This window comes from Hordeum vulgare, chromosome 6H (assembly GCF_904849725.1).
Source record: "Hordeum vulgare subsp. vulgare chromosome 6H, MorexV3_pseudomolecules_assembly, whole genome shotgun sequence".
Classification (NCBI taxonomy): Eukaryota; Viridiplantae; Streptophyta; class Magnoliopsida; order Poales; family Poaceae; genus Hordeum; species Hordeum vulgare.
This window is the reverse complement of record NC_058523.1, coordinates 262,993,504-263,065,592: the sequence shown is the minus strand read 5'-3', so window position 1 is coordinate 263,065,592 and position 72,089 is coordinate 262,993,504.

Here is a 72,089-nt window from a genome sequence, read left to right as displayed (position 1 = left end):
TGAATTTACACACAATCACAAGTCGACATGCAGGTCGTTATACAATACAATGACAGCTCTTTGGCTCCTGCCGGCTGACAATCATGACACACAGGTCATGTTAAATTACACACATGCATCACATACATATGAGCCATACTATTCACATCAAACCTGCAAAACAAACTCATCCATAGAGTCGCATTCTACTGGGTTGTGTGATTGTGTATGAAATACAAGGCGCTACGCACACAACGGTTCTGCAAGGCCATCCTCGTGAGTCCCCACCTCATGACGCCCGCCTCGTGAGGCCCACCTCGTGAGGACACAAGGTGCCGCGCACATGGCGGTCCCCCACGTGAGGTCTCTTCAGGAGGTCTCCTCCTGAGGTCTCCACAGGAGGTCTGCCTAGGAGGTCTCCTCATGAGGACTTCGAGGTCTCCTCATGAGGACCTCAAGGTCTCCTCGTGAGGTCTCCTTGATGTGCAGTTGATCTCATCAACCGTGCACATAGCCGAACTTCTGAACGACGACGGATCTCATCCGTCGCCTCCACATATCAAATATGAATCCGATCCGAATCTAAAACCACTAGCAGAGGCTTTGATACCACTTTTGGATTCTACAATAGGTTGAGCGCAAGCGAATTAAATTCCTACGCGTAGAACATCCAAGAACATGCTATGGAGATGGATCACAGATCGTTACCACTAGACGCGCAGTGCCGTGTAGCAGAAGTAGAGCTGGGGCAGCGCGTCCGCGTGGTTTCGCTCCTCCTTGTGTGTTCTCCCTCGTGCCATCGGTCCGATCACCCATATGAGGCCGGTCGCCGGATCCCGCGCACAGGCTCGCTGGAGCAGCGCAAGTGCACCGCCTCTAATGGTATCCGCACGTGCAGGAGGAACACACCCTGCGGTTGACTGCTAGGTCCGATCACACGGTCGGCGGCGAGTGGATGTGGCTATTCGCAACTGCAAAACCCTAACGATGGCACCAAAGCGATCTCTTGAAAAGGTGTGCCGCACCTCCATTATATATAGGCGTCCGACGTAGGCTCAACTATTAGGCCTCACAGGGACCCTAAAGCCCATGTGTTCCTTCCCTTAAGCGCGCGACCCTTTAGGTTCTCGTTCACTTGGGCGCGAGTCACACCACGTCTGACTCGGCTAGTGGGTAGCGGTATCTAGCAAGACGCGCCGACTCCAAGTATCTGATAAAGCTGGTTAGGCGAACCTGTAGTTCATACTTTTGTTCCCTTTGCCACACGATATACATTGTCGTGCTCAAGGCGATATGGTCATCCTTGTTGCCGCACGACCTCTTTCTTGTTCTGGTGAATCCGACCACAATTCGGATTATCTCATAATCCTCATCACATGGCCATGCTTATCCAGGTCGGATCACCCGAGGGGCCCTGAGTATATCTCTCCTGATCGGAGGGACAAATCCTCTTTCTCGACCATGTCTCGCAACATGGATCTGGATAAGCCCGAATACTACCTTTGTAACTACCCAGTTACGGAGTAGCATTTGGTCAGCCCAAAGTAAGTCTGTCACCATCCCGAGTACATGTGATAGCTCAGGTCTTAGGACATAGAACGTATGTTGTACTAGAGACTCAAAGATGACCTATCGCTGTGTCTCATAGTTGGATCTGTCCAACTCAGACCTTATCTTGGCTTGGATTCGTAGTTGAATCCAACCAGATCTTTCTGAGTCATATTATGCGGCTAGCTTCCAATGCTACATGGCCAGTGAGACCGAACCATCCACCGTGTCATATGCTAGTCTAACTCGTTGTGCGTCCACACAACCCTTTCGACTAGGGACTCTTTAGGTCAGTCATCATACAATGCATAGTCTCACAAACAAGTCACATACTTGTTAATTACACATCATTAATAATCTTCAAGGACTATCCTTATTCATAAACACATAGGAAATATCATCATACATGATTGCCTCTAGGGCATATCTCCAACAGATGAGCGTAGTTGTTTTAGGTTTTGTGCTTGACAAATTAAATGTTAGTTTTATTCCGCATTTGTTCAAACCTAAACCATAATTATTTTAAAGCTCCTATTCACCCCCTAGGCGACATCCACGTCCTTTCAGAGAGCGAGCGCACCTAAGAGTTCGGACCTTTTCCGGGTCCGAGGAGCCCCGATTCCGGCAAGTGCCTTGAGCCGCTTGAGCTCCAAGCCCAACTCCAATGACTTCAAGGCAAGTTGCTGGTCAAGGACCCGGAGACCTACCTCACGGAGGGCAAGCTCGTGCACTCCCTCCACCTCGACCCTCTCTCCTTGAAGCTGCTGCTTTGATGTGGTGTTTGAAGCCTAAAGCTCCCGCTACGCGTCCACACAATTCAGTAGTCTAACTCGTTGCGCGTCCACACAATTCAGTGGACCTCTGTAGCCTCGCGGTGCTCGACCGCTTCTTTGTCTTCGTGGAGGGTGCATTCATGTTCCTCCCTCACTGCAGCGATGGACACTTCGACCTTCGTGCATGTCGGTTCGTGTTGCTGGCAACTTAGCTTGACGGCCACGTCAAGCTGATGTCACCCACGAGCCAAGCGCAGACGCTCCTCGACAAAGAGCGCATCAGCGTCCTGAAGCTCTACCCCGAGCCACGCCAGCGTGCTGAGGGCGTTCCACTAGAGGTCATGGAGGATCAAGGTTCTAGAGGCCACAAGTTCCATGGCCCAGTCCACGCTCGGGCCCAGCGTCTTCATCCACCAACTGGGTCCCGGAGGCTCCAGCAATGCCCGTTGGGGGTTGAGACCCAGCTGATGCTCGCCCAATCCCATCAAGGCTAGGCATCACTGCTAAGGCCTTGGAGCACCCTCTCGGGCGGTTGGCTCCTTGAGGTCGTCGGCTCTCGGCTCCATTCCCTCTGTCCCAACAATCGTCGTGAAGGGGGGCGCCCACGAGGGGCCCATCAACATGTCTTTCCCCGCACACCTTCTCACGGGAGGTGCTAGGTGAGACGCCACCCTTCGCCCCGCGTCCTCAAGGGGCAAGGGTGGAGCCGTGTCGTGACCATATGCGTTGTTTGAACGGTTGTCCGGCATGCCTGGACCACTTCGTACGGCCCTGGCCGACGGCGGGAGGGCACGCGCCAGGCCAGGGGCTTGTTGGACCTCTTGTTCGCCAGAAGCCCGCATGAAAGGAGGGGTCAGCCACACCTAGGGCATGGAAGCAAGCGAGACAAGGGGGAGGCACTCAATCATCTTTGGCGTCCCATCTCTTCCTCTTCAGCACCCTCGGTAGCGCACCGGCACTGCCCTTCAATCAGGCTTGAGACAGGCGCCCGCTGCCCCCCGCAGCTCCGGCTGGGGGCTCCGGCCCGTCAAAGCCCCCGGTTCAGAACCCACCAGTACAAGGCTGTCCCGAGGCCCCTCGTGGCCCCCGGAAGTAGCCCCCTATGATTGAAGCGGGGTATTATCCAAACAAGGTCTTCCATGTTCTTGTACTTGTACAAGGGGCACCCCCGTGGGGAAGGCCGCCGATGGTCTCGCCAATCAAGATCTGGAGCACCCTATCGAGCGTGTTGATTGGCAAGTGCTCCGGATTAGCCGCATGGGGTCATCTAGCCCGGAGAAGGTCCACATCGGGCGGGAGTGGCATTGAAGGGGGGAATCCGCTGCCTAAGGTACTCCTTCACGACCAGCGTGGCCGTCACCCAAGCCTCCCTCAAGGTTTCTAACTCCTCCACACTGGCGTCAACCTTGGGTCGTCAAGCCTCGTGTGCCCCCACCCAAAGCTCGATGCCGCCGGGGATGATGGGGTCAATAGCAGGGGTTGTACTACTTGTGTCGACATACACCCACTTCCGCCTGAAGCCCTCAGTGGTGTTATCGATCCTCATATCAATGCACTCACCCTCCATCGTGTCCATGGCCTGGAAGGACGCACACCTAGAGTGTTGGTCGGGTGCAGTCAATCGGAGGGATAAGAAGTTCCGGAACAATGCCACCGAGGGGAGAACACCGAGGAAGGCCTCGTAGAGGAAGGAAAACAACGAGAGAAGAAGAACGGATCTCGGATCTAGATGCAGCGCATGAATTTGGTAATGTGTGAGAATGGCATTGAAGAACTCCGAGAACGGGGGAAGCAAGCCAGAGAAGATTGCGGAAAGATGAAGGGTGACGGAGGATGCGGCCAACTCAGTGAGGGGAGTCCAAGCCGGCAAGATCTTGGTTGGCCCCCATTCACTGGTGTCAACCGCGACCGTGGGGAGGACCTTGTCGATCCCCTCCCAGTTTAGCATTGTGGACCTACCCAGGGCAGATTCCGGTGTGGGGCACCCTTCCGCCACTTCCATTTCCTTGCTCTTGCTGCTAGGGGAGTTGTGGCGATGCTGTGGGTGAAGGGGCAAAGGTCGCTTGGTAGATGGGGGCAATCTTATGCGGGAAGGAAGGGACATGGACACAATGGAGGACAAGGAAGAGCAATGATGTACATGCTATGCATGCATGCTTTATGCCAGCTCGGGGCGGTTACCAAGGCATCATGGAGAGAAGGGGCGTCCCACGAATGGTCGGGCGCCACACGTCGAGCCTGGCCCGCATGCGATTGGGGCCCACGTCGCTTCGCCCCTCCCATCGAGTGGGGTCGTGCACAACACGGGCCTAGGGGCTACACTTGGGCCCCTGGGATCGGGGCTACCCAGGCCCGTTGGCCTGTGGCCCCGGGCGCAATGCGCCACGTTAGCCAAATTCGGCCTGGTGGAAGACCGGCTGGCGATACACTCGTGAGGGCCCTCGCCTCACGAGGAAAGGCCCAGAGGATCGTCGCCAATGACCACGAGGTGTCGCCCGCTGCAAGGTCGCATCATGAGGCCACCCGTGAGGCCCTCGTGGGACAGGTTCGTCAAGGGCGACTAGGCAAGGTATGATGACCCTACATCTTCACGTGGGTGACATGGGGTGCACACGCGACCGAGGAGCAGTACTAGTGGGCACGGGTAGGGAGACTTTCCACTTTGGTGCTAAGGAAGTGGGGCCAGCTGGCGGGCTCCCAAAGCAACCCCCAAAGGTTTCCCATTTGGTGCAAGAGGACCAAGGCTGGGGGCTCAGCAGGAAGGAGGTCACCCCAAGCCCACTAGTGCGTCACATCGAAGAGATTTGGCAGGCGAAGTCCACTTTTGTCAAGGTGTACTGTAATCCTCTCTCCTTTAAAAATGGTCGTTGTGGCTACCCTACCTGCCCAATGTGTGTTTTTTTTGGGGGGGGGGAAGAGGACTAAGGATAGTATAAAAGAGAGGCCCCGCCTCCGTAGCAAGGATCCATCATCTCCACTAGGGAGAGAACCCCCCTTTTGTACTCGTCTTCCACCTCAAGCCATCCAAACAAGCAGGAGTAGGGTTTACACTGCAAGGTGGCTTGAAACTAGGTAAACTGCATGTGCATTCTTTTTTGTCTTCCTTAACTCAGGCTATTAGAGAGTCGCCGTGAAGTTGATATGTAGGATAGGGTAGGAGAGCGAGCGCACCCTAGAGTTTGATCATTTCTGGATCCTATGGATCTTCGATTCCGATAGCATCACAAGCTCGGCCGTTGCCGCTATGGAGGCTGTCTTCTTCTTTGATGTTCGCATACCGATTATCAATTTACATGGTGCAACTGAGGGACAGGTCCCACGATTGACAAAACATGATAATGAGCTCCCTGTACCGAGTGCCTGCCTTGAAGGCGCACATGGCTTGCTGCTCGGTGATGTTCTCCACGGTGTTGTGCAGCGTGGTCCATCGCTAGATGTACTCTCAGAGAGTCTCGTTGCTCTTTTGAATGCAGTGCTACAACTCCTCAGGCCACCCGGGCACTTGTAAGTGCCCTCGAATGATTTGATGAACACTTGAACGAGGTCCCTTAGCTTTGGATGCCACTAGGAGGAAGTGGATTGAGCCATGCCCTCTCCGACCCGACTAACATGAAAGGCAGGTGTTTCATCGCGTCGAAGTCGTCGCTGCCGCTTATCTGGACGGTCACTTGGTAATCCTTGAGCCAAGTTTCCATCTTGACCCACCGTTGAACTTGCCTATCCATGTAGCCAATTGGTAACTGGAGGGGATCTCCGCTTCGCAGATGTGTCTGCTGAAACACTCAAGACCAGAGACTCCCCGACCCACCCGCGACTGATCAACCATGTTTAGCATGGTTATAGACCTTAGATTAAGCTGGGGAGCACGGTAACACTCGCCTTCATATCCCGTGTGTCGACTGGGGCTTGGCCTGCGGTCGTGGGGTCGGAGTTCAAATGAACCACTTCCTCGGGGAGGCCTCCTGCTGCGAACCCGATAATCATGCCTCCGATCACCATACGGACCTCTTGGAAGAGCAGGAGATCTTTGGAGTCTTCCGGATGCATGAGGACGGGGTGCCGACTGCATCGTGTCAGCTCGGATGGATTTTCTGTGGATGCAATACTGTGATTGTAACACTGCAGAGTTCTGCTGCACGGGAGTCTTCAACAGAGTTTGGATCTGCGGAATGCCCTCCCCAGCCGCAAAATCACTCGGCAGAATGGAATCAACAATTCGAGTGGCCATGACCAGGTTCTGTAAAGGTGTTTGCATCACCTCAATGTTGTGTCATTGATCGTTCAAAAAAAACTCCGTTGGTTGCAACTGGAATCGGGCTAATCCCACGCTGCTCGGGCGTCGAGTCAGCACTGAAGCCGCTCGACATGCTCGCGCTCGGCCAGAGTGGCCTAGCTTGCCTTCTCCAAGGGTACATCCTCCATGGCATTCTTGGTGATGGGGGTACGGAGAACTTGTTCGCTCCTCCGCCTAAGTTCCTCCCGCTGCTGCTCAGTGAGCGGCTGGGGAACATGGTGGCCGAAGTCGGCATGATGACGCTCACTACTATCGTTATGTGGGAATTCCGTGGAAAAAAACCAGGGGTTCCTCCCCTGGCCATGTCGGCCATCAAGACCTTTGCAACATCCATGTTGCTTTGGTAGTCGGAGTCGTCGAACAAATCATCATCGGATGAAGGGAAAAGGCTGACGGTGGGCTCATCTGATTTGAGCATGGCCACCTGCTGCGACATGCCTGAAGGGCCACAACATTCTTGATCCACCGCTGCAGTCATGAGCACACAGAGAACTTGCAATGAAATGTAGTGGGACGTGGGGGCACCGAATGGTACGGCACCGACGGATGTCGAGTCAGGACCTCGTGCGCCATTGCGCTAAAGTGTGAAGCACCTCGAGCGGGCAGAGCATCCGTGCCCAATGGCGCGTCCTGCAGCCACGCCGAGTCGTCGGCAACGAAGTTGAGGGAACCAAATAGGATCTCGCCACTGAGTGTCATCATGATGAAGGAAAGAATGGAAATTCCCATGGTGGGCACCAACTGTTGTGGGAATGATCCTGACAATAGTACCAGGGTACGGAAGAGGGGTGAAGCCTAGCTATGGCGCAGTTGTTGCACTCTGACGTACAAGTTCGGGCCCCACTCGAGAGTGGTAAAGACCCTACGTCTTGATCCCGGAGGCTAGTTTTCTTATGGGGGTGTGAGAATACGGAATACTCAACCCTTATCGAGGAGCTCGGGTGCAGCTTATATAGAGTGCGCCATGACCGGCCAAGCACCATTACAATGGTGAGTTAATGCTAATAACTACGGAAGTTACTAGTATCAGCAACTCTAACTCCGGTGTTACTGGTAACGCCGGTCTTCATTGCACTTCGTGTGGTAGTTTAAGTCTGTTGACGTTGTAGTCTCTTCGTGGTACACACCTTGCTTTGGTCCGAGTGTAGGGGCGCGTCCGACTGACCGAACGTGCTCCGAGTGACCTTGAGGATCTATGTGGGAACCTGTTTTCCCAAAAGATACCAAGACTGCACCGATATTTTTTAGGACATTGATAATCATGTGGGGCCTTAGGCGGGCCCAGGAATGCAGGTCTATGGCCCTACCCCTAATGTACAACCTCGTCAGTGCTAACCGCAGGGACCGCACCCACCACATGGGCGGCGCACTTGCGTGGAAAAGCTCAGCAGACATCATGCCAGCTGACACGGACATGCACAATTGCCCCTCTGGTGATTAGGAGGCAGCGCCAGTTGCTCCTCCAAAAGAAGGTAGCAAAATGGTACTGCTTTGGTGATAGAGGATCAGAGCAGATCGATGTTGTAGGATGAAGGTCATCATCGAGCCCACAGATACGTAACGAAGACTACTTTACCAGGCGAAGACCGCCTATAGTCAGGATAGGCATGGCTCGTGTCCCCCTTCAAATTGCCACTCTGTGGCCACCCTTGCCTGCTGATATTTTTGACGAAGAGGACCAACAGACTACAAAGGGGGAAGGGACACGTCCATGTAAGGGGATCAAGCAAATATCTCCCTAAAGAACTCGTGTACTGGATCCTCAAGCTCTTCCTTTTCCAAGGCAACAAAATCACAAGAAGGAGTAGGGATTTGTGCCATCGGTGGCCCGATAGTGGGTAGCTCATGTGTCCTCGTCAATTCCGATGAGGAGGAGTGGGTTCACCGTCAACCTTGCTGTGTTTGTCGTCGTGTTGCAGGTCGCAAGCCAAGCCCCCAGCGGTGGAACCTCGTTCCTGGAGAAGCTCGTGCACGCAGATCCAAGAGTCCGACATTTGGTGCGCCAAGTAGGCGGACTTGTTGTTTTCGTTCACTCGACCTCAACACAAGCATCGACATGGATGAAGTCGTTGCCCCGAGGAGCGCATCGTGCGCCGAGCGCCCACTAGGGCACCCGCCCCCCGTGGCGCCATGAGGTGGCGCCCCCGAGCCGCCACGAAGCATGTTGGGGAGCGTGTGGCCTCCTCCATTCACCCTTCTGTAAACGATAAGGTGCATGGCTACTGCGCCACCATCTCCTCCATCGTGCATCGTGACCCTCATGCTCCGTGTGCTGCACTACTCATGGCCCATGACCTTTTGCGCTACATCCCCGCTAACGATGGCTATGATACCTAGCTTGAGCGCATCACTAATCTCATTGACGCTGCACGCACTTATCTGAGAAATGACAGCCAGACGCTCTCCCGCTCCATGCTCCTTCCGCCGTCGTGCGTCGACCAAGCCGAGCACAAAGCCCCTTATCCTCCTGCGATGCGTGTGGCAGAGCTTCCCCATGGGTCATCGACGCCGGCACACAACAACAACATCTTCCAGATCGTCTACCACGTGCCCCATGATGCACCCATGGACCATGAGAAGGCACACAACTGCGAGGATTGCGTTCTCTAGGACAACATTGCAGCTGGGTGCCAGAACTCGCGGCCCTCAATGGAGGCGTCTCCACCATCGGGGCATGATGCTTGTGATCTTCGTTGGGTTTTCCGTGAAGAGGAACGGGTTATCGCAGCACAATGCGGATAAGTATTTCCCTCGATTAAGAAACCAAGGTTTATAGAACCAATAGGAATATATCCTCAACCATCTTAAGTGGCGGCACACAAAAGGGAAAATAACTTGCACCAACTTGGTCAAGAGGGTTGTCAATCCCCTTATTTGCAAGCGAATGAGGTGTGTAGATAATTCTAGATAATTGTGGAGTGCGAAATAAAATAACAGACAAATAACAACAACGAGGAAATTATAATTTTTCTAAATATATGAGTGAATAGACCATGGGTAAACAAATTACTGTTGGGCAATCGATAGAACAGCGGATAGTTATGTGATTTTGACGGCAATGATCATGTGTATATAGGCATCACGTCCGTCAGAAAATAGGCCAACTCCTGCATACACCTATTACTATTACTCCACTCGTCGACCATTATCCAGCATGCATCTAGAGTATTAAGTAAAATGGAGTAGTGTTTGGGGAACGATGACATGATGTAGACAATGTAAAATCAATCAATATGAATAAACCCCATCATTTTATCCTTAGTGGCAGGAACACAAACAGACATGTTGTACCCTCCTATCACTAGGATATCGAAATTCGCGAGGTTGAAGCCACTACAAGCCACATCTACCACTGAAGAAAGGATCAAACTACTTGGCCAAAGAATTTCAATAGATCATCTAGATTTATGAAGCTATGATGATCATGCAAATGAGAATCATAAAACTCAAAGAATATTCAAGTACTTCTCATGAATAATCTGAACATAAACCCACAATTCATTTGATCCCAACAAACACACCATACAAAAGATTTACATCATATAGACAAAGTGAAAATGTGATGATCATTGTATTGAATATCAAGAGAGAGAGAGAGAGAGAGAGAGAGAGATAGCCATCTAGATACTAACTACGGACCCGTAGGTCTGTGGTAAGCTACTCACACATCATCACTAGGGCACTAAGGTTGATGAAGAGGCCCTCTATGATTGATCCCCCTCCGATAGAGTGTCAGAAAAGAGCTCCGGATGGGGTTGCCGTTGAACAAACACTTGCGGCAGCATGAAAGTGTTTTATGGATATTTAAGATTTCTGGAATATTTGGGAATTTATGGACCACAGAAGGATGCAAGAGGGACCACTGGGAGGTGACAAGGCATCAAGGTGCTGCCACCCCCCTAGTCGTGCCATGTTGCTTTGTGGGATTCTCGTATGGCTTCGAGTCTCCTCACGAAGCCTCCGAGTCTTCTTTTGGTCTAGAAAAAATCATCAAAAAGTTTCATGGTAATTGGACTTCATTTTGTACTTAAAACCTAAAAAACAAAAAACATAGAGGAAACAACAACTGACACTGGGTACTGGGTTAATAGGTTAGTGCTCAAAAATAATATAAGTTGGTGCATTGTGACCCAAAAAGTATCTTAACATGATAATATAACAGCATGGAATAATCTAAAATTATAGACACGTTGGAGACGTATCAAGCATCCCCAAGCTTAATTCCCGCTCGTCCTCATAAAAACAGAATTTTTACGTGACATTCTGTCCAATATGTAATCTTTTACATGTTTTCTTATTAAGAAATGATGAATTAACAAACATCAACATAGTAATAATTATAAGAACAAACAACAAATTCATCAATCTATCGAAGTATATGATCTTAAAAGAATGTCTACCCCATTAATCTTTCGTATTAGCTAAGCATGGCTCCATCTTCACCACATTAATACAAATGTTAGGTACCAAGTTGTCCAAGTCAGGCAATTGGATCATACTTCAGAAAGTGAATCAAGTTTTTATTCTTCACGCAATACATGACCGTGAGCCATGGACATAGCATATGGTGGAATAGATTATGGTGGTAGATATCAAAGGAGTGAAAGTGGAGAAGATAGTATCATATTAGCTAGGCTTACAAACGGGCTATGGAGATGCCCATCATTTGATGTCAATCCAAGGAGTAGGGATTGCCATGCAAATGATGCACTAGTGCTATAAGTGTATGAAAGCAAAAATGAAGCTAGGTGGTGTGTGCATCCAACTTGCTTTCTCATCAAGACCTTGGGCATTTGAGGAAGCCCATCATCGGAATATGCAAGCCAGGTTTATAGTGATGATAATACGTTTCTCACTAGCATATGAAAATGACATATCACGAGACATTCTACATGAGGAACATGGTGCCACTTTGAGGCACAAATGTGGTAAAGGATAGTAGCAAAGTCCCTTCTCTCTTTTTCTGTCATTCATTTTTTTCAACATTTTATGGTGCACTCACTTGGCCTCCCCCATTTTTTCCATTTTTCGTCCGGAGTCTCTTCCCGGCTTGTGGGGGAATCATAGTCTCTATCATCATTTCCTCACTCGGACAATGCTCTAATAATGGTGATCATCACACTTTTCTTCACTTACAACTAATGAAAGCTCGATATGAGTCAATGTGAATGCCTCTAAGAGTGTACCAATATTTTCAATGATCTATCATGACATGTATCAACAACATAATGAATGGTGGATTTGCCACAAATGCTATGTCATCTCTATATGATAATGCGAAGCAATATGATGATGAATGAACTAGTCATATGATGTAACAGTGAAATTTGCATGACAATATCTCTTGAAAGGGCTATGGAAATGTCATGATAGGTAGGTATGGTGGCTGTTTTGAGGAATATAAAGAAAGCTTTATGTGTGACACATCATATCATGCCACGGGTTTTGTATGCACCGGTAAAGTTCACACCAATCCTCCAGGTGAGAATGGGAATGAACGTTACCAAAGAGGCTAGAAAAATATGAGGATCTAAGATTGCGTATGTCCTTGGTTTCACATTAGTCATGAAGAACTCATATACTTATTGCAATGTTTTATTAGTTTCATCACAAATCAAAGCATTACCCACATTCCCCGAGGGTGAGGGTTGTAGATATTAACCATTGCATGACTCCAACTCAAAACAACACTAGGACTTCAACGAGCAATAGAGATGCTCACACATCCCCGACAAGCCCTTTTAATATTGAGAGGAACAAGGAATTAACACCTCTTAATACCGCTACTTCTATGAATCAACAATGATGCACTCACACCTTTTTCATATTACTTCATCAATATCAGTAACCCACAATTTCTCTTTATATGCTACATGATGGTTTTGTTTATCATCCATTGGATACTTATTATTTTGGGACTAGCTTTATGACCCGTGCAAATTACTCTACTCTTTATGAACTCTCAAACAAATATAAGTGAAGAACGAGAGTTCAAATATTTCTATAAAATCTAGACGCCACCATGCTCAAAAATATATAATTAAAGTACTAGAGCAATTGTTTTGCTCAAAAGATATAAGTGAAGCAAAATGAATATTCTAACAAATGATGATAAATTGTATTTCTCTCAGGTTGGTTTGTCCAGCAAAACATGATTTTGGCAAACTAAAAAAAGCAAACTAAAGCAAATGATGCCCCAAGCAAAACTCATACCATGTGATGATAAAAATGTAGCTTCAAGTGACATAACGATGGATTGAGACAGAAGAGGGGATGCCTTCCGGGGCATCCACAAGCTTAGACACTTGAGTCTCCCTAGAATATTACCATGGGGTTCCTTGAGCATCCCGAAGCTTAGTCTCTTGTTGCAACTTATTCCATTGTCCAACGTGATAACACCCAAAACTTGAAAACTTCAATCACAAAAAATCAACAAAACTTCGTAAGATCCATTAGTATAAGGTACATAACAAATACTTAGGTACTCTTGTAAATTGATTATTATTGTACTCTATTCTAACTTATGCATGTATTAAACCCCCCGATACAATCCATAACATCATCAAAACAAGCAAACTATGCAAGCAATAAACAGAATCTGTCTAAAACAGATCAGTCTGTAGTAATTTGTAATGAACATATACTTATTTAACTCCACAAATTCTAAAACATTAGGATGGCATGAGGAATTTGTACAACAACACTATGTAGAAAAAAGAAGCTTAAAAAGACGATCGTGTAAAATCAGAGAAATTCTGAACTAGATGCCAAAGTTTCTATTTTCGCATTGTATCAATTATAGTTATCATACAAGTCATCCCAAAGGTTTAACTTTGCAAAAACACTAATTTAAAGACAAAAACTCAATGATTACGGTGGCAATAAACATGTCATCCCACCAAAGAAGAAATAAATGGTAACTATTGGGTTGTACCCCAACAAGCTCTTTCTTTATAGCCATTAAGATAGGCTTGAGACAATAAAGATGCTCAAGTACAAGACAAGAATAGAAGCAAAATAGATCATCCTCAATCATGTAAAAACACATTTAAGTCTAACATTCTTCCTATGCATTGTCATTTTATAAGCAAACAAATTTTCAAGAGAAGAAGTGTCTAGCATTTGCATGTACAAAGATTGAAGCATTGACAATTTAAACATCAAGAGAGGTAAGTGAGTAATATGCAAATTTCAATAACCACATTTGCATATCTCATAAATTACATGTAGGATTATATTCAATTTCAAAAATATAGCTTTTGTATAAAATATTTTCTTCATGATCCACATGCACAGAAGTTTTACAATCTTCCAAGATAGTGGGATTAAAATTAATTAAAGTCATGATCTCTCCAAACCCCCTTTTATCAAATTTTTATAAGATTGATATTATCCAAAGTAGTGGGACCATTATTTCCTAAAGTTGACATTCTTAAAAACACACTTTTAGTAGCATTGCAAATATCATTATCAATGGTAGATTCAACATGAAGATCAAAATTCTCAAGATCACAAGAATTAGCATGATTATCACCCCAATCACGATCATTAGCACAATTGACATTCATATAACTTACACCAAAAAATTGCAACCATGCTTTTCATTGAATTAATTTATCCCAATAGCATTTTTATACATCAGTTCATTATGAGATTTTGGTTTGCAAGAAGGAGGAACGTTAAAAATATTAGCAAGTGGATGAGGATCCATTTATATTAATCTTTGCATTTTACTTTTATCTTGGTGTGACAAAGATATAACAGCAAATAAAAAGAAGAACAAGTGAATGATAATTTGTGTGGAGTTACTTGATAGTTGGTGATGATATTCCCCGACAACGGCGCCATAAATCCTTCCTCATTCTTGTGATATGCGTTGGGTTTCACGTGAAGAGGAACGGGTTACCGCAACATAATGCGGGTAAGTATTTCCCTCAATTAAGAAACCAAGGTTTATCAAACCAATAGGAATATCAATCATCAACCGTCTTTAGTGGATACACACAAAATAACAAAGAACTTGCACCAAACGCGGGCAAGAGTGTTGTCAATCTGAAATTACATATGCTCCCTTGGTGGTTTTGATAATTCATGACAACATACATTATCTCTTGGACTAATAGTTTTATCTAGTATATTTCAGATATAGTCCATAGTTGAGGATTGGCTATGGATTGTGTGGAGCAGCCCCAAGCAAGGAAAGGAATAGGATTGGCAAAGCTTCAAGCTACAAGACTCTACATTTTATATTTGTGAGAAATCACATTTGAGTCCATAGGAAAGTTGATACTATTAAAAGGGGATGAGGTGTCTATGATGAATCTATTTCTCAAGTGATTAGAGATAGCCACCAAAAATACTAATCCATTCTCCAACGGAACTCGTTGTCCAAAGCCTAAACATCAAAATTGGTCCACCAAGAATTTCCATTCGGCCATAACGATTTTCCACCACATAGAACCTATGCCAAATCCTAGCATCTCGATGCCACCAACATTCCTTCTGGTGCTACCGAAATCAGTGACCAAGTTTCTGGTATGTCATTTTCAAGAATTGGATAATACGAGTTTTGGAATCGGTCTCACCGAGATTTGGAAACTGCCCTACGTCACCCATACTGGTACCACCGAGATTCCTATACTGGTCTCACCGAGAATACAAAATTTACCACATTTTGTACAAGTCGATGCCACCAAGTTTCACTTCATTTTCGCCGAGTTCTCCAATAGTGTTGTAATGGTTGGATTTCTGGAGATGCCCATATATTCCCATCCACCACCTCTTATTCGTAGAGGAAGCACTCAGAACACACATACACTTGCCATATCCATTTTTCTAAGACAAAGCCATCTAATCATGTGTTGAGATCAAGATGTTCCAATCTATCCAATTGAAACTTGATCTCTAGCCTCCCAAATTTGCTTTCCTCCCAATCAATCTCTTCTACCCATGCCAAATGTGAGAGAGAGTGATTCAGTGTCGAGGAGACTATCTTTTGAAACACAAGAGCAAGGAGTTCATCATAATACCGCATCTATTACCTTTTGGAGAGTGGTGTCTCCTACATTGGTTAGGTGTCGATTGGGAGGCTCCTACTTCGTGTTGTGGAGATGAACCAAGAAGTTTGTATAAGCAAGGAGATCGCCTACTTCATGAAGATCTACCCCGAGTGAGTCTAGTACTTCGTGGACATAAGCCATGATGGAATAGACAAGGTATATTCCTCGTGGACCCTTCATGGGTTGAACCCTCCATGGACTCGTGTGGCCATTACCCTCAGTGGGCCGAAGTCTCCATCACCGTGGACGCACGATAGCACCACCTATCAGAACCATGCCGAAAATCACCGTTTTCATCTTTGCGTTTGATCTTCCTAAACTCTACTCCTTACTTTTCATATGCATGTCTTTACTTTCCAAGGCTATACTAGTAGACTTGCATGTGTAGGGTGTAATTGACTTGCTATAAATGCTAAAATATGCCAACCATTAAAACTGGGAAAAGGCTAGGTTTTAATTTGTCAAGTAGTCTATTCAACCCCTTCTAGACATCCCTTCTTGTGATCCCACAATTGGTATGAGAGATTTGGTCTTCATAGCCTTGGTTTAATCACCATTGGAGGAAGATGGATGTGTCTAGTTTGGGGAATTATAGTTGTAGAGTGCCTATTCTCAGTGGGGAGTATTTTAGACAATGCAAAGCTGAAATGCCTTACAAATTTGATGAATTCCAGTCAAGCAAATATGTTGGAAATCCCTATGTGCCTCCCATTGATCCCTTACATCCTTATCATGATGAAGAACTTAATATGCTTGGCAATCTTAAAACTGTTAATCTTATAATTAGAGGACTGCCAAGAAATGTGCTTAATGAAATGAAGAACTTTAAGTGTGCTTATACTTTGTGGAAATATCTGGAGATAAGTTATCCCGAATACTCCTTGAAAAATCTTCAAGTCATTTTCGAAAAATCTATTGTCTTTCACAAAATCAAGCCCAATGATCCTAACTTTGATAATTTTTTATTTGAGCTTCACCACCTCGTGTGTGCTAAAGGAGATGTCATTACCATCAATAGCATCATTGTTGAAGCCATTCACACTCATAAACTTGAACAATGTTAAGGTCGAAATTCTAATGAATCTTTTGATTCTAGTGACGACGATATTTCGTTCGATGATAACAATGTGTAGCATGGTTACTATGACCAAGATGAGAAGTTTGACATCGAATATGAGAACTCCATGAGGAGCCTAAGTCTTATGGAAAACCTTAGAGACTACATGACAAGAGGAAAGGAGTGGATACTTGACAGTGGTGCACCGATCACATGACCAGACATAAAGACATGTTTCATGAGATCACATCAAACCATGGACTACCATGGCATGTGACGTTTGGAGACAACTCCAAGGTCAAGGTACTTAGTCTTGGGAAAGTGGTCATATCTCACGATAGCTCCATTCAAAATGTCATGCTTGTTGAATCCCTTGGTTACAATCTTCTTTCTCTAGATTTGTGGATTTTGGTTTCCATGTGCTATTTACGGAAGTTGACTTCCAAGTGTTTCATCGAGATAATCATAACATGGTGTTTACTGGTTTTCATAGAGGTGATTTATACATTGTCGATTTCACTAAAAAATCCAAACCTCATACATGTCTTATTGCAAAACCTTCAAAAGGTTGGCTATGGCATGGAAGTCTAGGACATGTTGGTATGTGTAATATTGACAGGCTTATCAAAGGTGATCATATTCTTGTTCTTAAAGATGTTATCTTTGACAAAGATAGACTTTGTATTGCTTGTCAAGCAGGAAAACAAGTCGGTCAAAGTCATCTTATGAAGAACATCATAACTACTAGCACGCCACTTGAGCTGGTTCACATGGATCTCTTTGGTCCCAATACTTACAAGAGCCTTGGTGGAAATTCTTTTGGTCTAGTTATTGTTGATGACTTTTCCAGATTTACATGGGTATTATTTGTTGATGACATGTTGCACGTACAAAAGATCTTCAAAACTTCGCTTGGAAAGCCAAAAATCAGTTTGAAGTGAAGATCAAGAAAGTTCGGAGCAAAAACGGATCAGAGTTCCAGAACACAAATGTGGATACTTTTCTTGACGAAGACGGTATCTCGCATGAGTTCTTGGCGACATACACACCTCAACAAAATGGAGTTGTTGAGAGGAAGAACCGGACACTCGTAGAGATGGTTAGAACGATGCTTGACGAATTCAAGACGCCAAGAAACTTTTGGGTAGAAGCCGTGGAAACAGCTTGTCATGCCACAAACCGACTCTACATACACAAGCTTCTTGGAAAAACGACATACGAGTTACTCACCGGTAACAAACCTCAAGTTCGATACTTTCGGGTATTGGGCTCCAAGTACTACATTCTTGATAAGCATCGTCGTTCTAGATTTGCTCCTAAATCTCATGAAGGTTTCCTACTTGGTTATAGATCGATCTCTCACATTTACCGTGTCTACAACAACTTCACTCGAAAAGTTGAAGAGACGGTAGATGTGAAGTTTGATGAATCTAATGGTTCACAAGTCAAACAATTATCAAATGATGTAGGACATTAGGATCCTTAAGAAACCATTCAAGACTTGTCCATCGACAAGATTCGTCCCATGGATGTGAAGGAAAGTACTTCATCAACACAAGTGGATGCTCCTACTTCGTGTCAAGGCGAACAACAAAACAACATTGAGGCATCCACAAGTGGTACACGACATTATGAAGAGGAGGAAGAAGTACATCGTGATGATCCACCTCAATCTTCTTCACCACCACCTCAAGGGGATGACACCTGCAACGACAATGAAGAAGAACATGATGATGAGGAAGCTCCACCATCCAACAATAATAAGCTGTCACGAGTTCGAGCACACTTGGATAAGAATCATCCAATCAATCAAATCTTTGATGACATACAAACTGGGAGAATCACTCGCTCTAAAACTCGCTTAGGTAAATTTTGTGAGCATTACTCATTTATCTCTAGCATTGAGACTATGAAGGTAGAAGAAGCACTTCAAGACCTGGATTGGGTGAGTGCCATGCACAAAGAGCTACACAAATTCGAGAGGAATGAAGTTTGGACTCTCGTGGAAAAGCCCAAGGACGAGCACAACATAATTGGTACAAAATGGGTGTTTCGAAAAAAGCAAGATGAAGATGGCCAAGGGTTCCACATCAAGGCACGTCTCGTAGATCAAGGTAACATGCAAGTCGAAGGTATGGACTATGGTGAGACCTATACCCCCATTGCTAGACTCGAAGCAATTCATATTCTTCTCTCTTATGCCAATCACCATGATATTACTCTTTACCAAATGGGTATCAAAAATGCTTTTCTAAATGGTGAAATTGAGGAGGAAGTTTATGTCAAACAACATCCCGTCTTTGTGACTCCAAAGAAACCTAATCATGTTTATAAACTTTGTAAATATTTACATGGTCCTAAACAAACCCTTAGAGCTTGGTACAAATGCCTAACGAAATTTCTCATTGAAAAGAGTTTTGAGATTGGTAAAACGGATGCAACCTTATTCACTAAAAGAGTTACTCGTGAACTATTCGCGTGCTAAATTAATGTGGATGATATTATCTTTGGATCGGTGCATCCATCCACTCCAACAACACACACATCCACTGTTGTGCTACAGCGGGACGAGTGATTCCACTCAATCCAGAAGGCTCGGACCAAAAGACTAGAAAGCCTTAGCGGGCATCCTAGCCGATCTCTTCAAAGGGGAAAAAGGAGGTTTTGACCGCCCCTTCACTAAGGAAGACTATTCGGCATACAACCTCGTCGAATACGTAAGTGCGCTAATGTTCAACGTTTTTGGGCATTCATGCTGTAACATCCCAAATTTCCAATTTGGAATGTTATTGCATTAGAGCATCTTGCATATCATATTTTATTTGCATAATTGCTGATCCTAAAAATTCTAAGCAACTCAAGGACCCTTGGAGAGAGTTGGGAATTTATTTATTTTCATATTGGGGTTTTCTCAAATAATGAAAAGAGGATCATTGGTTTTTAATTATTTTTCTCTTCAAATATTTCATATATAAAAATATGAGAGAGGGGATAAAATGACTTCCCAAATTTCAGAAATATTTGAGAGGAAATATTAAAGCCAAATAAATTTTTTTGGATTTTATTTGCTATTTTATTGGATTTACGAAAATACGCGTTTAAAAAAATATCCAGGTTGTAGAGCTCATTTTTAGGAGTCGGGCAAAATTTGTTTCACCGAAATCGGAGTTTGTATGGACTTACTTTTTAATTTTCTATCTCGTCCGATTTAAAAAAAAACGACCTGACCCCGCACGCCTATATAAGCCGCCCCCCCTGCACACAAACCCTAGCCCCGCCGCCGCCGCCCGCCGCTCGCCGCCACTCGCCGAAGCACACCGTCCGAGGTAGAAAAAAAATATTTTTTCAGAATTTTTTTATTTGGTTTATTTAATTAACGGACATTCGTCCATACATTCGTTTTAACGAACACTGTTCGTTAATTAATTTCAGACGACGAACGTTCGTTCGTCCATCTGTTCGTCAGATTTATTTTCGGGGATTTTTCCGCGATTAATTTCGATCGCGATTCCTGATCCGAATTTCGTTTTAGTATAACTTTTCGCTCGTTTATCAGAATTAGGTGATTCAAATGCCCAGATTTTTGTCAAAATCTCTTTCCAATTAATCCACTTGCACAAGATTTTTATAAATAAAATTTTGAATTTAGTCCAGATTAGTAAACGAATCTCGTTTCTTTCGCAGTTTGAGTTTCGTTGATCCGTTTGATTTGATTCTTTTTGCAAACCGGAGTTCTTTACTTGAACTTTCTGGTTAGATCTTATTCGATTTTACCCATGCATATATATTGTTGCTTATGTGTGCTATTGTTTGTTGCGATAGAATACTCGGATTGTGAAGCGTGCTACTACGGGTTCATAGGTTTTGCGGATCATCAGCAAGGCAAGTAACACTTTGATCATATCCCTTATTACCTAGATTTATTGTATTAGATCCACCCTCACACATTGCATGGTTAGGATCTAATTAACATGTGGGTATTGGGAAGTAGATACAGAGGTAGGACCTATTACCTGTTTACTATCAAACTTTTGGGAGTTACTTCTACGTTATGCTATTATTGCTATGCTATGCTCGTAGACGATTATTTGGGTGAGTGATTTCCATGACAGATGTGAGTATTGTTAATTAAAGGTTAACTTAAGGTGGCTACTTAAATACACATCTGGGTGGAGTGCTTGAGGCACCCTGGAATCCCCAGTGGCTGTCAGGATATCCCGGGGGAACCGTGTGATCATCCTAAGGTCCGCCACCCAGGTTCAAAGGGATCATAAGACTATTCATACCTGAAACTTATGTGTGCAGCCGCAAGCTATTATGGGCTCTAGCATAGTTGAGTAAGTTGTGTGAAGCTCTCGAAGTGGTAGACTAGCAGATGTAGAGGGTATAGGTGGTACGGTCTACCCAGAAGTAGAGAGTTAATGCTTCAAAAAGACCATGTCTCGAATCTCTGACCATGGATGTATTTCGAGTCTTGTGGGAAAAGTGCACAACCTCTGCAGTGTGTACAAACTAATCATGATTAGCCGTGTCCCCGGTTATGGACATCTTGAGTATCTGGTTCTTGGATTTTCATGTGTATCTCAACACTCTAAATTAATTTGCGGGTTAATGATGATTATTTTGGGTTTGCGTTGGAGGAACCTTCTCATTGTTTAATAACTAACAACGTAGTTAAATATACTTTGTTCGACTACTATAGGAAGAAATTTGGCTTTATGCAAAACTGTTAACCATAGAGCTTTCCACCAGCCAAATATGCATGCAGATATAGTTTTTATTTCTGTTCACTCTCTATGTGTTACCTTGCCAACATATTCCATGTGCTGACCAATTTCGGGCTGCAACGTTCATGTTGCAGACTTTTCAGATATCGAGTAAGTGCCATAGGTCGTTGTTTTGCACTCAGTTATGCCGTTGGAGTTGATGGACCTACTTTATCTTCCAAGCCTTCCGCTGTTATCATATTTAGATGGCCTTAGGCCATATTATTGTAATAAGTTCTCTTTGAGACATTCGTTGTAATATGTGTGTGATTGCTACTCTGTTATAATACCCATCGAAGTACCATGTGTGTCAGCATACCGATCCAGGGATGACACAGATGCATAGAGACTGGACTTGAAGGAAGCCACTAAGTACATGAACATCGGACTACCAAGCTTCACCGGGACCTTCATCACCACCCTACCAGAAGAGGAGCGTTGGAAGATTCGAGTTCAAGTTCCAGGAAGGACATTCATGCCAGTCACTAAGCCTATAGAGTTTTCCTTTAATGCACCAACCTGGGGCATAGGGAAGAGCATGGCAGCCCAAATTACCATGGGACGCATTGGAGAAGTTTATCCATAGGAAAGATACTATCTACCAGATTTGTGGACGCCGAGACGACCAGGGTGAGATAGTCATCACCAGGAAGGACAGATCCATTGCCTCTTACATCCCGGAATTGAACCAGCACATTCGACTCCAAGAGAATCAGATGTATGAGAGTATGGATACTTTACAGAAGGCAATGACGAGGATCAAGGAGCTAGAGGAAGAACTCAAGTCTACACGAGATGGCTACGAGGAGGATATGACGACACTTGTGGAGAAGAATGACGATTTGATTAAGAAGCTAGAAGTCTTCATGATGGAGTCCACGATAGGAGGATATGAAGATGTTCCCCCTAGCCCAAAGAGCTTCATCATCATCGACGACACCGACTCCGACCCTGATGGAAAAGATGATGACTACGTTGATGAAGCTGGAGCAGATATCATGGAGTCTTCCGCCGATCAAAACTTCTAGTCGACCACCATATCAGTAGCAGTATTTCCCCATGTAAACATTAGTTGAGCACTTTTGTGAACGTTAGATTGAACGTTTGTATGCTCTTGTTTGGAATTGATTGAGTTATATGATTGTGTTTGTCTCATGAGCATATGGGTAGTGTTTTCTCTTTAGACCTCACTCTATTCTATTTTCTCATCTTTTCTAAACCCCTCAGATGGCACCTCCTAGACGTGAACCCGAATTTGCTTTCCTACGAGAGATCACCCAATTGATCCAGCAGCAGAGTCCCTGATGCAGATCCTAGTCCAGAATCCGAATCAAGGGAACAACAACAACAACCCTCTGCCACCACCACCACCTGTTGATCACTTAGCCCGTTTCTTAAGGCTAAATCCGCCGGTGTTCTCTAGTAGCACCGAGATGATTGTTGCAGATGATTGGCATCACAAGATTGGAAGGGAGTTAACCACTGCACGATGCTCAGATGCGGAAAGAGTGCATTTTGCCGCACATCAGCTAGATGGACCCACAACATCATGGTGGGAGAATTTCACAGCCACTTACCCCGTTGACACTGTCACATGGGAGCAGTTTCAGCAAGCTTTTCACACCGCCCATGTTTCAACAGGAGCTATGGCCATGAAGAAGCATGAGTTTCGCAACTTACGCCAAGGAGGGCGCCCAGTTGGCCAGTATGTGGAGGAATTTAGCAAGGTAGCACGTTATGCCCCTGATGACATTGCTACAGATGCCGCTAAACAGGAGAAGTTCCTGGAAGGACTGAATGATGAGATGAGCATGCAGTTGATGGTAGCAACGTTCAACAACTACCAGGAGTTGGTAGACAAAGCTCTCATGATTGAAGGGAAGCAGCAACAGATTGACAATTGCAAGAGAAAGTATGGACAAGGGAGGTTCAATTCTGGAGCTCAGCAGAAGCCCCGTTTTACCCCGAACTCGGGAGGGCACATTCACCACAACCATGGGGGAAATCATTCCCATGGAGGGGGTTCGCATAATCATAGTGGCCCCAGGAATGCGAATGGTAATGGAGGAAGCAATGGACAGAACCATTCCACCCCAGCAACGCCCGCCAAGACGGATCTAAGTCACATTACTTGTTTCAAGTGCGGGAAGAAGGGACATTACGCCACCGAGTGTCCCGAAGCAAAGAATGGGAATGGCAATGCCATCTCTGGGAAGAAGCCCAACCCTTTCAACACGGGACAAGTGAACCACGTTAGCGTGGAGGGGGTTGAAGCACAACCTGATGCAGTAGTAGGTAAGTTTCTGGTTAAGTCATTTGCTGCAATTGTTCTTTTCGATACTGGTGCATCGCATTCATACATATGAAGGGGATTTGTGGATAAGTATAACATGCCAACCCAAGCCCTTAGGTCACCCATGTTAGTAACCTCGCCAGGAGCAGAATATATGGCTAGCCTAAGGTGTGATCGGATACCTTTGAGGATGGGTAATTACGTGTTTCCCTCAGACCTAATAGTATTGGAGTCACAAGGACTGGATGTAATATTAGGTATGGATTGGTTATCGAAGTATGGAGGGAACAATGACTGCGCTAGTAAGTCGATTTTACTCACCACCCCGGAAGGAAGAAGGATTAAATATGTATCCCAGCATATACCGAAGAGGACCCGAGTAAATTCCTTATCAGGAGTTTTACAGGAGGAAGTACTAGTGGTGAAGGATTTCCCCGATGTATTTCGAGAGGAGTTGCCAGGCATGCCACCGGACAGAGACATTGAGTTTTTTATTGAGCTTTTGCCAGGCACAGGACCAATATCCAAGAGACCATATCGGATGCCTGCAAAGGATTTGGAAGAAATTAAGAAGCAGATCAAGGAGTTACTGGATAAAGGCTATATTCGCCCAAGTTCGTCACCTTGGGGATCACTAGTACTTCTAGTGGAGAAGAAGGATGGATCATTGAGGATGGTTGTTGATTATCGAGGGCTGAATGAAGTGACAATTGAGAACAAGTATCCACTACCGATGATCAATGATTTGTTTGATCGTTTGCAAGGAGCTAAGGTATTTTCCAAGATCGATCTGCGATCAGGATACCACCAGCTGAAGATTCGAGAGCAGGATATACCTAAAACAACTTTTACCGCGAGGTATGGCTATATGAGTATACTGTTATGTCATTTGGTGTGACCAATGCACCTTCCTATTTCATGAACATGATGAACAAGGTCTTTATGGAGTTTTTGGATAAGTTCGTCGTGGTGTTCATTGATGATATTCTGGTCTTCTCGAAGAATGACGAGGAGCATGAGGAGCATTTGCGTTTGGTACTTGAGAAACTCAGAGAACATCAGTTATATGCCAAGTTCGGCAAGTGTGAGTTTTGGTTGAAGGAAGTTGGTTTCCTCGGACACATTATATCCGGAGAAGGAATAGCACTAGACCCCGCCAAAGTTGACACTGTGACAACCTGGGAATCCCCCACAACAGTTGGAGAGATCCGGAGTTTTCCTGGACTCGCAGGATACTACCGGAGGTTCATTGAGAATTTCTCAAAGATTGCAAAGCCCATGACGGAGTTGCTGAAGAAGGACACCAAGTTCAATTCGACTGAGGAATGTGAAGCCAGTTTCTAGGAGTAGAAGAAACGCTTGGTTACAGCCCCAGCGTTGATTCTTCCAGATCAATGCAAGGATTATCAAGTGTATTGCAACGCTTCTCGTCGAGGACTCGGAGCAGTGCTGATGCAGGAGGGAAGAGTTGTTTCGTATGCTTCACGACAACTTAAACCCCATGAGTTGAATTATGCTACTCACGATCTGGAGTTAGCAGCCGTAGTGCATGCACTGAAGACGTGGAGACACTTTCTCATTGGAAACCATTGTGAAGTATACACGGATCACAAGAGTTTGAAGTATATCTTCACTCTGAAGGAGTTGAATCTCAGACAAAGGAGATGGTTGGAACTCATCAAGGATTATGATATGAGATTGCACTATCATCCCGGAAAGGAAAATGTAGTAGCGGATGCGTTAAGCCGCAAGAGTCATGTCAATACACTCATAACCAAAGGATTGCCCGAGGAGTTGGCCAAAGATCTTCACGAGCTATGCTTGGAGATAGTTCCGAAGGGTTATGTAGTAGCATTGGAAATTTAGTCTACCCTGATGAGTAAGATCAGAGAAGCTCAGAAGTCTGACACAGAGATTTTCGAGATAAAGGAAAGAATGAGCAAGGGAAAGGCCAAAGGATTTCGTGAGGATGAGCACGATACCTTATGGTTTGAGGATCGCGTATATGTGCCCAATGACCCTGAGATCAGGAAGTTGATTCTGCAAGAGGCACTTGATTCGCCGTATTCGATTCACCTAGGAAATACGAAGATGTATCTGGATTTGAAAGACAATTTCTGGTGGACTGGAATGAAGAAGGATATTGCGGAGTGTGTGGCATTTTTTGATGTTTTTCAGAGAGTGAAGGCAGAGCATAGAAGCCAGCGGGATTTCTACAACCATTGCCGATACCCGAATGGAAGTGGGACAATCTAGGCATGGATTTCATCACGGGATTACCCCGAACGCGTTCAGGCTATGACTCGATTTGGGTTGTAGTCGACCGTTTGACGAAGGTAGCTCATTTCATCCCAGTAAAGACTACTTACAACAGTGCTAAGTTGGCGAAGATATACATGACCAGGATCCTATGTCTGCATGGAGTTCCGAGAGCCATTGTATCAGATAGAGGAACCCAATTTACCTCAAAGTTCTGGAATCAGTTGCACGAAACCTTGGGAACCAGGCTAGAGTTCAGTACAACCTTTCATCCACAGACAGATGGATAGACCGAGAGAGTCAACCAGATTCTGGAGGACATGCTGAGAGCTTGTGCACTAGATTATGGATCTAGTTGGGACGACAATTTGCCGTACACAGAGTTCTCCTACAACAACATCGATCAAGCGAGTTTAAAGATGGCCCCTTTCGAAACTTTGTACGGGAGAAGGTGCAGGACACCGTTGTTATGGGACGAAGTTGGAGACCATCAGTTGTTCGGACCAGATTTGATTAAGGAATCTGAAGAAAGGGTTAAGTTGATTCGTGATAGATTGAAGGTAGCCCAGTCCAGACAGAAGAGCTATGCAGATTCAAAATGCAAGGAGACAGTTCATGAAGTCGGAGACAGAGTTTATCTTTGGGTGTCCCCACTTCGAGGAGTTAAGCATTTTGGAGTTAAAGGAAAATTAGCACCACATTTTCTGGGACCATACAAAGTTCTGGAACATACGGGAGAAGGTGCTTACAAGTTGAAATTGCCGGAAGGATTGTCGGGAGTTCACGATGTCTTCCATTTTTCCCAGTTGAAAAAGTGCCATGCAGAGATGGCCGATATTCCTCTAAGAGATACAGTACCACTGGAAGCAATTCAGTTGGATAGTGATTTGACCTACGAGGAGAAACAAGAGAAGATTCTCGAGTATGCCAACCGAGTCACACGCAGCAAGGTTATCAAGTTCTGCAAAGTCCAATGGAGCCACCATACCGAGGAAGAAGCCACGTGGAAACGAGAGGAGGATCTACGGAAAGATCACCCGCACCTATTTTCTAGCCAACCCGAATCTCGAGGGCGAGATTGATCTTAAGGGGGTAGGTTTGTAACATCCCAAATTTCCAATTTGGAATGTTATTGCATTAGAGCATCTTGCATATCATATTTTATTTGCATAATTGTTGATCCTAAAAATTCTAAGCAACTCAAGGACCCTTGGAGAGAGTTGGGAATTTATTTATTTTCATATTGGAGTTTTCTCAAACAATGAAAAGAGGATCATTGGTTTTTAATTATTTTTCTCTTCAAATATTTCAGATATAAAAATATGAGAGAGGGGGATAAAATGACTTTCCCAAATTTAAGAAATATTTGAGAGGAAACATTAAAGCCAAATAATAATTTTGTTTTTGGATTTTATTTGCTATTTTATTGGATTTACGAAAATACGCGTTTTTCAAAATATTATTTCGGCCTTTTAAAAATGTCCACTTTGTAGAGCTCATTTTTAGGAGTCCGGCAAAATTTGTTTCATCGAAATCGGAGTTCGTATGGACTTCCTTTTTAATTTTCTATCTCGTCTGATTTTAAAAAAACGAACCGACCCCGGAGGCCTATATAAGCCACCCCCGTGCGCACAAACCCTAGCCCCCGCCCGCCGCCGCCCGCCGCAAGTCGCTGCCACTCGCCGCCGCTACAGCTAGCCGCCGGTCGTCGCCACTCGCCGGAGCACGCTGCCCGAGGTAGAATTTTTTTTCCAGTTTTTTTCTGGTTTATTTAATTAACGGACGTTCGTCCGTACGTTCGTTTTAACGAACACTGTTCGTTAATTAATTTCAGACGACGAACATTCGTTCGTCCGTCTGTTTGTCAGATTTATTTTCGGGGATTTTTCCGCATTAATTTCGATCGCGATTCCTGATCCGAATTTCGTTTTAGTATAACTTTTCCCTCATTTATCGGAATCAGGTGATTCAAACGCCCAGATTTTTGTCACGAAATTCTCTTTCCAATTAATCCACTTGCAGAAGATTTTTATAAATAAAATTTTGACTTTAGTCTAGATTAGTAAATGAATCTCGTTTCCTTCGTAGTTTGAGTTTCGTTGATCCGTTTGATTTGATTCTTTTTGCAAACCGGAGTTCTTTACTGGAACTTTCTGTTTAGATCTTATTCGATTTTACCCGTGCATATATATTGTTGCTTATGTGTGTTATTGTTTGTTGTGATAGAATACCCTGATTGTGAAGCGTGCTACTATGAGTCCCTAGGTTTTGCGGATGATCAGTAAGGCAAGTAACACTTTGATCATATCCCTTATTACCCAGTTTTATTGCATTAGATCCACCCTCACACATTGCATGGTTAGGATCTAACTAACATGTGGGTATTGGGAAGTAGATACAGAGGTAGGACCTATTACCTGTCTACTATCAAACTTTTGGGAGTTACTTCTACGTTATGCTATTATTGCTATGCTATGCTCGTAGACGATTATTTGGGTGAGTGATTTCCATGACAGATGTGAGTATTGTTAATTAAAGGTTAACTTAAGGTGGCTACTTAAATACACATCTGGGTGGATTGCTTGAGGCACCCTGGAATCCCAGTGGCTGTCAGGATATCCCAGGGGAACAGTGTGATCATCCTAAGGTCCGCCACCCAGGTTCAAAGGGATCGTAAGACTATTCATACCTAAAACTTACGTGTGCAGTCGCAAGCTATTATGGGCTCTAGCATAGTTGAGTAAGTTGTGTGAAGCTCTCGAAGTGGTAGACTAGCAGATGTAGAGGGTATAGGTGGTACGGTCTACCCAGAAGTAGAGAGTTAATGCTCCAGAAAGACTGTGTCCCGAATCTCCGACCATGGATTTATTTCGAGTCTTGTGGGAAAAGTGCACAACCTGTGCAGAGTGTACAAACTAATCATGATTAGTCGTGTCCCCGGTTATGGACATCTTGAGTATCTGGTTCTTGGATTTTCATGTGTATCTCAACACTCTAAATTAATTTGCGGGTTAATGATGATTATTTTGGGTTTGACTTGGAGGAACCTTCTCATTGTTTAATAACTAACAACTTAGTTAAATAAACTTTGTTCCACTATTATAGGAAGAAATTTGGCTTTATGCAAAACTGTTAACCATAGAGCTTTCCACCAGCCAAATATGCATGTAGCTATAGTTTTTATTTCTGTTCACTCTCTATGTGTTACCTTGCCAGCATATTCCATGTGCTGACCCGTTTCGGGCTACAACGTTCATGTTGCAGACTTTTCAAATATCGAGTAAGCATCATAGATCGTTGTTTTGCACTCAGCTATGCCGTTGGAGTTGATGGACCTACTTTATCTTCCAAGCCTTCCGCTGTTATCATATTTAGATGGCCTTAGGCCATATTATTGTAATAAGTTCTCTTTGAGACATTCGTTGTAATATGTGTGTGATTGCTACTCTGTTATAATACCCATCGAAGTATTGTGTGTGTCAGCATACCGATCCAGGGATGACACAGATGCATAGAGACTGGACTGATTGAGGTGTGGTCGCTAGAGAGGTGGTATCAGAGCACACGTCGACTGTAGGACACAACCACTAAGCTAAAACCATAGGTCACTCCTCTCTTCTCAATTTTCTGACTCCTCTCCCCTTTCAAATCTGTAGGATGGTGGATAAAAGGAGCAAGTTTACTCAACCGGATGAGGACACACCTTTTGGAAGACAATTGAAGGAAGCCACTAAGTACCTGAACATCGGACTACCAAGCTTCACCGGGACCTTCATCGGCACCCTACCAGAAGAGGAGCGTTGGAAGATTCGAGTTCAAGTTCCAGGAAGGACATTCATGCGAGTCACTAAGCCCATAGAGTTTTCCTTTAATGCACCAACCTGAGGCATAGGAAAGAGCATGGCAGCCCAAATTACCATGGGACGGATTGGAGAAGTTTATCACCAGGATCTCGAAGATACTATCTACCAGATTTGTGGACGCCGAGACGACCAGGGTGAGATAGTCATCACCAGGAGGGACAGATCCATTGCCTCTTACATCGAGGATTGAACTAGCACATTCGACTCCAAGAGAATCAGATGTATGAGAGTATGGATACTTTACAGAAGGCAATGACGAGGATCAAGGAGTTGGAGGAAGAACTCAAGTCTACACGAGATGTCTACGAGGAGGAGATGACGACACTTGTGGAAAAGAATGACGATTTGCTTAAGAAGCTAGAAGTCTTCATGAAGGAGTCCACGATAGGAGGAGATGAAGATGTTCCCCCTAGCCCAAAGAGCTTCATCATCATCGACGACACCGACTCCGACCCTGATGAAAAAGATGACGACTATGTTGATGAAGCTGGAGCAGATATCATGGAGTCTTCCGCCGATCAAAACTTCTAGTCGGCCACCATATCAGTAGCAGTATTTCCCCATGTAAATATTAGTTGAGCACTTTTGTGAACTTTAGATAGATCGTTTGTATGCTCTTGTTTGAAATTTATTGAGTGATATGATTGTGTTTGTCTCATGAGCATATGGGTAGTGTTTTCTCTTTAGACCTCACTCTGTTCTATTTTCTCATCTTTTCTAAACCCCTCAGATGGCACCTCTGAGACGTGAACCCAAATTTGCTTTCCCACTAGAGATCACCCAATTGATCCAGCAGCAGAATGCCCTCATGCAGACCTAGTCCAGAATCGGAATCAAGGGAACAACAACAACAACCCTGCGCCACCACCACCACCTGTTGATCACTTAGCCCGTTTCTTAAGGCTAAATCCAACGGTGTTCTCTAGTAGCACCGAGCCGATTGTTGCAGATGATTGGATCCGCAAGATTGGAAGGGAGATAACCACTGCAAGATGCTCAGATGCGGAAAGAGTGCGTTTTCCCGCACATCAGCTAGATGGACCCGCAGCATCATGGTAGGAGAATTTCACAGCCACTTACCCCGTCGACACTATCACATCGGAGCAGTTTCAACAAGCTTTTCGCACCGTCCATGTTTCAACAGGAGCTATGGCCATGAAGTGTGAGTTTCGCAACTTACGCCAAGGAGGGTGCCCAGTTGGCCAGTATGTGGAGGAATTTAGGAAGCTAGCACGTTAGGCCCCTGATGACATTGCTACAGATGCCGCTAAATAGGAGAAGTTCCGGGAAGGACTGAATGATGAGCTGAGCATGCAGTTGATGGTAGCAACCTTCAACAACTACCAGGAGTTGGTAGATAAAGATCTCATGATTGAAGGGAAGCAGCATCAGATTGACAATCGCAAGAGAAAGTATGGACAAGGGAGGTTCAATTCTGGAGCTCAGCAGAAGCCCCGTTTTACCCCGAACTCGGGAGGGCACATTCACCAAAACCATGGGGGAAATATTTCACACGGAGGGGGTTAGCATAATCATAGTGGCCCCAGGAATGCAAATGGTAATGGAGGAAGCAATGGACAGAACCATTCCACCCCAGCAACGCCCGCCAAGAAGGGTCTAAGTCACATTACTTGTTTTAGGTGCGGGAAGAAGGGACAATACGCCACTGAGTGTCCCGAAGCAAAGAATGGGAATGGAAATGACAGCTCTGGGAGGAAGCCCAACCCTTTCAACAGGGGACAAGTGAACCACGTTAGCGTGGAGGGGGTTGAAGCACAACCGGATGCAGTAGTAGGTAAGTTTCTGGTTAAGTCATTTACTGCAATTGTTCTTTTCGATACTGGTGCATCGCATTCATACATATCAAGGTGATTTGTGGATAAGTATAACCTGCCAACCCAAGCCCTTAGGTCACCCATGTTAGTAACCTCGCCAGGAGCAGAATATATGGCTAGCCTAAGGTGTGATCGGATACCTTTGAGGATGGGTAATTACGTGTTTCCCTCAGACCTAATAGTATTGGAGTCACAAGGACTGGATGTAATATTAGGTATGGATTGGTTATCGAAGTATGGAGGAACATTGACTGCGCTAGTAAGCCGATTTTACTCACCACCCCGGAAGGAAGAAGGATTAAATATGTATCCCGGCATATACCGAAGAGGACTCGAGTAAATTCCTTAGCAGGAGTTGTACAGGAGGAAGTACTAGTGGTGAAGGATTTCCCTGATGTATTTCCAAGGAGTTGCCAGGCATGCCACCGGACAGAGACATTGAGTTTTTTATTGAGCTTTTGCCAGGCACAGGACCAATATCCAAGAGACCATATCGGATGCCTGCAAAGGATTTGGAAGAAATTAAGAAGCAGATCAAGGAGTTACTGGATAAAGGCTATATTCGCCCAAGTTCGTTACCTTGGGGATCACCAGTACTTCTAGTGGAGAAGAAGGATGGATCGTTGAGGATGGTTGTTGATTATCGAGGGCTGAATGAAGTGACAATTAATAACAAGTATCCACTGCCGATGATCAATGATTTGTTTGATCTTTGCAATGAGCTAAGGTATTTTCCAAGATCGATCTGCGATCAGGATACCATTAGCTGAAGATTCGAGAGCAGGATATACCTAAAACAGCTTTTACCACGAGGTATGGGCTATATGAGTATACTGTTATGTCATTTGGTCTCACCAATGCACCTGCCTATTTCATGAGCATGATGAACAAGGTGTTTATGGAGTTTTTGGATAAGTTTGTCATGGTGTTCATTGATGATATTCTGGTCTTCTCGAAGAATGACGAGGAGCATGAGGAGCATTTGCGTTTGGTACTTGAGAAACTCAGAGAACATCAGTTATATGCCAAGTTCAGCAAATGTGAGTTTTGGTTGAAGGAAGTTGGTTTCCTCGGACACGTTATATCCGGAGAAGGAATAGCAGTAGACCCCGCCAAAGTTGACACTGTGACAACGTGGGAATCCCCCACAACAGTTAGAGAGATTCGGAGTTTTCTCGGACTCGCAGGATACTACCGGAGGTTCATTGAGAATTTCTCAAAGATTGCAAAGCCCATGACGGAGTTGCTGAAGAAGGACACCAAGTTCAATTGGACTGAGGAATGTGAAGCCAATTTCTAGGAGTTGAAGAAACGCTTGGTTACAGCCCCAGTGTTGATTCTTCCAGATCAACGCAAGGATTATCAAGTGTATGGCGACGCTTCTCATTGAGAACTCGGAGCAGTGCTGATGCAGGAGGGAAGAGTTGTTTCGTATGCTTCACGACAACTTAAACCCCATGAGTTGAATTATGCTACTCACGATCTGGAGTTAGCAGCCGTAGTGCATGCACTGAAGACGTGGATACACTTTCTCATTGGAAACCATTGTGAAGTATACACGGATCACAAGAGTTTGAAGTATATCTTCACTCTGAAGGAGTTGAATCTCAGACAAAGGAGATGGTTGGAACTCATCAAGGATTATGATATGAGATTGCACTATCATCCCGGAAAGGAAAATGGAGTAGCGGATGCGTTAAGCCGCAAGAGTCATGTCAATACACTCATAACCAAAGGATTGCCCGAGGAGTTGGCCAAAGATCTTCGCGAGCTATGTTTGGAGATAGTTCCGAAGGGTTATGTAGTAGCATTGGAAATTCAGTCTACCCTGATGAGTAAGATCAGAGAAGCTCAGAAGTCTGACACAGAGGTTTTCGAGATAAAGGAAAGAATGAGCAAGGGAAAGGCCAAAGGATTTCGTGAGGATGAGCACGATACCTTATGGTTTGAGGATCACGTATATGTACCCAATGACCCTGAGATCACGAAGTTGATTCTGTAGGAGGCACATGATTCGCCGTCTTCGATTCAGCTAGTAAATACGAAGATGTATCTGGATTTGAAAGACAATTTCTGGTGGACTGGAATGAAGAAGGATATTGCAGAGTGTGTGGCATTTTTTGATGTTTTTCAGAGAGTGAAGGCAGAGCATGAGAAGCCAGCGGGATTTCTACAACCATTGCCGATACCCGAATGGAAGTGGGACAATCTAGGCATGGATTTCATCACGGGATTACCCCGAACGCGTTCAGGCTATGACTCGATTTGGGTTGTAGTCGACCGTTTGACGAAGGTAGCTCATTTCATCCCAGTAAAGACTACTTACAACAGTGCTAAGTTGGCGAAGATATACATGAACAGGATCCTATGTCTGCATGGAGTTCCGAGAGCCATTGTATCAGATAGAGGAACCCAATTTACCTCAAAGTTCTGGAATCAGTTGCACGAAACCTTGGGAACCAGGCTAGAGTTCAGTACAACCTTTCATCCACAGACAGATGGATAGACCGAGAGAGTCAACCAGATTCTGGAGGACATGCTGAGAGCTTGTGCACTAGATTATGGATCTAGTTGGGACGACAATTTGCCGTACACAGAGTTCTCCTACAACAACATCGATCAAGCTAGTTTAAAGATGGCCCCTTTTGAAACTTTGTACGGGAGAAGGTGCAGGACACCGTTGTTATGGGACGAAGTTGGAGACCATCAGTTGTTCGGACCAGATTTGATTAAGGAATCTGAAGAAAGGGTTAAGTTGATTCGTGATAGATTGAAGGTAGCCCAGTCCAGACAGAAGAGCTATGCAGATTCAAAATGCAAGGAGACAGTTCATGAAGTCGGAGACAGAGTTTATCTTTGTGTGTCCCCACTTCGAGGAGTTAAGCATTTTGGAGTTAAAGGAAAATTAGCACCACGTTTTCTGGGACCATACAAAGTTCTGGAACATACGGGAGAAGTTGCTTACAAGTTGAAATTGCCGGAAGGATTGTCGGGAGTTCACGATGTCTTCCATTTTTCCCAGTTGAAAAAGTGCCATGCAGAGATGGCCGATATTCCTCTAAGAGATACAGTACCACTGGAAGCAATTCAGTTGGATAGTGATTTGACCTACGAGGAGAAACCAGAGAAGATTCTCGAGTATGCCAACCGAGTCACACGCAGCAAGGTTATCAAGTTCTGCAAAGTTCAATGGAGCCACCATACCGAGGAAGAAGCCACGTGGAAACGAGAGGAGGATCTACGGAAAGATCACCCGCACCTATTTTCTAGCCAACCCGAATCTCGAGGGCGAGATTGATCTTAAGGGTGTAGGTTTGTAACATCCCAAATTTCCAATTTGGAATGTTATTGCATTAGAGCATCTTGCATATCATATTTTATTTGCATAATTGTTGATCCTAAAAATTCTAAGCAACTCAAGGACCCTTGGAGAGAGTTGGGAATTTATTTATTTTCATATTGGGGTTTTCTCAAACAATGAAAAGAGGATCATTGGTTTTTAATTATTTTTCTCTTCAAATATTTCAGATATAAAAATATGAGAGAGGGGGATAAAATGACTTTCCCAAATTTAAGAAATATTTGAGAGGAAACATTAAAGCCAAATAATAATTTTGTTTTTGGATTTTATTTGCTATTTTATTGGATTTACGAAAATACGCGTTTTTCAAAATATTATTTCGGCCTTTTAAAAATGTCCACTTTGTAGAGCTCATTTTTAGGAGTCCGGCAAAATTTGTTTCATCGAAATCGGAGTTCGTATGGACTTCCTTTTTAATTTTCTATCTCGTCCGATTTAAAAAAAAAACGAACCGACCCCGAAGGCCTATATAAGCCATCCCCGTGCGCACAAAATCTAGCCCCCGCCCGCCGCCACCGCCCGCCGCCGCCGCTAGCCGCCGGTCGCTGCCACTCGCCGGAGCACGCCGCCCGAGGTAGAAAAAATATATTTTTTCAGATATTTTTTTTGGTTTATTTAATTAACGGACGTTCGTCCGTACGTTCATTTTAACGAACACTGTTCGTTAATTAATTTCAGACGACGAACAGTCGTTCGTCCGTCTGTTCGTCAGATTTATTTTCGGGGATTTTTCCGCGATTAATTTCGATCGCGATTCCTGATCCGAATTTCGTTTTAGTATAACTTTTCGCTCGTTTATCGGAATCAGGTGATTCAAACGCCCAGATTTTTGTCATGAAAATCTCTTTCCAATTAATCCACTTGTAGAAGATTTTTATAAATAAAATTTTGACTTTAGTCCACATTAGTAAACGAATCTCGTTTCTTTCGCAGTTTGAGTTTCGTTGATCCGTTTGATTTGATTCTTTTTGCAAACCGGAGTTCTTTACTTGAACTTTATGTTTAGATCTTATTCGATTTTACCCGTGCATATATATTGTTGCTTATGTGTGCTATTGTTTGTTGCGATAGAATACCCTGATTGTGAAGCGTGCTACTATGAGTCACTAGGTTTTGCGGATCATCAGCAAGGCAAGTAACACTTTGATCATATCCCTTATTACCCAGTTTTATTGCATTAGATCCACCGTCACACATTGCATGGTTAGGATCTAATTAACATGTGGGTATTGGGAACTAGATACAGAGGTAGGACCTATTACCTATTTACTATCAAACATTTGGGAGTTACTTCTACGTTATGCTATTATTGCTATGCTATGCTCGTAGACGGTTATTTGGGTGAGTGATTTCCATGACAGATGTGAGTATTGTTAATTAAATGTTAACTTAAGGTCGCTACTTAAATACACATCTGGGTGGATTGCTTGAGGCACCCTGGAATCCCAGTGGATGTCAAGATATCCCGGGGGAACCGTGTGATCATCCTAAGGTCCGCCACCCAGGTTCAAAGGGATCATAAGCCTATTCATACCTGAAACTTACGTGTGTAGCCGCAAGCTATTATGGGCTCTAGCATAGTTGAGTAAGTTGTGTGAAGCTCTCGAAGTGGTAGACTAGCAGATGTAGAGGGTATAGGTGGTACGGTCTACCCAGAAGTAGAGAGTTAATGCTGCAGAAAGACCGTGTCTCGAATCTCCGACCATGGATGTATTTCGAGTCTTGTGGAAAAAGTGCACAACCTCTGCAGAGTGTACAAACTAATCATGATTAGCCGTGTCCCCGGTTATGGACATCTTGAGTATCTGGTTCTTGGATTTTCATGTGTATCTCAACACTCTAAATTAATTTGGGGGTTAATGATGATTATTTTGGGTTTGAGTTGGAGGAACCTTCTCATTATTTAATAACTAACAACGTAGTTAAATATACTTTGTTCCACTACTATAGGAAGAAATTTGTCTTTATGCAAAACTGTTAACCATAGAGCTTTCCACCAGCCAAATATGCATGTAGATATAGTTTTTATTTATGTTCACTCTCTATGTGTTTCCTTGCCAGCATATTCCATGTGCTGACCCGTTTGGGGCTGCAACGTTCATGTTGCAGACTTTTCAGATATCGAGTAAGCGCCATAGGTAGTTGTTTTGCACTCAGTTATGACGTTGGAGTTGATGGACCTAATTTATATTCCAAGCCTTCCGCTGTTATCATATTTAGATGGCCTTAGGCCATATTATTGTAATAAGTTCTCTTTGAGACATTCGTTATAATATGTGTGTGATTGCTACTCTGTTATAATACCCATCGAAGTACTGTGCGTGTCAGCATACCGATGCATAGAGACTGGACTGATTGAGGTCTGGTCGCTACACATGCCCTTTATTGTTTAATTTATAACTTCTACCCCTTCCTTGCAGCCTTGGAAGAGCTGGATCGAGAAGATGAAATGTCCCGCGCCTCAGCCCGAGGACTATGCCCGCGACGACGCTCCCCGGTTTCATGAAGACCCGGAGCTTTTGGCCACATTCGAGGACGGGGTGTTTTACCAGGAGGGAGTTGACGGGCAGAGGGTATCCCTTGTGGCCGACAACCCTAGTCCCCTTCCCTTTATAGGGAGTAATAGAAAAATGATGTCCCAACGAGGGGTTGCGCCTAGGGGTTGTTGGACCATTCGCCGAACTACTCCACGAAAAAGATCACACGGGGTTCTGTCGAATGTGGACAGAGTTCCCTAACAAAGGGTGGCGGGAGAAAACTCATCTGCTAGTCCACCGCAAAATGGTAAACATACTAACTTATACTCCTTAAGAAGATATCTGTCCTTCCATACTTTCATGACCCTTGACCGACCAACATAGGAGACGTGCGCAACCTTCCCCGCCCAGGGACGGTGTCGAGGTATTAGGTAGTCAAGGAAACCCCGACATGTTGGTGGGTGCCGTTGTTCCGAACATGGGTCCGAACCCCGAGTGTTCAGACGAACTATCTGGAACGTACTCCCAATACGAGAGTGCCATGAATCGGCAACGAGAGGAGGCTCTATGTCATCCTTTATTTTTAGAACAAGAGTTTAATGCTCTTAATTTGTACCTCGGAGCCGCGCAAGCCAGCCTGAAAGAAGCGACCGGGCAAGTGTTTGCCCATCTGCTGGTAAGTTGTCGACTTTACAATCTCCGAGCAGAAGTTTTGACCCAGTATCCCCAATGCCTTAATTTGGTCGGGACGACTGAATTAAGGGTCGTCAATAAGTACTTTTTCAATCTGCAGGCTTTGAAGCAGGAAAATGAGAGTTTATCCAAAGATCTCCATCAAAGCGAGGCCGATTTAAAGGGCAGTAGGGCCGAGCTAGAAGATGTGAAGAAATTTACCACACAAGCCCATAGTAAGGGAGTTGATTTGTATTATGCTGAATTTTCTTAATATATATATATATATATTACTAGCCAAAAAAATTGCTATATCACGTGAATCAATAGGCCAAATGCAGAAAGATCTGGATGCCTCTCGAGAAGCTCAGCGATATGCCGAATGAGAGCATGATGCCGGTCAGGGTGTACTAAGGAGATGTTGTGAACAAAACAACAATATCAAGGAAAATAACAAAAAACAAGCCGAGGAAGTTGAGATTTTTAAAACTCAACTAGCGCAAACTCGAGAAGAGAACCAAAGATTGAAAGGCGACATGTACTGTAAGTGAAGCTCTCGCCTGGAACTGATTCGACCTGTATTGTGTTGATCATGAAAATTTGTTTCTTCTTTCGATCATGTGTTTTGACTGGGCGTCCTGAGGAGGAGACCACTTCCTTTGGGGGACCTGCTGAAGGAACTGTCTATTGTGAATCAGCATGCGCGGAAGGCTATGCGGAATATGGTCCGAGCTTTATGGCTAGACAAAACACCTCCGCAAGGGATGTCCGATCTTGCTGAGCAGTTTACAAGAGCCTGCGATTGCTTCGAACTATGGAAGACCACGACCTGTCGAGAAGGAGCTCGGGAGGTTTGGGCTATTGTGAAGACCCTCTATACCCACCTAGATCCCGATCATATGGCCAGAGTTGGACCAGTGTGACCAGATGGAAGGAGATTCCTCCATGTCTCGTGTACGATCAAGTGATGCCAGTTGCATGCTTTTTGCAAGAAGACTGCACATTAGATGCTATAATAGATCATATAGACCAATCACCAAGCGTGTAACCGCGTGTGATGATATTTGTGTGTTAAGTTGCTTCCCTCCATACTTCGAAAATTCTTCCTTTAATCGGCCATTGGCTTTTACCTCCCATGTTTATAAACTGGGCAGTGTTTCGTACTATGTATCCTACAACATTAGGAATCAAATTTCCGATAACTAGGCAATCCGACCATGTGGTACTATCAGACAAAAGTTATACGGGTGGATTATGTTATATTACGACTAGGTGTAAGAAACATCTTCCGGAAAAAATAGTTCCTTAATGGGTTCCTTTTTCTCGGGCTGCTACATACGTGTAGTCTATAGGGTTGTTTATTCGTTTTACACAGCGAACGGTTTTATGATGCAAAATGTTTTGAATAGGTGGGCATCGTCCTAGCCGATCAATTTGTATCTCAAGAAGTGCTAGATTTTTTGCTTTACCTGTCTGAGGTACGTGTCCGGGTGAACCGGTCATAATAATTGCAGCGGTGCTCCCTCTAGCCGAATACATTGGGAATATAGAGAGCAAACACATGAGCAAGGCAACCCTGCATTGCTAAATTCTTAATTCCAGTTGATGCATAAAATGGCAAGAATCGATGTGTTAATTTTAAGATGTATATGTGAACAAGTAGGTATGATAGATATATTGAACAACTTCTATATGAAGCTCCGAGGTGCTACTTGGTCATTCCGTTTAACAGGATGATTCACTACATGTCTGGGGGTGTTCAGTTAAGCCGAACATGCCGCGGGAATAGCTAATTACCCCTATAGGGAAAATAAAAGTTTTGGTGATATGGAAAAAATAAAGTGATGAAAAAGGGAGAATGATAATGGTCTAGCCATAAAAATGCGGAAGGTAAGCTACATTCCAAGGGTTCGGCTCGAGGCGGTTGTCTTCGGATCTACGCATGCGATAAGCTCCTCCTGTTAAGATTTCATCGATTATGAAAGGGCCCTCCCACTTAAGTGAAGTTTATGCTTCTTCTTCTCGGGGAGGCATAGGATGAGTTATCCCATGTTATATGCCTTTTCCTGGACTTCCCTAGCTCTAATAGCGCCGAGCTTGTTGTTGATAGTAAGTTGATCGAGCCAGATCTATGTCACGCTCTCCTTGCAATGCATCTAGTGGTCTTGCTGATCTAGTTTGGCCTCTTTTTCCTCGTACATGCATACCTGGGGTGAGTCGTGTATAATGTCACGGGGGAGGACTGCCTTAGCCCTGTACACCATGAAGAAGGGGGTGTACCATGTGGATTGATTCGGGGTCATGCGCAAGCCCCGTAGCATGGAGTCGAGCTCCTCCACCCATTGACAATCGGAGTATTGAAGGGACTGGACCAACCTGGGTTTAATACCGCCCATAAGGAGCCCGTTGGCTCTTTTTACTTGTCCGTTGGTCTTTGGATCGTATACAGAGGCTTAATCGAGCTTTATGCCCAAGTTTGCACACCAATCTTTTACCTCTTGGGCGGTGGAATTGGATTTGTTGTGTGTTATTATGCTGTGTGGAGCACCTTAACGGTGTATGACACTAGAGATAAATTCGATTACTGGCTTAGACTTGTCCGAGGTGACTGATATGTCTCAAACGTATCTATAATTTTTGATGGTTTCATGCTGTTATCTTGTCAACTTTGGATGTTTTATGTACCTTTATATCTTTTTGGGACTAACTTATTAATTCAGTGCCAAGTGCCAGTTCCTGTTTTTTCTGTGTTTTTGACTCTTTTCAGATCTGATTTTGGAACGGAGTCCAAACGGAATAAAATCCCCGAAATAATTTTTTCCAGAACGGAAGAAGATCAGGGGACTTGAGGGCCTAGGCAGGATAGCCACAGGGGGCCCACAAGCCCTGTAGCCGCCACCAGGGGGGTGGCGGCTACCAGGCTTGTGGCCTCTCTAGCACCCCCCTGCCCTAGCTCCTTCGCCTATATATTCCCTAAAATCCAGAAAAAATAAGGGCATCCACGAAAACACTTTTCCGCCGCCGCAAGCTTCCGTTTCCGCGAGATCTCATCTGGAGACCCTTCCCGGTGCCCTGCCGGAGGGGACTTTGGAGTTGGAGGGCTTCTACATGAACATCATCGCCTCTCCAGTGACTCGTGAGTAGTTCACTTCAGACCTACGGGTCCGTAGTTAGTAGCTAGATGGCTTCTTCTCTCTCTTGGATCTTCAATACAAAGTTCTCCATGATCTTCATGGAGATCTATCCGATGTAATCCTCTTTGGCGGTGTGTTTGTCGAGATCCGATGAATTGTGGATTTGTGATCAGATTATCTATGAATTATATTTGAGTCTTTGCTGATTTCTTATATGCATGATTTGATATCCTTGTAAGTGTCTCCGAGTCTTGGGTTTTGTTTGGCCAACTAGATCTATGATTCTTGCAATGGGAGAAGTGCTTGGTTTTGGGTTCATACCGTGTGGTGACCTTTCCGAGTGACAGAATGGGCAGCAAGGCACGCATCATGTTGTTGCCATCAAGGGTAACAAGATGGGCTTTTATCGTAGATATGTGATTATCCATCTACATCATGTCATCTTGCTTAAGACGTTACTCTGTTTTCATGAACTTAATACACTAGATGCATGCTGGATAGCTGTCGATGTTTGGAGTAATAGTAGTAGATGCAGAAAGTATTGGTCTACTTGTTTTGCACGTGATGCCTATAGATATAATCATTTCCTTAGATAACGTCATGACTTTGCGCGGTTCTATCAATTTCCCGACAGTAATTCGTTCACCCACCGTCTACTTGCTTTCATGAGAGAAGCCACTAGTGAACACTACGGCCCCCGGGTCTATTCACAACCATCGTTTCCAGTTTCACTTTTACTTTGCTTTGTTTCTTTTTTGCTTTCAGTTCTCAGTTTGCAAACAATCTACAAGGGATTGACAACCCCTTCATAGCGTTGGGTGCAAGCTCTTTGTGTTTGTGAAAGTACTTGTGACAATCCTTCACTGGATCGATACCTTGGTTCTGAAAACTGAGGGAAATACTTACCGCCGCTGTGCTACATCACCCTTTCCGCTTCGAGGGAACACCAACGCAAGGAACCAAGGCCACGGGGGAATCATTTGCATATTTTCCAAGGAAGTCCCTAAAGGCGTAGCCGTATCAGAAGGATTCCAGGTGCCGTTGCTGAGGAGTATCAAGACAAGAATAGTCTCCCGTCAACACGCTTCTTTCTGGCGTCGTTGGAAGGTATTTTGTTGCAATAGTAGTGACCGCCTTTGCCTCGATCCATTTGGTAAATTTGTCCACCATAACCAGGAGGTATTTATTTTTCTTGGTCCCCCCTTTAAGTGGGCCAACCATGTCCAGACGCCAGACCATGAAAGGCCAAGTGATCAGAATAGTTTGAAGAGTTGTTGGGGGCATGTGGCTTTGGTTTGCAAAGAGTTGACACCCCGTACCATGCTGAACAACCGCGTGGGCCTCTTCTCAGGCCGTTGGCCAGTAGAATCCGACTCGAAAAGCCTTGTTGGCTAGGGCTCGTGCTGTTGCGTGGTGACCACCCATACCGGCGTGTACCTCGTCTAAAAGTTGCCTTCCTTCTTCCTCGCATATGTACCGCTAGAGTACTCCTGTGGCGCTCTTTTTATATAGCTCGCCCACGTGGATCTTATAAGTCTTTGATTGGCGGATGATACATCGCGCCTCGGTTTGGTCGTTGGGTAGCTCCTTGCGTAATAGATAAGCAAGGAAGGGTTCGGTCCATGGCGCAATTATGCCCATGACCTCATGGGCCGAGGGCGTGTCTTCGATTGAAGACCCGTCGATGACTTGATCGTCATGTTCGGTCCACCAGCTCTTCGCCATCAGCCCCTGTCCGAACCGTCTCGCCCTGTCGTACTACGGATGGCTTGAAGAGCCACTCCACGAAGATGTTGCCAGGGACGGGGTCAAGCTTCGCGCCTAAGTGGGAGAGAACGTCCGCTGCTTGTTTGTTGTCTCTTGGGACATGGTGGAACTCTAATCCTTCAAATCGTGACGATATTTTGAGGGCGTCGTTCCTATAAGCCGCCATTTTTGGATTATTTGTGTCGCATTCATCGTTAATTTGTGAAATGGCAAGATTAGAGTCTCCTCATACTTTGAGCCACTGAATGCCCATTTAGGTTACCATCTGATGACCGTGCAGCAGGGCTTCGTATTTGGCTGCGTTGTTTGAATCGGCATACATGATCTGTAGCACGTACCGAACATTATCCCCGCTGGGGGATGTGAGAATCACTCTAGCCCCTAGTCTGGTGAGGGTTTTGGATCCGTCGAAGTACATGGTCCAATGAGCATAAGTGCTATATTCTCTGGGGAGTTCAGCCTCGGTCCATTGTGCCACGAAGTCGGCCAGGTCGTGAGATTTATTGGCCCGTAGAGGTTTGTAGGTGATATCAAAAGGCAGGAGATCGATCGCTCATTTTTCTATTCAACCAGTGGCATCTTTATTGTTTGTAATATTGTTTAGCGGAACTTCCAAAGTGAGAGTGACCACACACTCCTGGAAATAGCGTGAAAGCTTCCATGATGCCATTAACACTATATAGGTGATATTTTGGTAGTGTGGGTACCTGGTTTTTCATGGGGTGAGGAGTTTGAATACTTAGTATACCGGACTTTGAATCCGTAGTTTTGCCCCTCGACTTCTCGCTCTACGATGAGTACCTCGACGACCTGATTGGTGGTCGAAATGTATAGCAACATCGACTCCCCTGTGAAGGGTGCTGCTAGTATAGAGTTGCTGGCTAATACTGCCTTGATGTCCACCAAAGCCGCTATGGCCTCACTGGTCCGCTTGAAATCTTTGGTTTTCTTAAGAAACCGATACAGTGGTAAGCCCTTCTCGCCTAGACGAGATATAAATCATCTTAGAGCTACCATGCAGCCTGCCAGTTTTTGGATGTGTTGTAGCTCTGTTGGTGTCGTGAGCTCTAACAATGCTCGTATTTTGGCTCGGTTCCTCTTTGTGATAGAATAAATCCAAGGATTTTGCCGACGGGGATGCCGAAGACGCATTTATCCGAGTTAAGCTGAATATCGTACAACTGTTAATTGGCGAAGCTCTCCGTGAGGTCATCCACTAGTTGGGTGTCATGTCTAGTCTTGACGACCACGTCGTCGACATATGCCTCTACTATTTTTCTGATTTGTTTCCCCAAGCAAGTCTGAATCATGCGCTGATAAGTGGCGCCCGCGTTTATTAGTCCAAACGGCATTGTGTTAAAACAGAATGGCCCGTAGGGTGTTATGAATGCAGTTGTTGCCTGATCGGATTCCTTCATTTTGATATGATGGTATCCAAAGTAGGCGTCAAGGAAGCATAGGGAATCATGACCGGCTATGGTGTCAATAATCTAATCTATTCGGGGCAACAAAAAGGGACCCTTGGGGCAGGCTTTGTTTAGGTCTTTAAAATCGACACATATCCGCCAGGACTTATCCTTCTTTGGTATCATGACCAAGTTTGCCAACCAGTCGGGGTGTTTAATGTCCGTGATGAAACTGTCATCTAGTATTTTGGCAAACTCTTTGCCCATGGCTTAGCGTTTAGGCTTGGAAAATCGGCACAAGGCCTGTTTGAAGAGTTTGAAAACTGGCTATTATGTTTAGGTAATTAGGTTGTGCTCTTTCAGCCCCCGAGGGATTCCTGGCATGTCTAATGGGCGCGAGGCGAATATGTCCCAGTTTTCGCGCAGAAAAGCGCGTAGTGCTTCGTCGATTTCGGGCTCCAGTTGTGCCCTGATTGATGTTGTTTTATTAAGGTCCCTCGGGTGTACCTGGAATTTGATGATTTCGTCGACCGGTTTGAAGGATGTGGACTTGGGCTGCATGCCGAGGATCACGTTGTTTTTCTCCACCATGGCATGTAGTACCGTGAGTTCCTCTGCAGCGAGGGTTTGTGACATTACTTCCAAGGCGAGGGGTGCCATTTTCTTTTTGGCCCGGATGGTTCTTCTGTGGTCACTATTTACCGTGATTACTTCGTTCGGCCCTCGCATTTTGAGTGTCATGTACCTGTAATGGGGTATGGCCTGGAACCTTGTGAAGGTTTCGCACCCCAATAGTGCATGGTAACCACTATGGAAGGGGATGATATGAAATAGTAGCTCCTAGGATCTATAATTATCTCGTGTGCCAAACACCACGTCGAGCGCTACTCGTCCTGTGGAGCGGGCCTCTCTTTCGGGGATGATACCCGAGAAGGTTGTTGTGCTCGGCTCGATTCTAGATTGGTCGAACTGCATTTTTTCAAGCGTATCCTCGTAAATGGGGTTGAGGCCGCTGCCCCCGTCCGTCAGTACCTTGTTGAGTCTGAAGCCATCAACTATGGGGTATAGGACTAGGGCGGCAGGTGACCGTCCTGTGTTGGTCATCGACTCGTCGTCCTGGTCGAATGTCATAGGTGTGTTCGACCATGGGTTTGTTGCTACTACATGATGTATTTGATGGAGCTTCCTAGTGGCGCCCTTTCTCTGACCATTAGATGTAAACGTCTCATAGATCATTAAGATCTCTTCGGATGTATTCGGTGATGCCTTTGGCCAGCGATCCATGGGTGACACGATGAGGATAATCTCTCTGCTTTTTGCGACCTACCCGAGGACCCAACATGCTCTAAGGATATGGGTGGAGATTTAGGCGGGGTGGAATGTGTGTGGCATTTCTCGTCGAGTAATTCATCGAGGACCGATTTAGCTTGCGTACGAGTTGTTTTTGTCGAGTTTCTGGTTGCGACCGGCCTCGTAACAAAGGGTGTTCCTCTTGTTCGGATTGGTCTCGCGAGGCTAGGGTCGTTGCACATTTGCTGAATTTGCAAAGTACTTTCCTTGGCGCAGTATTTGAGCACTATGCTCGGCAGCTCGGAGAAGGATTAAATCCAGCGACGAGAGAGGGTGTTGAGGATGCCCTTATCGTAGCAATGCTGCTGGAAAGCATGAACGAGCTCCCGCTTGTCCCTGCCTCAGGTCTTGTTATCGAGGAGGAATCTGGTACAAAAGTGGTGTACCGATTCCCATAGCTTATGCGTGACTTTCTCCGTGCGAGTAGAGTCGTACTCTTCCATCCTATTCTCGCTATGGGTGGTGGATGGGGAAAGATTTTGGATTCCCGTGATTTGCCGCCAGGAAACCTCGATAGATGCACACCCGACTAGGTCACGTGTTGGGCCTGCCGCTGGCCCTGACGCGTTGTCACGACAAGGTAGATTTTCCGGACTGTTGGATGAGTCTGAAAGACCGCTGAATGGGGAGCCCGTGCCTGGGCACTCGACGATATTTGTCAGGTGCGTAATGGGTGGGATATAAATTTCCCTGTCATCGGGTCTAAATCCAAGATGGTCATGGACCGTAACTTGGTTGTTTGTCATCCCCATGACTTGCATATGATCGAGTAGCTTGTGTAATATGGGGATTTCAGTGGGGCTCGCACGACTTCATTCTTTGGGTTCAACCCATGTTGTTGATCCACTGGGGGCGTTCGAGGCTGCTTCCAAAGTGTCCTCGGTCAAGCCAAGCTCTGATGTATTCACTGCGCCAAGCTCTTGCGTCGAGGCGGAGATCGTCCCGATGGTGAGGTCTGCGGTTCCAAACGCCAAAGTGTAGGGGGCGCGAGTTCCTCGAGAGGAGTTAAAAGTCTTGTTAATGCAAGATCTCCTCAAGGGTCAACGGTGAACTCTAGGTTCCCGAACGTGACCTCCCGGCCCGGGGCAAAGTTCTCGACCAAGAGGAGGTGGCCAGCCGAATTGGCGTGCAGAACCACGCTTCCGAAGGAGAAGATTTCTTCGGATACGTAGACATCCCTGTTAATGATCTCTTCGCTGATTACTAGGCCCGCAATCGATGCTTTGGCGATCCAATCAATGGAACTCTCAATGAAAGCACCAATGTCAGCGTCAAAACCGGCAGATCTCGGATAGGGGGTCCCGAAATGTGGACCTTGGATTGATGGGTTACAGGAGAGAGAGGGAGATAATGCTTACCCAGGTTCGAGACCTCTTGAGGAGGTAAAACCCTACGTACTGCTTGATTATATTGATTTGGATGATGATTACACAGTCTACCTCAAGATTGTGTATAGTAAACCCTAGGTGGAATAATATTCCTACATGGACGAGGACCCACGGTTTATATAGTTACTCGGAGGGCTTAGGGTTACATACAACCGACCTAGTCTACATTTACTTGGTTGACACACTAGTGTTCGGGGTTCTCCTCTTTGAATATGAGACAATCGCACATCTCGACCCATCATAGGGTCAGCACATCAAGCCGACCTCTTCGTAATAACCTGACTACCTGAGGACCCCTTAATTCTGGACTCCCTCGGAGATGTCACGTCATCGAGACACATGTTTGCTGAACACGGAGGTGTCGTATGTTTGGTGCCAGATCAGAATGGATCGTGAAGAGTACGACAACATCAACCACGTTATATACTCTTCCTCTTAATGGTCTATGAGAGTACGTAGACACACTCTCCCCCGTCGTTACTCTGCATCTCCATAAACAAATCTTGGGTGTTTGTAGAATTTTTTTTCATTTCCCATGCAACGTTCCCCAACATTGGCATTATGAGCTAGGTCTATGCATAGATGATATGCACGAGTAGAACACAAAGTGTTTGTGGGTGTTGATGTTCAGATTGCTAACCTCCTTGGTATTATTTTGATTCGGCAGTGTAGTGGGATGAAGCGGCTTGGACCAACCTTACTTTCCATCACACAAGATACCGGTTCTACCGTATGACATGCAAGTTGTTTTGCATAAAGGTGGCTGGCGGGTGTCTCTATGGGGACCCCGACTTACGAGTCGAGATCGCCAAATGATCGTGCTCAGTGATCCCAGAGATCCATGCTCACCGAATACACATAATCTAAAATAATAAGAGTCTTACATCCATACATACCGTTTGATACAATAAATGACCATTGCGGTCGAGTCTTACATATATAGGGCCCTGAAGGCTAACACACCAAACTGGGCCAATAGCGGAATTATTGGTTGAAAGCGTGAACCAATGCCATCAGCCTTAACCTACATGCATTGTGACTGGGAATCATCCTAGCTCGCAAGAATGTCACTGAGTTACACTTCACAAAATCATGTTCTTTCAAACCTGGTCAATGAAATAACCAGTGGCAAGCCAATGAGTACTTTTGATTGTACTCGCGAACAGCCCATGATATGAACAATGCAAGTGAAGGACAACAATAACATGCTTCTTTGGTGGATATCTCTTGGTGGTAAATAAACATGATCACAGGTAGGCATCATATGTTAAGAACTACTTTTGAAGAACAGGTTACAAATATCAAACTTGGTCATATCATTACTTTCATAATAACTCCTTTCATCACAACTCACACACACTTGGTTTATGCGGAAACGACTGGACGTAGTTTAAGCAGGATTACCCAACTATCCTTCACCATGGACACGACCATTCGAATAGTTTTACTCTCTGCAGAGGTAGTACGCTGGACCCATGAGATCCGGGAAACTTCCGTGTCATCCACGACTCGCGGTATATAACATACCCGAGGTAAATACCCGATCAATGTCTTTCCTCTGACGATACTAGACAAAGAGGTCCACTCGATTGGTACCCAGCCCACATGTTGTAAGTCTTACGAGCACCGACTCTGGACAGTATCAACCATGTGGGGACTAACGGTGTGCCTGGAACTCATAAAAATGGCATAGTCTCCCTACCTGGCACAACCCCATCACGAGAGTGACCACACATCACTCCCGCCACTAGTAATGTGGCTCTTTGCTAGCACCGACCAGAGTAATCAACACAACCCCGTCCCATAAAGGGGTAACATGGTCGTACAGTTAAGGTTGGGACAGTCGACACATCATAAATCTAATCCCATTTCCGAAACCATACTCACTCAAAATACCCGGTGCACCACTTCTCCAAAAGTGGCGACCTAACTCATCATCACCCTCGGTCATTAGTGGCACCCGACGGGGTTTTCATCAACCTTTGATTTATGTCATCAACATGCTCATGCTAATACTAATTCTAACTTTACTTGTCAACATATTATTATTACGACCCTTATAGGTGGTAGGATCAAGCTTAATGCATGTGCTCCGGAGGAGCCATCAGTAACATCACTTCAATGATTTACCGGCAGTTATGATCATATGCAACGAAAATATTTTGCTACACTAGTATGAAATATAACATATGCTCAGTCATGGTCAAAGGGCTGCTTGCCTTTGCTCACATAAGCCCTCAGCGTCTTCGAGGTCTTCCGCTCCAACTCCGAGTAATCCATTTACCCGTCAACTATCCTCGGAAACAACCATGGTAAGCCACACAATAGGCAGAAATAAAAGTGCTACATAAATAGAAGTTATATTTTTCTTGGACCTCTATGGTCATAAGAAAAATACCTGAAGCTTGCCATAGGAGGTTTGGATCATCAGGGATCTATGAATGGAGGAAAGGAGGAGTAGGGGATTCTTTATGAAGCCCACAGAAGATATTATGATAAAAATTAGTGGAGGCACTCATTTAACAAAGAACAATTTTCGAAATATTTAGGAAGTTGTTTCACTGGACTTGGAGTTGAAATGAATATTCTAGGAATTTTCTAATATGGAATAAATAGCAATAGGAAGCTATTTATTTAATACAACATAATAAAGCCTGATAAAAATGTTGACCAAGGCTTCAAAAATGGGGTATGATATTAGAAGGCTCTGGAGATTGGAATCACTACATTTGGAGTTGATTTGAATCCTCTAGAAATTTCAGAAGATGGGCTTTAAATTATCCAGATTTGGATTTAAATAAAAACACCACGGAAAGGTTGCTTGGACAAATGTGCAAGCCACATATTTGGATATCCCTGAATTTGAGGAGCCTCCAGGAGTTTGAATCAAATAATTTGGAGTTAAAAATGAATTTTAGATGGATTTATGAATCTTCTGATCAAACAATAATGGAAAAAGGTTTTCTTACTAAGGCTATACTGCGCACACAGGCGCTAGTTAGGCAAATGGGCCGTCCCAACGGCTCCAGCCGCGAGCACTAGCTACGCCGAAGGCGTATTCCTCGGCCTGCGCCTCCGCACGAGGGAAACGCCCGCCAGCCGGGGCGCGGCCACTTAACCCAGCGGGGCCGGCTGGTGTGGCTGACCAGGGGGGCCCGCCTGCAGGGCCTCCTTCCACCTCCCGCCTGGACAGGGAAGAGGCAGGGGCCAGGCTGAGCGCGTGCCGACGCCGGCCTTCGACGGCACCGGCCTCCTCCGGCGGGGCCCGGGCCACCGGCGCACCTAGGGAGGCGAGCCGCACCCTCCTGGGGCTCCATTCCCGTCGGGGAATCACCCGGGTGAGTGGGCCTTGGCCGCGATGGGTCGGCCAGGGTTGTCGCGGCTGAGGAGCTCCGACTATTGTGGGAAGTGTGGGCAAAGGGGAGGGGCTCACGCCGGCTAGGAGAGAGCCTAGGGCTGGCTGGGGGCGAGGGAAATCCCCTGGTGCACGAGCCCGAGTGGAATGCGCCGATGGGGCTTCGGCCATTGGAGAAGGGAGAGAGCTCAGGAGCTGCACTAGGATGGTCTGGGGCTCAAGGGGAAATGCAAATAAAGTGAGGCCGCAGGGGAGGCTCGGGGAGAGAGGAGATATGACAGGGGAGGGAGAGAGCTCATGAGCTCTCTGGAGCTCTCTGTGCATGGATGCCACGCATCCCACACGGAGCTTGGAGGCTAGCTGATGGATGGAAACCCGTTGAAAGGTCAAAAGAAAGCTCTGAGACATACTAAGACATCTTGGACCAGCTAGAAATGGACTAGAGGGAAGAAACAAGACGCAAAGCACCATTTCTGCACTCCAGGGAGGTGGTCACCACCCCACTTGGTGTCCTGGGCCACCCCTTGGCCAGGCCAAGGTGTCAAACATGCAAGGCATGTTTGCCACAATGTACTAGTGAAGTTTGGACCAAGTTGGAGCTGTCTAGGTGGGGTTTTGACTGTTGTTAAGTTTGCAGCAGCAAACTTAGGGCTACTAATGAGGGCACTCACAAGAGAGATAATGGGGAAAAGACATGTCTAGCAGCCTTTGGCTTGGAAGGACTACACTTTTGCAAAGTTTCAGCTCAAGCAAGGGAGGGTAGCTAGTACTTGTTGTACAAAGCTACTTTTCAGCCAGAAATCAACTTGAGGATGTGCTGCTCATTTTCTCCACATGAGCATGCCATCTCTTAGCTTGAAACAATGCCTTGGGATGCTAGGAACCCTCTCGCAAGAGGTGGGGGCTTTGGCTTACACAGAAGTGGGGCAAGAGGGGTGAAGATGGTGATTCCAAAGGTAAAATGAGGAATAGTTACATGGAGCCTCTCTCCAATAATTGACCCGTGGCCATGGAAATGTTACTGGAGGTAAAATGTAACTATATGAAGCTATGGTAGAGAGTTGAGCTCAAGGGTTAAAGTGGAAGGGGCCAAAGTAGCCAATAAAGTGAATCCACACAAGGTGCTTGATGAGTGGTAGAGCAACCAGATGGACTTCAATGGATATGAAACTTAACAGGATCAAATAATAGACAAAAATAAGCTTGGACACCAAATTCAGGATTTGGTGGAGAAGGTTTCCAATGTACACTTAGAAAACCCATGAAATGGGCAGAAATAGCTTTCTGCGTACAAAACTATTCAAATCAATTCTCACAAATCCAATAATTGGTGTGGGGGCATTATTTGAGCATTAAGGCATGCACAAAAGTTTGGGGTCAATTAGAGAAACTTTATAATGTAAAGTTTCCCAAAGTCAGAAATCAACAGAGAGGGTTTTGAGGTGCTTGGGACTAGTTATTCTATTATCCTTGATGCACCACTTGGTGAGGATGCTTTATTGGAGTATCAGAACATGTCCACCAAATTTGAGCACAATTGGAGATACTTGATAATGAAAAGTTGCTCAAATTTGGATCTGAACAGATAGGGTTTTAGAATAATTAGGGGAGTCAAATCAACTTGGATTGAGATGAAACTTGGCAACATCATCAAACATATCATAGGTGACATTCTGGAATTTTACTCGAATTTATTGAGAATATTTCTTATAGAAATATTCAAAAAGATTGAAATATGCAGGAAGGATTTTGGAGGGGTTTGCCCAATATTTTGAACAAGACCATGTGTTGAAACTCATATATCTGGAATAAATATGCTCACTCAGTTTCCCTAAATTTTCTCAAATATTTTGAAAGCAATAAAAATATCTTTCCTTCATAGGAGACCATTTCTGGCCTCGTAGAAAGGCATTTAAATAAAATAACAAAATAACATTTAAAATAATAATATTGTGTTTTTTTGAAGACATTTTGATAATAGGATTTAAATAAAATAATTGGTGCAAAATAAATTCCCTAATTTGAGGACTTGTAGTACAAATCTCATCTGAGGGGTTTGAAAGTTTAATTCAAAGAAATGCTTTTTGGTGAAAATAATATTTGGTAAAATAATTGCTAGTCCTAAACACATGGCATGATCATTAGGCAGGAGTTTTGGGCTAAGGAGGTGAGTTTGGAGAGTAATAGAAATTGCTGAGAAGCAAACACAAGCATTCAAGCAAGTAAGCAAACAATAGTCACTTCAAGCATCTCAAGCATTCACAAAAATTTTAATTGGTCCTAATTTTTGAAATAAGTTAATTAGTCAGGAAAGATAAACACATGGTGTTAGAGTCTCTCTCTCCCATTTCAGTTGAATCAGATTTGATGAAGGTGGTCCTTGTAGAATGTTAAAAGGCAAACTGATTATCACTGTTGTGGCTTTGCGTAGGAAAGAACGGATCTTGCTAGTTGCCCACAGCAGGCACGTAAAACTTGCAACAACAAAGTAGAGGACATCTAACTTGTTTTTGCAGGGTATGTTGTGGTGTTATATGTCCAAGACGTGATTTGATATATGTGATGTATGAGATGATCATGTTTTGTAGTTATCACGACTTGCATGTCGATGAGTAGGAAACCGGCAGGATACATAGGGTTGTCTTTAATTCATTTATGCCATTCGCTTTACTTTATTTCTATGAGTTAGCAATATTTCTAGAAGCAATAGTTGGCGCAACGACAACCACATAATGACATGATGATGGAGATCATGATGATTGAGATCGTGGCCTCATGTCCGTGATGATGAGATCATGACGGTGCTTTGAAGACGGAGATCAAAAGCACAAGATGATGATGGCCATATCATGTCACTTATATGATTTACATGCGATGTTTATCCTTTTATGCATCTTATTTTTCTTAGGACGACTGTACCATTATAACACAACCCCTCACTAAATTTCAAGATAAAAATATTGTTCTCCCCAAGTATGCGGTGTTGCAAAAGTTCCTCGTTTCAATGCAACTCGTGATGATCGGGTGTGATGGGCTCTTCATTTGCATACAATGGGTGTAAGCCAGTTTTGCACATGCAGAATACTTGGGTTAAACTTGACAAACCTAGCATGTACATGCATGGCATCAAAACACTCGAGACCGAAAGGTCAAACATGAGTCATATAGTCCACATGATCAACATCGAGAATTCACCATTGAAACCACCTCATCTCACGTGATGATCAGACTTGGGTTGGTGGATTTGTATCATGTCACACTTAGACAACCTAAGGGATGTTAATTTCAGTGGGAGTTGTAATTGCATATAGTTCCCGTTAGTGATTTGGGTGTATTGAAGACTTATAAGTTAGGGGGTTTTATTCTTGTGCCCCTGGTTCCTTTGTTGTACTCGCTTTTCCCCATTTGCTCATTTTGCATCCTTATGCCCCTGGTTCCTTAGTGAGGAAAATATGAATGCAGAAACCTGAGACATTGGGAAAAGTGAGGAAAAAGTTAACGAATGGAGAAAAGTGAGTACAACTAAGGAACTAAGGGCATAATAACAAAAATACCTATAGGTTAAGGTACTAATATGTTTGTGAGTGTACACACGCTCTATAAGTCCCTAAGGAGTTTGAGATATTCGAAGAATGTCGACCCCTAAAAAAGAATGTCTTCATCTGAAGACTTTGATACTTTCGTGAAGACTTTGAAAGTGAGGAAATCGGTGTGTCCTTGAAGATATTGATGCGAGAACTATGAAGCGTGAAGACTTTTGTTTTCGTAGTTTCATTCCCTTTATTTTGAGTCACATGAACACCGTATTGTAAAAGTGGGTCGAGGTAATACTATGGAAAATTTCCAGGTGATCCTCATCTCATAGCCTACACATAACCAATCCTTCGAGTGAAGCCTTTGGAAATCTCTTGCAGCTCACTCAATTTTTTTAGTAACACAGACGAAGTTCTTCTAGTCTCTCAGGAAATTGTTCTGGCTGAGGAGTTAGGATTTTGCCTGTGCGAACTGCCAACAAATGAGGACCATGATAAATCTAAGGATTTTCATAGTTTGAAAATTCCGACCATTGATGTGCTTTGCGCCAGGTGTCCCCAAAACCATACATATAATGGTCAAATCATTGGGGGCATTTATGTCATATCATGTTGGTATTGCTCCGTGGCTATAAATAGCCGCCCCCCTACAACCACTAGATGGTTGTTTGCTCCGAGAGAGAACGTGACATTTGTCAGTTGAGAGCATCCATCTTAAGAGGACTTTGAGAGAAAATCATCTGCGATGAAAAACCCAAAAACCAAACCAAAACCAAAAACCCAAAGTGATTGAACATCATTGAAGAGATCGTTCATGTGTGGAAGGGACACTTGTTACCTTTGAAGGTTTTGTATCTTCCAAACGGTTGGGCCTCTAGAAGATCAAGTAGTAAATAGTGGATTGCCGGGTGACCGAGCTCGTGATGGTTTGGAAGTGTGCTCTGAAGACTTACCACGAGTGTTGGGCAAGGTCTGTGTGACCTTAGCTCTAAGAGAATACGGTAAAGACTGTGTGTCCTTTGGTTTAAATACCAAGCCGCTCCAACGTAGATGTATGACTGTTACAACATTTGGAACTTGGTCATCAAATCATTGTCTTCAACGAGCTCCTGGTTCCATTTCCTCAACTCCTTTCTTTCCTCGAGTACTTGTTAATAAAATTGATCATTACTGTTTTATGACTTTGACTGAAGACTTTGTCAATTTCCTCATCTCAAATTCCTTAGTCACCTTGTTCTTCACCTACTTATCATGTTTACACACTACCTGTGCTCTTTGTATGTTTCATTTCATCACGATGAATATGCTACTGATATGTTTCACATGCACTTGAGTTCTTATTCCGCTGCTAGTATTTTCGTCACTTAGCAAATTCCACAACGAGTAATTTCTCAGTGACGAATTTGGAAAAATCACCTATTCACCCCCCTCTAGTCGATATAACACACTTTCAATTGATATCAGATCTAGGTACTCCCTTATTATGTGTCATTTTGGTTTAACCACCTGGAGTTTTAGTTATGTCGACTTCAGGTATGATCAACATATCTGCAGGCTGTCCAACCTTTGAAGGGACGGACTGCCCCTACTGGAAGAACAAGATGCACATGCATCTTGAAGAAGTTGACAACGATCCATGGTACTTTGTGGAATATGGTGTTCCATCCGTCACACCATCTATCAACGCTGCTGATGTGAAGAGATTCAAGCAACTCGACTCTCAAGCGAAGAATATCATATGTGGCCATCTGAGCAAAGGTCGGTATGGCACAATGGGTTCCTTGGTTTCTGCAAAGCTTATCTCGGACATGTTGTCCAAGGTCAACTCAATGTGACTCTCGGGTTGATGTTCTTCGCAATCTATTCAACCACTTCAAATGACTCGACAACGAAAATTTCCAACAAACTTTCGGTTACCTCAGTGATATCTCCAATGAGCTCCAACCTCTTGGTCCAACTAACATCATGGACCATGAGGTGGTGAATAAACTGTTGAGGTCTCTTGATTCCTCATTTGATACACTTGATTTGATGATTCAAGAGCATGGAGATTACTAATCACTAGATCCTGCTGATATTCTTGAGAGACTCAATACTCATGAATTCCAACAATCTGAGAAAAGGGATCTCTATGGGCCTAGCTAGGGAAGATCTTGTTCAGTGAAGGCAAAGGAAATTTCCTCATCTGAAGAAGAAGAATCTGATTGCAGTCTTGGTGACCCTGAAGAACTTGGTTAGGAACTTGCAATGCTCGTGAAACAATCCATAAGGTATCCATAAGAGGTCAGTTTGGAAAATCTTCAAGAAGAGATATGAAGAAATCAGAATCTTCATGCGAGGATTACAAGAAAAGAACTTGCCACAATTGCAAGAAATCCCGCCACTACATTTCTGATTGTCCTTGCTCGGTAAAGGAATCAAAGAAGAAGAAGTATAAAGATGTAAAAGCACAATTGCTCCCTGAGGTGGTTTTGTTAATTGATCACAACATATGCATCATTGGACTAATGATCTTATCCAAGTATATTTCAGAAAAGTTCAAATATTCCTAGGCTATAGGATCGTGAGGAGAAGCCCCCTGATGCAAGGAAAGGAACGGGATTGGCTCAAGATTCAAGCAAGAAGACTCTACATTTTACATTTTTGAGAAATCACTTTGAGTCCATAGGAAAGCCAATACTATTAAAAGGGATGAGGTATTATGATGAATTGGTTGCTCAAGTGCTTAGAGGTAGCCACCAAAAATATTCACTCATTCTCAAACAAGATATCTGTGTCCAAAGCCATATCCATAAAATCGGTGCCACCAACTATTTCCACTCGGCCCTACCGATTTTCTACCACACAGATCCTATGCCAAAACCTACCATCTCGGTACCACCAACTTTCACATCGGAGCCACCGAGATTTAGTGACCAACTTTCTGTTGAGCAGATTTCAAGAATCGGAATTTCCGAGTTTGAAATCGGTCTCACCGAGATATGGAAACTGGTCTAGGTCATCGTATATGTACCATCGAGATTCAAGTATCGGTCTCACCGAGTATTCAAAAGTTGCCACATTTTGTGCAACTCGGTACCATCGAGATTCATTTTGGTGTCACCGAGTTGGGCAATAATGTTGTAATGATTGGATTTTGGGAGATGCCTATATATACCCCTCCACCTCCTCTCATTCGTAGAGAAAGCACTCAGATCCATTTTTCTGAGAAAGAGCCACCTACTCATGTGTTGAGATCAAGAGATTCCAATCCAACCATTTCAAATTTGATATCTAGCCTCCCCAAGTTGCTTTCCACAAGATGAATCTCTCCCACCCATGCCAAATTTGTGAGAGAGGGATTGAGTGTTGATGAGACTATCTTTTGAAGCACAAGAGCAAGGAGTTCATCATTCTACCACATCTATTACCTTTTGGAGGGTGGTGCTTCCTAGATTGGTTAGGTGTCGCTTGTAGAGTTGATCCGAGAAGTTTGTAAGGGCAAGGAGATCACCTACTTCATGAAGATTTACCATGAGTGAGGCTAGTCCTGTTTGGACGGAAGCCATGGTCGAATAGACAAGACCACTTCTTCATGGATCCCTTGTGGGTGGAGCCCTCCGTGAACTCTCGCAGCCGCTACCCTTCGTGGATTGTAGTCTCCACTGACGTGGACGTACGATAGCACCAGCTATCTGTACCACGCCAAAAATCATTGTGTCAACCTTTCCATTTGATCTTCTTACCTTACCCTCTACATTACATTCGCATGTATTTACTTTCCGCTGCTATACTGTTAGTTATGCATGTGTAGGGCAAACATGACTACTCATAATTGCTAAAATTGGCCCACAACTAAAATTAGTAAAAGTGTAAGTTTTTATCTTGTCAAGTAGTCTAATCACCCCCCCTTTACACATACTTTTGATCCTACAAGTGGTATCAAACGTTTGTTCTCCATTTCATTGGTTTCACAAACTAGCAGAGTATGGCGTCTAGTGAGGGGAATTATCACCGTAGAGGTCCATATTTCGATGGTACAAACTTTGCTAGTTGGAAGCATAAGATGAAAATGCATATTCTTGGTCATAATCCTACCGTTTGGCCTGTTGTTCGTGTTGGTGTGCAAGGTGATTTCTTCGTAGAAGGAAGAGAACCGGATCGTGATGCGACAACTAATGAGTTGAAGATGTTGCAATACAATGCTCGAGCCTACGACATCCTGTTCAACTACTTGTGTCCCTAAGAACTCAACAAAATCAGCCGACTTGATAATGCAGAGGAAATTTGAGATACTTTGATTGATATGCACAAAGGTATTGATTCTGTCAGGGAATATAAGTTGGATGTGCTTCAAAGTCAGCTTGACAAGTTCAAGATGAAGGATGGTGAAGGAGTCGCAGAGATGTATTCTACGATAGCTCTCATCCCAAATGAGATTGCTGGCTTAGGAAGTGAAGAGACGAATGAAAAATTCATCATCAAGAAGATACTTAGAGAATTGGATGGAAGACACGACACTGTGTGCACATTAATTCAAATGATGTCAAACTACAAGGATCTCAACCCAACTGAAGTCATTGGAAGGATTATTGCTCATGAAATGTCACTCAAGGACAAAGATGAGTTGCACAACAAGTCAAGCGGTGCTTACAAAGCTTCAAGTGATACTCCCGCTATTTCAAAGGACAACCTTGTTACCAATGAAGAGATCAGCCTCATGGTCAGAAAATTCAACAAATCCTACAAGATTAGAGGCAATGAGAGAAGCTCAAGTTCAAGATATGATGAGAAGCATTCGTCTAGTCATGACCGAAACTGCTACAGCTATGGAGAGCCGAGACACTATTCTAATGAGTGCTCGGCTCCCCAGAAGGAAAGATAAGAGTCACCTAGAAGATGAAGCTCAAGAGATGAGTCACCTCGTAGAGAGAGAAGGAGTATAGAAGATCATTATGAATGAAGACACTCCTGAAGAGACAAGGAACCGGAGAAGAAGGACAAGTACATAAAGAGCATCTCAATAAGAAGACATCAAGCTCACGTTGGTGAATGGGTTTTTGGCTCCGAGTCTAACAACCAATCTGAGAGAAGCGACCATTCCAACTCTTACTACAGTAAAGATGAAGGTGTTGTCGGCATTGCACTCGTTTCCCCCAACTCCCATGACTTATTTGATTCACCAAATGAAGGGATTGGAAACTGCTTCATGGCAAAAGGCCCCAAGGTATCACACCTCGAATACTTTGACTTTGATAGTGATGAGCATGACTTGTTAGGAGAAGATGACTTGCTCTTTGATAAGGATAGTGATAACATTGAAAATGAACTTGAAAATAATTATGATAGTCAAGAGAAATCGAATAATGATGATAAGAAAAAGATTGAATGACTAACTAAAGAATTAAACACTCTTAAGTTAGCTCATTAAACTACTCTAGAAGATCATAGAGAGCTTGCAAGAAGTCATGAGAAGCTACAATTCGAGAAGCTAAATTTAGGGCAATAGCATGAGTTTCTAAAAGAAATCAATGTTGATCTTTGAAAGAAGAGTTCTTCTTATCTAGCCAAATGATCATGCTTGCCCTCCCCTCTTTGAAAGACTGGCAGGAAGGCAAACCAAGACCTACCAATGAAACGCCCTCCGCTCTCCGAGGGCGTGGAGTACGAGAGCTCCAGATGCAAGGCCCCGACAAGACCTCCTTGCCACGAAGAGTCGCAAGGCCCCGACAAGCCCTCCTTGCCGGAAAGACTCCCGAAGACTCGCAAGACCCCGACAAGCCCCCCCTTGCCGGAAGACTCGCAAAGACTGGTGAGGCCCTCGATAAGCCCTCCTTGTCGGGAAAGTGTTCAAGCCCCCCCGGCAATCCCTCCTTGACGGGAAGATAATCAAGTCATCTGACAGGGACGCCAAGCCAGCAAGCTCCTTCCGCTCGCCAGGTGTCCTCCCCCGTTTCTACCACAATCCAACCGCTCCAGTGCATCCTTCATGCGCTAGCGCAAGACCTAGGTGTCGATTCACCTGGGTACGTGTCGTGACCACCTCGCTGCAAGTCAAGGGTCAGACAAGGCATTTACTGCCCCTGACACCACCATAGAAGAAGAGCGGTGCACAATGTTCACTATGCAACCCGTGAGCACATTGTTGGTGACCCCTTTGCCTATAAAAGGAGGCACAAGGCTCATTCTCTAGGGGTTGGACTTTTTGGGATTTGAGACTCCCTAATCACCAGCTAAATTACCGTAGCAAATCACCCTAAAGTAAGCACCCAATACAAACTAAGCAGGAGTAGGGTTTTACGTGCCAAGCGGCCCGAACCTGGGTAAAGGACATTGCTCGTGTTGATCGCTAGCTCCGCTCTCGAATCCACCTCTCTCCCCCCCCCCCCCCCCGCCGAATGACCAGGGGGGCCCTTCGAGCCTCCCATGTGCGTCGATTTCCCGGACATCTTTGGTGCGCCAGGTAGAGGGAGGTGGTTGAGAGATTTTTCGCGAATTCAAGCAAGTTCAGCATCAGATCTTGGGAAGTTGAATGCACCACTGCGGTCCCTCAAAGCAGGGCGCAGCGCTGGTTGCTCTACTTCGCCATGGACTCCTAATGCCTGCACTTGCTCCCCGCTGCACGAGCGCGGGCTAGGGAGACGGAGACCCCGAGCTCGAAGGCATCAGGTTGACGCGCCGCTCCAGGACAATGCTCTGTTGACGAGGGTCTGTCTGGGGCTTCGGTGAGGCCTCCAACGCATACTCCGGTCGAGGCACCTCCTCGAAGTGATGCATAGCCGTCGAGGATGCGCCAACAGGCCCCAAAGCCCAGGCACACACTCCAGCGGAAACGCTTTCCCCCCTGGAAGCGCCGCATCGCTGCCAAAGATGCTCTCGGGGGCTCCGCCAGCACGGCCTAGCAAAAGAGGAAAAGGAGTTATACTCCGGCAACCCCCTTCTATACGATAGTCAAGGACCATCGGCAAGGACCTTGCCGGAGGGGAAGTTGCCGAGAAAGTGTAATATCCTACTTGCCGGGGATTTGAGGCCCTGGCAAAGGACCCAAACACTGCAGGGAGAAGTGTCGTGGCACGATAGATAAGTGATAGATATTCCAGATGAAATTTCATAGTAGATAGGTTGTTTCCTTTCTGGAGATCCCAACTATGTTTGAGAAACGTGCGCGTAGATGGAACCTTGTCAAGATCAGTGCACCTTGGTTTTGTTTCGAACTAATTCAACGACCTGAACGGCTATAGAGCGCCTTCACACTGTTTTGAACCTGTTCAACTGACCAAGCAGCTATGCAATGCCTTATTTTGCCTCGAGTCGTGCTCGACGATCTAGCGGTTGCACTGAGTGCGGCAAGGAGCCTTGCCGGTAATGACCCCACCAGCGAACTGCTAAGGATCCGTTCCTCGAAGCACTAACGGCAAGAAGAGTCACACTGGCAAGCTTCCGAAAAATGCAAAGGGTGTATCATGCAAGGGGAAGGATCAGACGCAAATGAAACAACATTTCATTCATTCGTTCGAAACAAACCTAGACATATTACATGGATGATTTTTACTACTCTAACCTATGATACTTTCTTTTGGCGAGGGACATGCTTGTCGGACAGAAGTTCAAGAAGACAAAAAGCTGGACGGCCCCCGGCGCAACCCAGGATGGTTTCTCCTGGACCAGCAGTGCGCAGAGGAAAACGGGGGCGAAGGACAGAGCTGGAAGGGACGAAGGGCTTGTGCGCTTGCATTTTCCCTTCTTATGAGGAGAGGGGTGGACGCACCTGCCGACACTTGCGTGCCCAACCAACGACTCAGCACGCGTGTGTCCACCTTGGCCATTGTGCGCACGACTCCCCACTTAGCGCGTTCAATGCGCGACGTGGGGAAAGGCCGTTTGCAACGGCTCCAAAGCTACAGAGTACCCTGACATGGAAGCCCGTGCACCACTTTGGGCCTGGCCCAGCGACGCCCCGCGTGCGTGCATGACCCAGGCCCGGGGGCTCCTGTCGGTAAACTAGAGACTGGGTCCCTTGTGCCCCAGACTTGTGCACGGGCACCGGCAACGCCCGTCGCAGCAGCGCACGAGGAAGACTGACAGGAAGGCAAACCAAGACCCACCGAGGCCACGACCTCCCCTCTGTGAGGGCATGGAGTACGAGAGCTCCAGATGCAAGGCCCCGGCAAGCCCTCCTTGCGGGGAAGATTCGCAAGGCCCCAGCAAGACCTCCTTGCCGGGAAGACTCCCGAAGACTCGCAAGACCCCGGCAAGCCCCCCTTGTCGGGAAGACTCGCAAAGACTGGAGAGGTCCCCGGTAAGCCCTCCATGCCGAGAAAGTGTTCAAGCCCCCGGAAAGCCCTCCTTGTCGGGAAGATAATCAAGTGATCTGACAGAGACGCCAAGCCAGCAAGCTCCTTCCGCTCGCCAGGTGTCCTCCCCCCTTTCTACCACAATCCAACCGCTCCAGTGCATCATTCATGCGCCAACACAAGACCCAGGTGTCGATTCACCTAGGTACATGTCGCGACCACCTCGCTGCAGGTCAGGGGTCAGACAAGGCATTTACTGCCCCTGACAGCACCGTAGAAGAAGAGCGGTGAACAATGTTCACTATGCAACCCGTGAGCACACTGTTGGTGACCCCTCTTCCTATAAAAGGAGGCCCAAGGCTCATTCTCTAGGGGTTGGAATTTTTTGGATTTGAGACTCCCCAATCACCAGTTGAGTTACTGTAGCAAATCACCGTACAGTAAGCACCCAATACAAACTAAGCAGGAGTAGGGTTTTACATGCCAAGCGGCTCGAACCTGGGTAAAGGACCTTGCCAGTGTTGATCACTAGCTCCGCTCTCGACGCCACCTCTCTCCCCCCGTCGAATGATCAAGGGACTCTTCAAGCTTCCCATAGGTGTCAGTTTCCCCGACAAAGTTAGATCAAATGATGTTGTTGCTAGTAGTTCTATTGATTCCACTAATAATTCTCTTAGCCAAGTTACACTTGAGCAAGAAAACTATTTATTGAAAGTAATTATAGAGAGATCTATCTTCAAGAGTCTTGCCAGAAGTAAGAAATTTGAGGAAATAGTGCCCAAGCAAGGAGGACATCGGAAGAAGCAAGGTGTTGGCTACTTCAATGCCAACGGAGATGAATGGGAAGAAGGTCCAAATCCCATCCCGAAATTTGTTCCTCAAGAGGAAAAGTATGATCCTACTCCTCCCAAGGGAACAAGCTCTCAAGATGACCTTCCACCACACGACCACAAGGTCAAGGGAAAGCTTCAGGAGGATATTGACTCATTTGAGGAAGAACCCCAAGCCAAGGTCGAGTGGGTTCCCAAGGACACTACTATCACTACCTCATCTAGTGCCACCACAACTCCAAGGATCCCCATCAAGTTGATGTGTGTCCCCAAGAGGAAGAACTAGAAATTTCTTGAGGGGTGACTCCGCCAAAGAAATTCACTCTCATTCGTTTTGGCAAGAACTATATGAAATGATCTCCAACCATATACATTAGTTCAAGAAGTCGCACATTCCCTCAAAGGTAAGCAAGGGACAAGGTAATTAATGCATCTTTGGACATCACCTCTCATGTATTTCTTTCTATGTCCATAGATATTCTTGCACCTGTTCCTTGTGCTTTGGGACTAACCCATGTAGGTTAGAAGAGTAAGAAACAACAAGGGTTGCTCCCAACTCAATATGATCTTCATCAACAATGAGCATCCACCACTACTACACCTACTTGAAGTCTTCTACAACAAAACCCAAGGTTAGTTTATCCCTCTTAGGGGGGATGTCACATCTAGGGGGCTTTACTATAAGACTTGAGCATAAGCGTCTCCTAAATGATGTCAACACATTAATGCTTTATGTAAAAGTGGTAACCCCACTTGTGCTTAATCGATGAGTATGACCTATGATACTTGGCTCCTATGTCAATATACTCATATATAGACGACTTCGTCATTGCCAAAGTGCTTGATAGATGCTAGAATGTTTGTGCATTTTCACCATGTTTTATTTGACATCTTATTGTGTAAGAATGTTCGTATGCATATTTTGTTCATTCAAGGATATATAATTGTTTTTATTTGGCTCTCTATTTCTTTTGACCAATTGGATATACTAGAATGCCTAAGTACCTCTCTCTAGCTATCTATGCTTTATCATCTCAAATTCTATTCATGCTACATCACAAAATTTGAGCAAGCACTTTAGGGACACTCTCTGTGAGGAGCACTCGGAGATCCGTCTCGACAAGGGCTGAATTCCAAAACGTCCCAAAGTGCATCTCGGTGTGACCAACCTCGAAATCTCAATCCTACCGAAGCCTAGGGTTGATTAGCTTTTTATATCTCAGTACCACCGAGTTGTTCTTTTTTGCCTCACTTGAGTTTCTTTCTTAGCTTCTAGTTAAGGAACTCGGTGGCACCTAAAACTCCATCTTGATGTCACCGACAGCCAGGGGGTATATGTATCCCACGGACCCGATGGTTGAAACAACTTCTCGAATGTCTCCGCCCGCACCTCTCATTGTCGCGCCCTAGTCCCCCAGACATCACGTTGATTCTCCCATGCGCCCTTGCCACTAGAGTCTTCATCGTCGACGGGAATCTTCACTGCCATCGATGTCGTAGCTGAATCATCACCAAGTTAGGGTATGAATTTTGCCCCTCTTTGTGCTCCCAATGCTAATTCTTGTGCAAATAGGCTTTGCTGGTTTTTGTCCACTTCTGCACTCATCCTATCCCGAAGAAAGTTCCCGTCGTTTAGAGAACAGAAATTTTAGGATTAGGGGTCCGCAAAATTGAATCTTGGTGTAACCGATTCATCAAAATCGGTCTTACCAATTTGGTTTTAGGGTTACTAAGAACGTTCACGGTGGAACCGAGTTCTCCTTTTCGGTGGAACCGAAAAGGGTGCCAAGTTTCTTTTAATGGGAATGTTAGTCTTGGTGGCTCTGAAAGGTTTGACTCGGTGGAACCAAAATTACTTTTGGCTAAATATTAAACCTAATTTTTTAGAGTTCAAACTTTTCAAAACTTTTGATTTTTGTGATGCTCATACCTTCCAGCTCTTCTATTTCTCTACATAGGGTCTGCTTGTATGGTTGTATGCTTGGCTGATTGACACTATGTCAGGTTCAGAGGATAGTCAAAACAACTTCAGTGAGCCCAGTGTTGAGATGGATTCAGGCACTAGTCCTGAGAGGACACCTTCTGACCCAGGGACACCTAGCTCCGATAGCTTGCCCAGGGCAGCTACCTGGTCTATGCGAGGATGTTGACTTTATCCGAGAGGAATCTGTTCACGAGAAGCAGAAGGAGAAGACCATAGTCAGGAAGACTTTCAGGAAGGAATATGCCAGACCTGTCAATATTAAAGCTCCAGAAGCTAGGCTTACAAACAAGCCAGGTCAGAAGAGAGCCCGAAAGAAAATTTTCCATGTTGTTGGAAGGCCAACTTCAATGTATGAAGACCCAGCAGAAGCTGCTGGTGAGGAGGAGGCGGAAATTCCAGCTGAGATCCCTCCTTCTAAGAAGAGAAAGTTGATGGTTGATGTTATGCCAAAGAAGACTGCCCCCAAGCCTTCAGCACCTAAGGCTAGGAAGCCTGTAGCTCCCTAGAGGACTACCATGGAAATTCCTGGAGCTGAGAGGCTGTGTGTCCAGAGAATTTGTTGCACAGGAGGAAGAGGATGCACCTGTGCTAATGAAGCTGAGAGCTCATTTTCCATCGCGCAATGTTGACCATCCAGCTACTGAGGAGATGACGAAGACAAGAGATCAAGGACTGGGGAAGTGAAGATCAGTTGATCCATATGCTGTGAGAAGGAGAACTGTTGTTGATCCCCGTTTTCACATAAAGGAGCAATAAGATTTATATAGGACTGTGTTGCTTGATAAGAGTCCTGCAATCAACAACATGAGATATGTCGATTGGTAATACATCAAGGCTAATGAACATTATTTTCCCCGTGTGAGAGAAAACTTCACGCTAGTTGATATTTAAGATTTTGTTGGTAGAGAGATGACTGCATGGAACGATGAGATGATCATGAATTTCTAGTCCACCGCTCATTTCTATTCCGATGGAAGGATTGTATGGATGACTGAAGGTCACCGGTATGAGTCTACAAATGATGAGTGGGCCAATTTCATTGGTGCTCCAAAGGCACAAGAAGGAGAATTGGATGTGTATTCAAAATACAAGATGAATCACAACTCCATGGAAAACATGTACAAGCCAGTGCCCCATAAGTATGTGCAGACACACAAGTTTGGCTCTATCTATTTCTTGTAAGCAGGGATACCTACTACAAAAACCATTATGAGATACACCTTGATGCCCAAATCAGGAGATGATAGGATGTTTAGAGGTTATTCCATCAATATGCTGCATCATCTAGACACCCGCATCCGGTTCAGAGTGATGGAATTGATAGTTGAGACTGTCGGGAGGACTGCTGCAGATCAAAAGAGATCCTATGGATACGATGTCGGTGTTTACTCACAACATAAGCCATGGGTAGGCTAAAGATGGTGGGAGCCGAAGTGGCACTGGAGGGTGCTCGGAACGAGGATGGTACAAGCATGGAACGCATGATGTACCCAGGTTCAGGGCTCTCCATAGAGATAACACCCCTAATCCTACCGGAGTGTATGATGTATGAATGGGACTACAAAGTGCTCCTAGAGCTGTATTGCGGAGGAGGAAGAACAAGCTGTCGGCTCACGTCTGCCTCTCCTATGTGGTGTATGGGTGCTGAATTAACCGACTCTCTAAATTGAGGGGCGGGGGGTTTTATAGACGAACCCACCGACCTACAATATGGATAAAAGGTACAAGAATGGGACCCGACTGGCAACCTCGCCGGCTGGCGAGGGGGCCCACGGGGTCTTGTCTTGTCGCCTGAGGGCCCCGCCGGCTGCGAGGTCCCGTCCGGCTATGGGACCCGCCAGCTAGCCAATAAGGCTCTCGCGTAAGGTTGATGTAGGGCACGTGCGGTACGTCCGGCGTCGTCCAGCGAGGATCGTCATGGGCAGGCAGTACGGCCGTCTCCACTGTTCCCATGCCGAGTGCAGTAATGGAGTGGGAGTTTGACGGGCCGACACTGTGCATGGTGATGGATCGGAGCCACATGAGGTCAGCGGTGTGGCCACCGACGCTTGTACCTGTCGTGCACCCCGATCCAGTACCTTTGCTGATGCGTAGCCACCTTTAACCGTAGGGTCTCGTCATGACCTACGGTCTGAAGTGACTTGTGCTCCCTAGCTGGCTAGTCGCTTGACTAGCCGGCCTGAGCTCATCCGCCTCGCCCCTAGCCGACTGGCTTGGCCTAGGCAGCCAGGGGGAGGTAGCCATCTCACCTCTAACTGGCAGGTGCTTCCTGGCCCGCCAAAGAGTTGGCCGTCTCGCCCCCAGCCGGCAGGTTCCTAGCCGGCTAGGGGGACTTGGTCTTTGCAGAATGGTTCTTGTTGTTCCTTCTTGGTTGAAGGCAAAGGAGTAGGCTCCATGAGCCTACCCCGGGGTTATCCCCCCAACATACGGACCATATATTCAGATGCTCATCAATGCCAAGATTAGCAAGCATGCATATCTACTTGATCGTCCCCACCTGCCACTTCAGCCAGAGTTTGAAGATAATGAAGTTTTGATGGACTCTAGCCATCCCAGCTCAGCTACAGCTCGAGAGGTAATAGAGGCAGAGGTTGCTAGAAATTATCCAGCTCCAACCCCACAGCTCAGAACCAGAGATGAGCAGATGTCATTCTTGGTTAGCACCATCCAAGGGATAGAGAAGAAAACTTCTGAGATCTTGCTGAACCAGAAGAGTCTCGAGAGGATCGTAGAGACAAAATTCCATGACCTGGATGTTAACGTAACGGAGTTTACTACCACTGTTGAGCATCTCTAGCATGAAGTTGATTCTGTGCAGATTCCCCCCTCCAGCAGTGATGATGAAGAGTCGCCCCTTCCTACTACTACTCAGTTCAGGACCCACTCTAGATCAACAGTTGTGCCAATTCCGGAAGCAAGACCATCTTCATCCGCTCAAGCTTCATCACCTTCAGCTCCTTCTCTTGCGCCTCCAGTGTCTATACCTCCATCTCCACGGACATCTTCACAAGCCTTGGTCAATGCTCTCCTGTCCACTCCATCGTCAGCTACCGGAGGAGATTGAGCCCAGAGAGACGATTAGTTCTAGACCTTTGAACTTTTTGGTAACTTCTTGCCAAAGGGGGAGAAGTGTATAGATCAAATAGGCTTAGAGAGAGAGAGATAGAGAGCTTTGCATTCTATTTGCTCTCATTTGGTTTTTCAAAAACATTTGGTCTTTTGGATGACTTTATCTGTTCGGGAGAAGTGTTTGATCATACGCTTTGACTGTTTGATGCTACCACATTATTACCTTTGAGCAATCTACAAGATGATCATTCACTTTCTTGTTTGGTGTTATGTGCATTACTATTCATTAGTATCATTCATGCGCACCACAAAGTGGTATGTGACATGGAAGAGTGACCCATGATCCTAATCGATTGTGCATTTGCATTCAAACCCAAATTTAAAATAATGCACAAATTTAGGGGGAGCTCTTGCTTTTCACGTACTTCCCTAAGCGTCAATGCTAATCATTTATTATATCTTTTGTCGAACCTTTGATCTATATGTTGTCATCAATTACCAAAAACGGGGAGAATGAAAGCACAATTGCTCCCTAAGGTGGTTTTGATAATTGATCACAACATATGATCTATATGTTGTCATCAATTACCAAAAATGGGGAGAATGAAAGCACAATTGCTCCCTAAGGTGGTTTTGATAATTGATCACAACATATGCATCATTAGACTAATGATCTTATCCAAGTATATTTCATAAAAGTTCAAATATGCCTTGGCTATAGGATTGTGAGGAGAAGCCCCTTGATGCAAGGAAAGGAATAGGATTGGCTCAAGCTTCAAGCAAGAAGACTCTATATTTTCCATTTGTGAGAAATCACTTTGAGTCCATAGGAAAGCCAATACTATTAAAAGGGCGTGAGGTATTATGATGAATCGGTTCCTCGAGTGCTTAGAGGTAGCCACCAAAATTATTCACTCATTCTCCCACAAGATATCTCTCTCCAAAGCCATATCACCAAAAACGGTGCCACCAATCATTTCCACTTGGCCCTACCGATTTTCCACCAAACAGATCCTATGCCAAACCCTACCATATGTGTACCACCAACCTTCACATTGGTGCTATCGAGATTAAATGAAAAACTTTCTATTGAGAAGAATTCAAGAATTGGAATTTCTGTGTTTGAAATCGGTCTCACCGAAATTTTGAAACTCCTCTAGCTCATCGTATCGGTACCATTGAGATTCATATATCGATCTCGGGGAGAGTTCAAAAGTTGCCACATTTAGTGCAACTCGGTGCCACCGAGATTCATTTTGGCGAGTTGAGCCATAATGTTGTAACGGTTGGATTATCGGAGATGCCTATATATACCCATCCACCCTCTCATTCATAGAGGAAGCACTTAGAACACACACACACTTGCTAGATCCATTTTTCTGGGAGACAGCTACCTACTCATGTGTTGAGATCAAGAGATTCCAATCCAACCATTTGAAACTTGATCTCTAGCCTCCCCAAGTTGCTTACCACAAGATCAATCTCTCCTACCCATGCCAAATCAGTGAGATAGTGATTGAGTGTTAAGGAGACTATCTTTTGAAGCACAAGAGCAAGGAGTTCATCGTTCTACCACATCCATTACCTTTTGGAGGGTGGTGCCTCCTAGATTGGTTAGCTGTCGCTTGGGAGCCTCCTACTTTGTGTTGTGGAGTTGAACCAAGAAGTATGTAAGGGCAAGGAGATCGCCTGCTTCGTGAAGATCTACCGTGAGTGAGGCTAGTCATGTGTGCACGGAAGACATGGTGAAATATACAAGGCCGCTTCTTCATGGACCCCTTGTGGGTGGAGCCCTGTGTGGACTCTTGCAGCCGTTACATTCCTTGGGTTGAAGTCTCCACTAACATGGACGTACGATAGCACCACTTATCGGAACCATGCCAAAAATCGTCATGTCAACATGTGCGTTTGATCTTCTTCCCTTACCCTCTACATTACAATTGCATGCCTTTAATTTCCGGTGCTATACTCTTAGATATGCATTTGTAGGGTGAACTTGACTAGTAATAATTACTAAAGTTGGCCAAAAACTAAAATTGGGAAAAGGCTAAGTTTTTATCTTGTCAAGTAGTCTAATCAACCCCCACCCCTAGACATACTTTCGGTCCTACAAGATGACAGTTCTGATGACTCGAAGGAAAAGAAGAAATCTTCAAAGTCGTCATTGCACAAGAAGAACAATTATAGAAAGGCCCTGGCTCTTATTGGAAGGAAATGGGTTCAGAGGAAGAATATGAAGAATGTTAGTGGGGGAGTCCTGGAATAAGGGGTCCTCGGATGGTCGGCCCATCTTTTACAGGTCAACCACATGGGCCGCATTACCAAAGACGGGCCTACATGACGACTTATTACTCAAGAAGGAAAGCTCTATGACCGGAGTATTTCCCAAGTTTAGTGGTCTAGGTCGGCACCTGTGCCCCCGACTAAAGGTTGGTTGTATGTAACCATAGGGACCCCTCGTGTCTATATAAACCAGACGGTTTCATCCGCATAGGCAAGTTGGTTCATCTAGGGTTTAACTCATACGATCTCGAGGTAGATCAACTATGTAATCCTACAGCTCCATCAATATAATCAAGCAGGACGTAAGGTTTTACCTCCTCAAGAGGGCCCGAACCTGGGTAAAACAATGTCCCCTTTGTCTCTTGCAACCCTATCGATCCAAGGTCCACAGTTCAGGACCCCTACCCGAGATCCGCCGGTTTTGACACCGTCATTGGTTCTTTCATTGAGAGTTCTGGTGTAGGATCGCAGGAAAGATTGATGGTATGACTAGTCATCCGCAAAAAGATTCGCAGTAAGGAGATATTTGTCCCTCGATAGATCTTTGCGTTCGGGAGCATCGTTCTTCATGTTGATCCGACCGGTCACCATAGCCAGGTGGGAAGCTTCACCCCCGGGTAGGAAGTAAGATTCGGGAGCCTAGAGTTCACCACCGACCCTTGGGGAGATCTTGTATTAACAAGGCTCCTAGCTTCTTTTGAGGAGCCTACGAGTTCCGATGCCTTGACTTCAGAAGTCGTGGATCCCGCTACCGGGACAAATTTGACCCTTGGTGTGGCCTTAGAGCCCGACGTGGTCGATATGCCTGAATTTGGCTCAGCCGAACACAGACTATGAGCGACCTTGTACGATCCCAAGGGTTTTGGCACCGCGGTGCGATCCCGAACACTTGAACAGTACGGGCTCCACCGAGGCGCCGTCGCTACATGAGTTACTCAACAGGATCTAGTCTATGGCCATGATCGGCGATCAATCTCCGATTTATGATCGAGTCGGGCTTAGGCCTGACGACAGGGAATTTCACGTTCCACCCATTACGTGTTTGGTCGCCACCGTCGAGTGCCCGACTAAAGGCTCCCCAGGTCATCTGCCGGAGTTAAGGACGATCTACGTCTTGGTTGCTAAACATCCAAACTCCTTCGATAATCAAGAACGAGGATTTCGTCCCGAGATAAACTCGGGACCACGGGCTGATCATACACGCGACCCAGAACCAGCACGGCAGGAGCTTGTCACAATCATGAATTCTGATCCTGTCGTAGCAAACCCCGTAATAGCACGGGGCACGGTCGACGAAGTCTCGGACTCGCACCTCATGGGAACACAAAATTGTAACCCAGCCACCACCCAGATCAAAAATCCCATGGGAAAAATGGCAAGTTTCGGCCTACCGCACCCACACAAGGTTAAACTACAGCCAGGGGAGTAAATACATGGCTTTTGGGCAAGATTCCTCCTCAATAATGGTAGGCAGAAGGCCT